The sequence below is a fragment of the Mytilus edulis genome, chromosome 11 (assembly GCF_963676685.1).
Source record: "Mytilus edulis chromosome 11, xbMytEdul2.2, whole genome shotgun sequence".
In the NCBI taxonomy this organism is placed as follows: Eukaryota; Metazoa; Mollusca; class Bivalvia; order Mytilida; family Mytilidae; genus Mytilus; species Mytilus edulis.
The window spans coordinates 77050349-77122437 of NC_092354.1; the positions used below are offsets into that span (position 1 = coordinate 77050349).

The 72089-nt window shown below is 32.0% G+C and overlaps 1 protein-coding gene across 1 annotated transcript; it reads right to left on the reverse strand.

Moving 5' to 3' along the window:
- Positions 1-5454: 5454 nt before the first annotated feature.
- LOC139494606 (uncharacterized) lies at positions 5455-57220 on the reverse strand. Its single transcript, XM_071282765.1, has 10 exons — positions 57108-57220; positions 49127-49201; positions 48010-48172; positions 43029-43340; positions 21547-21613; positions 19018-19094; positions 12000-12107; positions 9188-9259; positions 5842-5982; positions 5455-5531 (listed from the first exon to the last, which is right to left on the reverse strand). The coding sequence occupies exons 2-10, from the start codon at positions 49148-49150 to the stop codon at positions 5455-5457; spliced, it is 1041 nt and encodes a 346-aa protein (XP_071138866.1). The 5' UTR covers positions 49151-49201; positions 57108-57220.
- Between the last annotated feature and the right edge of the window lie 14869 nt (positions 57221-72089).

The following is a 72089-nucleotide window of genomic DNA, read 5'->3' on the forward strand; positions in this document are numbered from 1 at the left end:
CACTATTTTTCATACATGCAGAGCCTGCACCAAATCTGGAATATGATAGTTGTTTTCTTTATGTTTGCTGTGTTTGAGCCTTTGATTTTGCCATTTGTTAAAAAGAATTTCCGTATTCAATTTTCCATGGCGTTCTGTATCTTTGATGTTTCACCTTTTGCATAATTATGAATTGACTCTGATTAGAATATTATTATAAGTCTTTGATAAATACTGCACGGGCATTTCTGTTACGGTTTTACGGGTGGGGTATTATAGTTATATATATATATCCAATATTTGTACAACACATTCTACATAGAATTTCAGACACAGGTCCAGCCCTAGACCATAATGGGACTGATTAAGATCATCATGATACAGCTTTAAACACCCAGTTAGGCTATTCCACTTTTTAGTCAGCTGTTAACAAGGCTTCAGAGAAACAGACAGATTCGTTGATTTACCGTTTTGAAACTCGGTTAGGCAAAATAACAAAGGCTACCGATTTCGACCAAACATAATTTACATTCAAGAGCGAAAAAACATAAATTCAGCATTAAATTTAGGTTAAATCAAAAGGCTTGGATTTTTTTTATCCCATTGAACATGTTGAAGGTTCCTTTTTGTTAATACAGCTGTTTCTCAAACCACGCCTCTTTTTTATATACTATTCATAGATAATTAATTTTGTTTATGTACACAGTTATTATCTCTATGTTTCATCTCATTGAGACATAACTTGTGAATGTTTCCAGTTATTATGCATATACAGTGATATATGCATATCAGTCATATTGAAATCTGTAGAAATCCTAAAGTCTAGGTAGGGGTAGTACATAATTTTAGTGTAAGTTTAAACTCTGAGAAGTCTGGGGCATATAAACGTTGAAAATATGCCGCACAGCCCTATATTTTGACTTTTGGGAAGAAAAAAAATAGTTGGTGATATGAACCTTCAATTCTAGAATATAATTTGTCAAAACTTCATAGTAAAAGTGGTACAGCTTTAGCCGTGAAAGAATTCCTGTGAAAAATTGCATTGTAGATATTCACAGAAATGCAATCTATAGGTTGCACTTTGTAAATACAGCTGTTCCTCAAACAACGCCTCTTTTGGGGAGTATTTAGAATATTCATAGATAATTTAATTTGTTTACATACTGGTTCCCAGTTCTGATCTGTAGGTTGCATTTCATAGAGACATAACTTGGGAACGTTACCAGTAAATATACATGTACATATTGTTTATATTGAAATATGTGGTAACTCTGCAGTCTGGTTAGGACAAGTTAAGAAATTAAGTGTTAGTTTAAACTCATAGAAGTTCGAGGCATATAAACGTTGAAAATATGCCGCACAGCCCTATATCTTGACCTTTGATAAAATTGTAATGCATATGAACTTTCCATTCAAGGATATGATTTTTTCAAAACTTCATAGTAAAAGTGGTACAGTTTCAGCAGTAAAGGGAGTTACTATGGGAAAATGCCTTGTCAATATTTACAGAAATGCAACCTTTATAGGGTGAAAAAAGAGAATATACAGAGTTTCCCCAAATTTGGTTTATCTCAGAGATTTTAATGAAATTAACGAAACAAAGTAGTTTTAAAGATATTTCATGAAGACTACGAAAATCAAGGGCCTTAACTATGATGACTCAGCATAAATTCACAAGTTACATTATGCATAGTTTATTTAAAGCCTTTAATTAAAAAATAATAATATATGCATATTTGTTACATCTTCTGACATCGGACTTCTCTTGAACTGAATTGTAATGTGCGTATTGTTATGCGTTTACTTTTCTACATTGGCTAGAGGTATAGGGGGAGGGTGAGATCTCATAACCATGTTATACCCCGCCGCAATTTTGCCCCTGTCCTAAGTCAGGAGCCTTTGTTAGTCTGTATGACATCCATTATCACATTACTAGTATACATATTTTTAAGGGGCCAGCTGAAGGACGCTAACGGGTGCGGGAGTTTCTCGCTACATTGAAGACCCATTGGTGGCCTTCGGCTGTTGTATGCTCTATGTTCGGGTTGTTGTCGCTTTGACACATTACCCATTTCCTTTCTCAATTTTGTATTTGTAATTTTAATTTTTAAGAAGTGCTAATATCTACTCTTTACAAGTTATGTTCGCTTCAGTGTTAACCAGCGGCGATCTATTAAGTCGGACTGATTTAAAAGGGATCCAGTGACGTAGTTCTAGATTTCTGCTTTTTATTTCAAACACAATCCTGAAGCCTGATTCGCCTGGTATATTAAAGAGAAAACACAATTTGAAGGCTTTCAAACTTAATAGTATTTTAGACACGATTTACTTGCCTTAACCGTATAGCTGAAGGATTAATAATGTTGGTAGCAAGTTAGTTTATCTAAAGAGAAATATACGGTTTAGTGTATATTAAAAATATTATTCACATGTAAATGCCTGATGTAAATGCAAGTGTTTTCAGATGATTTCCGTAGTATCCACTGTATGTGAAATCGTATGAAAATCAAAATATGCAAATAAAAGTTGGTACATATAAGAATTTTGAAAAGTTTTAAAAGTTTAATATGGACGATAAAAACATTTTAAAGTCCAAAATTTGAAATGTGTAAATACTTGGGAACTTAAGTTGGGTTTCTGTTCTTAAATGTATAATTATAAAAACATTCATAGCAATAAATAATGGAAATACTGAACAAAAACTTTCACAATTTATCGCATAACTTGAAGCTCTTTATAAACTATGAGGTGTCGTATTCTTAAGTAACCTATCGAACGTACTGTTGAATTCAAATACCCATTGAAACGTTTAACGGGATAGTCGTGAGGATACGGTGGTTGATTTGGTACCATGACGATATCGTGATCGAATTTCGATTTTGTTTGATCTTGTTTGTATCATAAATACTTTTTTGTTATTCATGTTATTTTCATACCGTTTTAAACAATCATCTTCAACTATATCATGTTTTTAAAAAAAACCTAGATATTCACTTTAAAGTAGCATGTAATTTTTAATAGATACTCGATGCTTCACCTGTATGTACTAGAAAGGACTACAATTCTGCAGTTGACACTAAAATATTTAATGAGGTCTTCCTTATTTTTCAACTTACTACTTTCTTTAAGCATTAGTGCTCGAACGAAATATTCTAACCGATGTTTAAATTAAGAAATAATTCATGGAAGCCATAGATTTGTTGGAAATTTACACATGGCCTGGGCCGTGATATTCGAATTTTATCCTGAGCGTTAGCAAGGAATAAAATTAACGAATATCACGGCCCAGGCCATGTGTAAATTTACAACAAATCTATGGCTTCCATGAATTATTTCGATTCTAATAGGACAAATACGATCATTTAAAAACTGAAGCGACGATGGGTATACCGTGTGTGTGGCTGTTCTATTGTACCCACTGTTCGATAAATGTAAAACAAATCTAATAAACCTGCATAATTGATTTCTTAACTAACCGCTAGAAAAAAAATGTGATTACTCTTTTTTACTTCTCAGTAAACCAACATTTACAATTTTAAATTTACATTTTTTATCGTAAGCTACCGTCAAATTAACTGTTGACATGTTGTAACCAAGGAGCCGCCATGTTGATTTGCTGAAATCAGTAAATGTGCGAATAATGCAATAGAACAGAAAACAAGCAACACCTACCTCAATACTTTATTTTAATGCAATTGTATCAGAGTTTAGAAGGTAAACGCAATAGAAAAACCTTCAGATTTGACGTTTTCATTCGTATGACGTCATGTGTTTAAATGACGTTAATGCGCCAAAATCATTACTGGAATTTCGCGGAATTTGATTTATTTGTTTTTGTCCATTTTTCCGTTCTCTAATGTGTAAATTCTTTTTGTTATGCGTCAGAATTAGAATAAATGTTCTGTAGGGGTTTATTCAATTGTAATTGTTAACACAGCGAAATCCACAACTGTTTACACATAGGGTACGATACATGTGGATTTACGTGGGAGGCAAATTTAAACAGCCCTTTGTGTACATCTTGGAGTCTGCGCTAAGTATAGATATATCGAGAATTTTATCACGGTGTTGTTTACAAAGCGAAAGAAGCACGTCATATTAGAATTTCAATTAACTGATAACATCATCTTATCATGCACAGAAACAAAAATACAGTTTATACTGTGCGGCTGTAGATTCTGAGGTATACAATAATCTTTTTTTTAAAATAGAACTAAGAATATTTATTGTTTCATAGTGATTAACACATAAATATCAGAATGAACCTGGTTAATGGTTAGCCAAACCTGCCGCTGGTATGGCAGTGTTACGATTACCATATAAATGACACCAATATACGCAATTAAACGACAGGAATACAGTACAAAAACATGCAATAACACTCAGGACAAAGTAATACATTAACAAATAATATAAAAAGTACATTGCAACATGTAAACCTTAGATTAAACTACGAACATCTGAAATAAATTTACGATAGTACTCAAGTACAGCACAACAGAATTATGAACTGTGCGTCACACGAATGTATCGAAGCCACAAAAACTGACATCACATGTAAATTTAGAATAAAACCATGTAACTTGAAAAAGTTTGTAATGGTGTTATTTGATCTTGTTTTAAGCTCACCTGGCCCGAAGGGCAAAGTGAGCTTTTCTCATCACTCGGCGTCCGTTGTCCGTCGTCGTCGTCGTTAACTTTTTTGAACTTCTTCTAGAGAACCAATGAATGGAATGAAATTAAACATAGCATGAATGTTCCTTATGAGGTGCTGACCAAGTGTTATTATTTTGTAGCCGATCCATCATCCAAGATGGCCTCCAGCTGGAGGCTTAGTTTAACATAGGACCCTGTGGGAAATGCATACAAATGACTTCTTTTAGAGATCACAGAATGAAATGAAATTAAACATATCATGAATGTTCCTTATGTGGTGCTGACCAAGTGTTTTTGCTTTGTAGCCGATCCATCATCCAAGATGGCCACCAACAGGAAACTTAGTTTAACATAGGACCCTATGGAAAATACATACAAATTTCTTCTTTTAGAGAACCACTGAATTGAATGAAACCAAACAGCATGAATGTTCCTTAGGAGGTGCTGACCAAGTGTTGTTACTTTGTAGTCTATCCATCATCCAAGATGGCCGCCAGCAGGGGACTAGTTTAACATAGGACCCTACGGGAAATGCAGACTAATGACTTCTTTTAGAGAACCACTGAATGGAATGAAACCAAACATATCATGAATGTTCCTTATGAGGTGCTGACCAAGTGTTGTTACTTTGTAGCCGATCCATCATCCAAGATGGCCGTAGGAAACTTAGTTTAACATAGGACCCTATGGAAAATACATACAAATTTCTTCTTTTAGAGAACCACTGAATTGAATGAAACTAAACATGTTTGTTCCTTTCCTTTTGAGGTGCTGGACAAGTGTTGTTACTTTGTAGCCAAATTTTATCTTCTTTTTTTTTTATATAATTTCAAAAACCCAAGAAAAGTCAGGTGAGCGATACAGGCTCTTGAGAGCCTCTAGTTTTAACTGTTTATCTGTTACACAAATACACATATAGAAATGTTTAAGTAATGGTGTTTTTACCTAATCATGTCTTTTTTTCTTCTATAAAATCAAAGTTGTAAAACATTCGTATAAATGAATTATTTTCTTTTGAGTGCATATAGAAAATAAGAATTAGAATAAAACCACAAACGATAAGACATGACACAGTATCCAACCAAAAGTTCAAATGAACGAACTAAATACAAGCATGTTGGATTTATAAATACCTAGACGGGTATAAAAGTAATGCGAATTAACAAACGAGAAAAAAATTATAATCAAGAACAGGTCAAAATTTACCTTCTGATTGTTGACATGAAGGTCTTGATGGCGGTGGCGGTCGTTTAGGAAGTGCCTTTTTTTCTGAAGATTCTGTAGTTCTCGATTCCGTTGTTTGACGTTTATTTTCAACGATGGGTTTTGCATATGTTTCGTTTTTGTCTGAAAAAAAATATGTGTCACTTTAATTGCTGGATGAGATGTTGCAAATAAGATGAGATCATCAGCATACACTTATTTGAGTAATAAGGGAATGGTCATTATTTATCAGCTGAGGGGGTCGGTTCAAATTTTTGATATAAAATTTTATGTTGGGAACCCCCCCCCCCATTGTTTTATAAAACCACATTATGACCCCCCTAAGAACATAATTTCAAAAGTTTGACCCCCCCAAAAAAAAATTAATCCCCAGTTGTGTTAAGGTAATGATTACCAGCTACAAAGTAACAGGCTTTGAGAAACTCTGAGTATAACAAACAGCTCTAGCCTTTCTTTGTTTTGTATGTACAGATGTATGTTTTAAGAGTTGAGTGTGTTATCAATTTTCTCTAAACAAGTACACATTTTTGTTTAGGGGCCCAAGCTGAATATATTTGTTCTTTATCCAAATCATATAGTGTTTTTTTTTTAGTGTGTGTGAATGCCATGGTGCCCATCAAGTATTTTTTTTAGTAAGGTCCGAAATTTGGATAGGAAAGAATATCGGAGAATGGGTAAAATTTACAGAAAAATGGACCAAAAAAAAGGATTAAAAAAGAACAGAGGACACTGGTGTTCAAATATAAAGAAAAGGAGAAAAGAGCAAAAAATACTTAAGAATAGAGAAATATTACCTTAAAAATTAAAGAATACAGAAGGGAAATACCTAGTATCGAGATCATCTTTTATTGTTATTCAATATCTTTGTAATAATTTCATAAAATAAGTATACCTATTTTTGTAACCACGTGACAGTCATATAACTAAATGCATCCTTGCTTTCATCAAAATAATTAAATATACACACCCATTTCATCTCAAGAATCACATCAAAACGATTTAAACACTATCATGACTATAGAAAGTTAATTATGCATGTCCAGAAATCTTGAAGTTTATAACTCAATATTTCCTGTGGTCAAAACTAGAGAGAAATGTTTCATACAGTTGTTAATCTATTGATTGTAAATTTACACAACTGTGATAAGGAGTGATCAGATGCACTGCCCTTGAGAAATTAGGCATATCCTGCTGGTGCTTTACATGCAGTTTACACTATCAAAGATTTAATAAACAGACATTATTTCACAGATCGCACACTCATTTCAATTTTGTCAACAATTTATATACTAGTCGGACATAAAAATCTTTATTGTGTGACCCCCCTAGTTGAAATATTTTTTGATGGTAACCCCCCCCCCCCCGTGGTATGACATTTTTGGCAATGACCCCCCCCCCCCCCCCTAAAATGCACCGACCCCCTCAGCTGATAAATAATGACTGTTCCCTAAGTGTTTTGAGTTCGTTCAATAATTTTGTTGTTTAGTTAATCAGGTAACTAATAGGCATTGTCTTAAATATTCCGAAAAAGCATGCGTCGTCTGAATAGTAAATTATATCCACTACCTGATATATACTTTCAGACCGACAAAAAGGATTCTGTTTTGATTTTACAGATTATCGAGTTGTAGAATACACATACGGATATAACTATCTTTCAATGTGTGGTGATATATTTTCTTGCAAAAAAGTAAAATGACACCAATACTTCAAGAAAAATTTCAAGAGGAAATTCTCTTATCAAATGCTTAAATTAAAAACTCAAACACATCAAGCGAATGAAAATCATCTGTCTTACTCCTGACTTAGTGCAGGCAATTAATTCCTCATGCACACTATTATAAGTTATCTACGTTCGTATCCGTAGAAATGGATATTTTAACACCCTGAAGTACCCCAGTACACCATGAGGCGTAGCCGAAGGGTATACAGGCTACTGAAGGGTGTTAAAATATCTATATCTACGGATATGAACGTAGATAACGAATTTATCCCCGGTCTTAGTCCGAATCGGGCGAGTTTTATGGAAATTTGAGTACAAAGTGTAACGTGAAAACAACGTTTTTTTTCATTATCTATAAAATTTTAATTGACATTTGGAAATTTTACATATTTTGTACGGGGTGTAGGGTACTACCGTTTTTAATACGGAGACAGAGAAACCCGATTGAGTCAAATTTGGCGCTCAATGTTGTGAGAGTTACGTCATAGATGGTGTTACGTCAACGTGGGTCATTTGCATAGCTTAGTAAGTAGTCCCATTCCTTTAAAATGTGGCAGTCAAGTGATGCATTTTATGAAATGAGTGTAAATGATCGGCATAATAGGACAAAATCGTTAATGAATTAAATATGTAATTACACACATCATGGATAATCTACAGAATTCAATATTTCACAAGGAACAATCATGGAACTAAGTTCCCCCGGGATAATGGTAAGCAACGTCCGGGGATATCAGTAAGCAACACCAAGGGGCTATGGGTTTTGTAACGACGTGCCTTAACCAATCACAATCCTAGATATATACTAAGCCGGGGATAATATGTAATAAATCCGGTTTTATGGCTAGTAGAGTCAGGAATTTGATCGTTGTTTATTTTTCGTTTGATGTATTTGAACTTCTGATTTGTCATGTGTTAAGGGAATTTCAGTACTCCATTTTCCTCTGAGTTCTGTATTATTGTTATTTTATATGGAAAGATATCCAATTAAAAGACAATTGAGGCAAAACATTTGATAATAGCTTTTCAAAACGAATCGCCCATAAAGCAATCGTTTCCGGATTACACATATAAATATATAACATGTTTAAGAGACAAGAACACTATTTGGTAATAAGCTTTGACATAGTCTTTTTCGGAAACGTGTATTTACCATTGGAAGAGATGATCAACTAACGTCACCTGACCACTGTCCTTACTGAAGCCAACTGAACGTTAAGCGAAAACCATTCAATCAATATATATCTTCTTATCAATGTTTATAAAAAGTTGCAAATAAAATAGTCATATATATGCCATCGACTTTGTATATGAATATATAAACATTTTAATATCTCACTTTGTGTGTTTGAAAGTATTTGTATGCGTATTGAAAATAACTTTTATACGCCTATACAATCGAACGATTATTAAAGGGGATTGTCTATCAGTAAATGCTTGTAATGAACGTTAAAAAATAAATGTTTTATACATCTATGCATTCTTCAATGAAACCTTCAACAGTTAAATGAAAATTAAACTGTATCAGAAAGAAATTTCAGAGAAGTGTAATCATTTTATCCCTAATCGGACACAAAAATAACATGTGAAATGTCGGAAATTTACCTTTAGATTGTTGACATGGAGGTCTAGATGGCGGTGGCGGTCGTTTATGAAGTGCTGTTTTTTCTGATAATTCTGAAAAAAAAAAATATCTCAGTTAAGGTGATACCAGAAACCTGTACTAAAATCAATTTGGCTCGTTTAATTTTCAAAATATTTTGACAACATATCTACTTTGACCTTTTGACAAAAATATGAAGATTTAAAAAAGCTGGAACCACACACTTTATCGGAACTATTTCTTTGGATATATATCAGTTTGGTAACATTCATTTTGATAATTGAGAAGCCTAGTGTTTCCCAAACAATAAAACATTCAGCTGAATTTTACAGAGTTATCTGTATGTAGTGTTATGTACCATCTAATTTGCTTGATGAGATGTTGAAAATAAGATGAAATTCAAAACTTGGAATTATTTATAAAATTCGTGTTTGAGTTCGTTCATGAAATGTTGACAATGTTTTGTTAATGGAAGTTCGCTTCTCTTGTTTTTGAATGGTTGTATCCCGTCAGTATGATATTGTTCTATTTTATGTCATTATGATATATTATGAATTACAAAATACGGTGAAACCACAAACGCCAAAATCATTCAACCGCGTAGTGGAATTAACTATTTGTGGATTCTTATAAATTGTATATATAACTTTTGGACTATTTTAAATCTCGGTCTATTTCTGAAATTTATTCTAACATACTTTTGATTTTTTAACCCTGTATGCTAACATTGCCTATGTAAATTTTAAAATTGTGTGTTTGCACATTGAACGACAAATCTATGTGACGTATAAAATTTTCTGACGTCAGACACACAAATCAATGAATGTGTTTGTAGATAGGTGTTTTTGTGTTCTGTTCAATTGTTCCTTTTAAAATTGTTATACGATGATGACTGATGTACCCATAGTTTGACTTTTTTCATTTATTGTGTCTGTTTAGTAAACGCATCAATGTAAATATAACGGAATTTGAGGAGACTGTCATCAAAGTGAGAGGGTTAGCTCTACTAAACCAGGTTTATTCCACCATTTTCTACATTTGAAAATGTCTGTACCAAGTCAGGAATATTAGAGTTCTTGTACATTCGTTTTTGATGCGTTTTGTTATTTGATTTTTTCATGTTATTATGGACTTTCCGAATTGATTGTCCTTTAAGTTCAGTATTTTTGTGATTTTACTTTTTGTCATATATTCGAAATCCTCTGCTTTCATCCATGCAGTGCCGTTATTGTTTTTCTCATATAACCCCTACTTTTCTTTTTATAATTTTATTATATTTAGTTTAAAAAGCCATATTTGAAAATCCTATACAATCCAACAAATGGAAGTTTTTAACGATTTTGACTGGCTATACAGCCCTTGCACGGTCGGCTATACAATCCTTGTTAATGTTTCTCATTTTATAGAAAGAAAACGGGTGCCAAAGTTAAATGTTTAGAACTTGTAGAGAGATTAATTTCCCGTCAAATTTCAATGGCTTATATCTCGAAAACAAGCATATTTACAATTTGTTGTTGTTACTTTTTTTTAGTTCTTTTATCTATTTACAATCAAAAAGTAAAATCATAAGAAATACTGAACTCCGAGGAAAATTCAAAAGTCACTAATCAAATAGCAAAATTTTAAGCCCAAAGGCATCAAACGAATGGATAACAACAGTCATGTTCCTGAATTTGTACAGGCATGTAGAAAATGGTCGATTCATAACAGTCCTTAAATTATTTTTTTTTAACAGAGTAGCAAACATCCTCAATACAAAGTATTATCATGCAGCGTGTTAGTTTGGGTAATTTAGGCACACATGAGTAATGAGATACAAGTGTATATATGTTATAAAAGACACCTAGACAAACCTAAACAATAATCTGAAAAGTTTTATAAAGACTCATATGGCTCCATAAGATATAATTTTGAGTTGAGGAGAAAATGGATTGGATAATGGCATAAGAAGGTTTAATTTACATGAGATGAGACAGAGGAATCCGTGTCTGTTGTTTTATTTAATTTCTAGTTCTGGAGGATATATAAATAGAAACAGTCAGAAAGGTTTGGATGGTAAATGAAAAGAACATCGTGAATATATCTGAATTTAAAATTAAATGAAATTATTCCACATTGGAATTTCCTAAATGGGTACTGTTACCAAACAACACATACTAAGAATTTGATTTATGGTTAAACCTTTACAAAACTTGACAGCTAACTGACGTTTTATGTGTAAATGTGCTTTCCGACTTTTGAATTAAAAAAAAAAAATGTCTACCTTTACCATGGATATAGAAAACTAATGAATGGGGTCTGCTATCGCGATTATAGTGTTAACATCCTAAATAGGATTAATTGCTTTTTTTAATATCTTATCAAATTGTTCTAAAATGTGAATTAAAGAAACAATGTAGCTTACAGCTAATTTCAATCATTACGAACTTTTTACCGAAGAAAAGTGCAGGATTACGTGGTTCTATCCTAGAACTGATCTTCACAGTTTTCTCTGAAACTAGTTTTTAGACAGTTTACCCTAGTTATAATTCTGACGGATCTATCACATAAAACATGAAAATTGAGAATAAACATCAAAGAGATAACAACCAAACCAAAAAATCTAAAAAATCCGAAGTCCCCAAAATGTAGAACTGATTCAAAATATACTGATGGCATTATTTTTCTGACCAACTCCATTATTTGTGAAAAAAATCGACACAGAAAAGTTCTAAGCAGGGTTATTACTCATATGAAATTAACTGAACAACAAATATTCATCAAACTATAAAACCCAGGAGAATATTTGAAAATTTTATATACACTCAAACAAACCTTGTCCCTGATTCAAAAGCTGATTTTCAGATTGTGCTTTCACCAGAGAGTTGTTAGTGGGATCAACCAATGTAGTTCTATGACAATTACAGAATTCATGTATATAATCTGAAACATAAGAAGACTTCATGCTATCATTTCATACATACAATGCTACAATTTGGAAAAACTTAAAGTTTTGTAACCTCACAAGACAAACATAATTTCACAAAAGATGAAACCCCTGTCGTTAGCATAAATATGGTTCATAAAAAAGGGGGGGGGGGTTTATTTAAAATGAGAGTGTCTGAAAGACATATTTAATGCCCTGACATACTATTGATACATTTTTATTTTTTGGATTACGAAATTTTCGTGGGTTTTGTAGGTACAGGTGAACCACGTGTTTTAATCTCCAACGAATTACAAATTATCCATAGCCTTTGTTTACAGAGATTGGTCAAATCAATGGTTTTCATCAACCCACGAAAGTTGACTCCCATAATTATCAATGAATCTACATTTAAAATATCCAATCAGTGATATAGCATAGTATAAGAACATGTGATGATTTAGCTGGGAAAATTACAGACTGTTAACCGTTTGAATTTTGTAAACTAGATACCCCAAGACAGATTTGGTTTAATTTTGCCGAGAAATTGCTGAGGAGAAAATGTTGTCAAAGGTTAACGAAAGAGGAGGACATTAGAAAACGTGAGACCGCAGATTCCACGTTGATGGACACAGCTAAAATTAACAAATGATATAAAATCAGAAAACATGTTTATCATGTTCTTTTATCATGAATGATAACGATTTACGCTTTTTCAGAATATTTACATATTTATCAAAATCACAATATTTATGCTTATTTTGAAGCTAACTTGTCTTTGCTAAAATGAACATAACTATCCTTTATCTTTATTATTCCCAATTCCTGTTCAGTAAAGGTATTCATTACCACTTATTATGATTTTGAAAAAAAAAGCTGGTAACACACTACATTCGAGAAGTTATAATTCAAGAGCACTAATTTGAAAAAAAGGACATGTGGCCTTGCAAGTGTTAAAGGTTCAACCAAAAATGCCAGTTTGACCTGCAGAAATAATCGGAACATTTAAAATTTGATGGCAGAGTTATTTTCACCTACCTCTGAAACTGTTTCTTCCAATTTTTAAAACAAACAGGACCGTTACTACTGTACCTAAATAGAATAGAAGAGAGATTATATTTAATGACCGAAAAATACAAAAGAAAATCTACTATTAACATTAATAGGGAAAATAACAACTTTGAAGCAATTATATATACCTTTGTGGCTAGAAATTTCGAAAGTAGAATGAAACATTTTTTTTTATTGTAGATGAATTTTATTATTAAACATAATATCAATGAATAGAAATCAAGTAAATAATCTTATTTCTCAAATTAAACAATGCACATTTCACGGCTTTTTCATTTGTTTTCATTTTTGTCTCAAAGTATGTAAAACAGCAAATTACTCTTAGACATATTTCTTTATATATATATTTTTTTTAACAAATTAAGAGTTGAAAAAATATTAACATTACATGCCATATTTTCATTTTCAACTCAATAATAATTAAAATAGCCTTTATGTAAACAGTTCTTATATTTTAAAAATATTTCGATAATCTATAAATACATCTTTCCGGTTAATTTCCATTTTTCAAAATGTTTGTTAAAAAGTGGAAGCACTTCTTTCGGGGACATTTGTCATTTGTTAAATTCGAAACGAAAAATTCTACAAAACAAATTGAGTAAAGCCTAATTTTAATAAAATTGAAATCGCTTCCATTCAAAAAAGGCAAAAAAGCCTACTTAGTTTTATCAATTGTGACAAAAATGAAACATTTTTTATGTAATCTTAATTTTCAATATCATTTCGAAATCGAAAAAAATAAATTATTAAATGTTTTCACGGTAACTACACATTTTCGTGTTGCTTAAATTTGCACATTATATGTAGGATCATTTGGCAATATAACAATTTGCCAGAACTATTCGATAATGCTGGTATAAACAAGCAGCAACTTCAGGTGAATATTTAGCATGATTTACCGAATTATAAAACATAAATACCAATGAAATCAGGATTCAACTTTTTTTTTACCTGAACATAAATCTATCTAATATATTTGACAGTAACCTCATTTTCGTGGTAAAAAATTATTATTATGTTTAAGTTGTTATGTTAGTTTTCAGATACTTTAATCAATACATAATCTTTATTTGGTGACTATGTTGAACGCATCTATCCCATCGAACTGGGGATAAAGGATACAACAGAAACAGTTAAGTCGGCCTCTTATCTTGACTTCTAGAAATTGACAATGAGGGTCGGTTGAAAACAAAACTTTACGACAAAAGAGATAATTTTAGCTTTCCAATTGTTAACTTTCCATATCTAAGTAGCAACATTCTAGCAGCACCTGTATACGGGGTATATATCTCTGAATTGATACGATATTCCCGTGTTTGCATTTCCTATCATGATTTTTTTCATAGAGAGTTGCTGCGCAAAAGGAACCCATTGAACCAAGAGTTCCAAATAGTGAAGTTGAAATCGTCCCTTCGTAAATTTTACGGAACCCATCACGAGCTCGTTGACCGTTGTGGAATAACCGTTTCACAAATGATATCGGATATGTTCCTTACGTCGTAACTACAATCCCCTTCCCTTTCATGAATGTGACCTACCGAATTAGACTATTTACCGGATTTTTTTTTATAGTATAAGCAACACGACGGGTGCCACATGTGGAGCAGGATCTACTTACCCTTCCGGAGCACCTGAGATCACCCTAGTTTTTGATGGGGTTCGTGTTGCTTATTCTTCAGTTTTCTATGTTGTGTCATGTGTTCTATTGTTCGTCTGTGTTTCTTTATAATTTGTAGCCAGGCGTTGTCAGTTTATTTTAGATTTATGAGTTTGACTGTCCCTCTGGTATCTTTCGTCCCTCTTTCATTGGTCAAGGTTAAATGTAAATTGGTTGTTTCTTCAGTACTATTGGTGTTAATAGTATTCGAAGAATAAAACGATCTTTGATGGGGGGAGGGGTAGGTGTAAATCAGCATGATAGACATGCAAACCATGCAACAATCATTCTTTGCACACAAAATAAAAACTGACACTTCGGCTAAATGTATCTGCAAAACTGACCGCCAAAAATAAGGCTGCGTTCATACAAAACCTTCTTTAAAGACGTACGCTATAAAGGAATAATTTTAGTCACCAAATCTAGTTGACCTACTGCTAATAGTATCTGGGATACAGAACGGTTTCAAAGTCAAGTGAACAGATGGATATGTTAATAACTTATTTTATAGTTCGTTCTTATGTTGTACTGTTACATCATTGTCCCTAGTAAGGGAAGGGTTGGGATCCTGCTTTCATGTTTAAACTCGCTGCATTCTGTATGTATGTGCCTGTCCGGAGTCTCTTATTCAGTAGTTGTCGTTTGTTTCTGCTCAACTTATTTGTCTTACGTACATTATTTCGTATATCATTTAAACCGTTAGTTTTTCTCGTTCAGTTTGTTGTTATTTTTTTAATTTTATAGCTTAATATTCGATATGGGCTTTGCTAAATGTTGAAGGCCACACGGTGATTTTAGTTATAATTTATGTGTCATTTTGTCTGTTGTGAAAAAAAGTGAAATTGACAAGCATACTACATCTTCTTATTATCATATTGTAAAGATTCAACATACCAAACATATATACTCATAATATGCTATTATTTCAAAAGACACGTGTGACGCTCATTTAGGTCAATGTGCCTTTTTAACAATGACCACTTGTCAACTTTATAAACTATAATATAGTTAATGGCTAAAGTCTTTTGTCTGCCGATTATTATCACTGTTTCCAGTTTCGATCTATATTCTGTTTGCTGTGTAAAACTAGACAGAACTTAGCACGCTCAAGTAATGGTCTGCACCTTGAAGAGGATTCTGTAGAAATTGGCAATTGCAAAATACCGCTACATCTTCAATATTCAGGTCAGTTCGTTATTGTGCTCAGTACTGCCTAGTATTACACTGTTAATCCCAGGTTTTCGATCAATTCTCGTGAGACATTTTAGCACTGTGCTTTACATATGTGCTGTTTATAACTTACCCAAAATAAAACATGTAGAGAGTACAACTAGTATGAAGATTGACACGATTTTTCCCGGTTTCATCGACGATACTATAAAGACAAAAAAAAAAGAAATACACATCTTTTGATATAAACTAACGTTTCTTTATACATGTTATAGAATTTGCAATCCATTAGAAATAATAGAAATACTGCTTGTTAGTATTTTTTTCATATGTAAAATGCAAAATTATGTCACATTTTAGTGGTATTTTATACTATCAAGATAATACCGAACAACGTGTTCATACTATTTTGTCAAATAACTAAAATAATTTAAGTTATGACGATTAATGTGTATACTGTACAATTATCTCGTTATACATTTAACACGGGGGAACATTATCATATCGTATAAATTTTCAACGTCGATAGATTAGTATACTACACAGATTACATGATATGATAAGAAGCCACCTTATTATTCTATATATTGACCTTACTCTGCTATTTGCGACTTATTTTTATATCATAATAATACATTTAGATACTATAGAGACGTATTGACATAACAGAAATGCTGACCAAAAAAATATAGAAAGTCTATTTTATTTTACGTACAAGAAGATTTCCATAAAGTATACTTGTTTTGTGCACAATAGACTATTTTAATATTACTGACTTTTAACACCGGTATATATCATTTTTCAACAGGTTACCTACGACATCCTGGTACTCGGTCAATAACGAGCAACACAAAGAAGTGACATCAAACATTTAATCGGTACAATTCTCCGGGAACATATACTGCTTCATATTTTATCTTTACACAACAAACTCATCAGAAAAGAGTAAAATTTACCCTCAAATTAAACCAATATAAACCAGAGTCAAAAGTCGGTAATATGAAAATAGTCTATTGAACACTTATTAGCTTGTGCTATATGTGTTTCAATGTTGCAATAAAATTCAATTGTACATACTTTTCCACGGGTAAAATATTTGATCTAACTATTAGTAAACCGGATTTGATTTTCTCAATCGATTTAAGCCTTTCGAACAGCGATATACTAATGTTGCCTTTATCTCAGTGAGAAGTTGTAAGTATGAATTTTGTGCGGTACAAAGATAATAAAGCAATATAAGAAACGAATTTTAAATTGACAGTAAAACAGGTTTTCTATGTATTTCTAATTGATTTTTTTGGTTGTTTGAAATGCTACGATTGATGTCATTTTTTCTATTTTAAAAGAACTAAAACGGCTAAACGGAAAAATTACCTATTGTCGATATTTAAAATTGACATACAATTACAATATTTAAGTTTTGATTACAAAGGCTGACGGGAACCAACATCAAATAAAATATTTAGATATATCAATGACCAAAACTCCCGAAAGATCAAATTGAAAAGCGTCTTTGACTTCCACATATCCATCAGCATAATTATGTGAACTTTGTTATAACATTGATCAAAATATAAACATTTGAAGTGAAACAATTCTAAGACATTTCATAAGAGTAATTGAACCTGAAATGATTCAATTTAATGTTAATTTTCATAACACTAGTATATATTGATAGGAGTTTATTAAAGAAACCAAAAAAATAAATAAATAGATATATATATAGATCTATGTGCTTGCTTTCGAGATATTAGACATTGCAATTTTGGCAGGAAAATGTTCTCTCTTGATTTTTCATAGTTTTATTAGTGACAAGTTAAATTCTCAAAAACTATTATAAATTACAAAGATTTTATAAGACTTTATAAAAGGCTTGTAATTATACATTTACAAGATTTATGAAAAGAAAATTGGTGGTCAATGGGTATTATTTTAAGGCATTCAAATGGATAAAACCAGAACATTTAAAAAATTTGACAAAAAATAAAAAAAATATGGCAAGCGAACATCCTTAATTGATAATTACTCCAACTTGGCACGTGAAAAAGCTGTAGGGTCCTTTGCAAACTGTTGGTTGACATGTGACTTATAATATCAACCGGAAGTGACCGTGAAAAAACCGGAAGTAGTTTTTTTGAACTCATTTCATGACAAGTTACCTACAAAACTAATTATTTTTTGCATACATAAACTTATCTTTGAGACCGGAAGGCAATTTCACTGAACCAGAAGTACCTAATATTTCCCATATTACAGGCAAAAGTATATAGAAACCATACATTTTGGGAAGTAGTGTAAATAAAGCTATCATTTAAGACTGAGAGCGACTTTTTTTTAACCAGAGGAAGACAATCATCTGCCTTATTTCAGGCAAAAATAGAGAGAAACATTTATTTAAATCAGTATGAAGAAATCTATGCCTGGACGCAAAAGTAACTTTGAGTAAACTGAAAGTAGCTTCTCATCAATAATTTCATAAAATTGACGTGGAAAGACCTTCAATTGTTCTCTGAACAATCGGTTTTCAATTTAATTCTTCATCAAAGTGTTAACACTCGGATTTCATTTTATTTTAATTAAGTGCTATCTTTGTCATATTTTTAAAAATATTTTTCAAACTCATTTCAGAAGTTCGTCTTTTAGAATTATATTTACTTGATAGGCAAAACGCTCGCCTGCATATCAAGTTATAAGCCTTGTACCGTTGAAAACTATCTATACTGCATCAGACCAAACAAAACAAATTGTAAACATTAGGTTTGTAACGAATTATTTTAAAGTGTACATTATATTTTTAGCTAATTTTAACCAGTTACATAAAGTACAAAAAATAATATGTAGTAACGTCAGAACGCATATTTATCAAATTAATCAATATTCTCTCAAAAATAGTTAGAGAGTGAAACAACTTACAAGTATAACGTTAAATAGCATTGACTATTGATTATCACATAAAAATATACAGTAAAGGCATTTTAACAAAAAAAATAAACAACTGAAGTATCAATCGACATAATCATATACTTTACCATGCATAGATGAAACATAAATATCGTCTTCTTCATGAATATTTCCAGTGATACCGAATTTTATATCATTGTTTTCACTACAAAATATGGAAATTCAAACCTTAAAAATGCAATAATTTCAATATATATAGGAAAACATTCCAATTCAATTGTCTTTAGAATAGTTTTTCGACACATTAAAACGTTCAAATGCCCCTTTAGAAAACTTTCTAAGAGAATATTGATTAATTTTCCTAAAGCTTTCAAAATGTAACTAAATTAAAGATGGCTCAAATGAATCATGAGTAGTTTATTTGGGAAACTAAGCCGTATTGAAACTTCATGACTATTTATCTGATTCACAAAATTTCCCATCCCCATATCAAATTGGCTTTCCCTAGTCAATACCAAATTAAAATGTAGAAGTCCTGAGATTTCTAAATTCCATTCGATAAGTGATCTTATCTGTTAAGACGAACAAACATAATATGTCAAAAGAATACAAAGAACATTATTGGAAAAATCATGAAAAGCAGCAATATGAAAATAAGGGGATGGGGTACCATTACCAATAATATTACATTCGAAATCAAATAATGTGGATATGAACAATAATAGAAACCCATACGGCATCAAATCATGAAACTGACACACACCATAATGTCCCCGACATAAAATACAGGAAACAATTTAAATGAGAAAACTAACGGCTCTAACAAAACAGTTAATATAAAAGACATGAATAAACTACAACTATTGAACTGTAGGCTGCTGACTTAAAAAGGCTAGAATGTGGCGGGGTTAAAAATGTTAGCGAGCGTTCAACTCTCACAATAACCTTGGACAATGGTGTAACAGCACAACATAATATCAAACTATATGAATTAGTGGCTGAACTCATCAGATGCAAACAAAGCAGAAAAAAAACCAGATATAAAAAAGAATGGACGCGGCAGGTTATTTATTAATCCCTAATCTCTAACAACCAAAAGGAAACAAAGTACAGATCTGTGGATGGTCGCAGTTTATCAAAAGCTAGTTCATGAATATACAAAGACTAAAATGTCTATCAGTACACACCCAGCATCTAATAAATTTAGTGTAAAGACGTTGTTAACAATCATAGAAAATACATAACAAAAACTCTAAGTTTGATTTCTGATATCAAAAACAACATTTTTATTAAAAGAAAAAAAGTTTATTTAAACTGAAGAGACATGTTTTGTCGAAATGCGCATATGGTGCAGAAAAATTGGTACCGTTAATGTTATTATTTAAAGGATCGACAAGTTTACCCTGATCGTATATAAATTTCAAGACTCGGTAAACCACACATTCATAAAATATAGGAATTGCTATTCCGTAAAAAAACTCGCAAACTAAATCTTGGTATCTATGGAAGACTTTAGTAAAAAGTAAAATAACAAAGATACCGAACTCGGAGAAAAAATCACATAAAATGTCCCTTATCAAATGACAAAAAAAGAAACTCATACACAATAAACGAATGGATAACGACTGTCACATTCTGGACTTGTTGCAAGCATTTTTTACATGTAAAATATGAAGCACTAAACTTGGTTTTATAGCTAGCTTGTATGACAGTCTCATAAAATGACATTATATTGACAATAATGTGTGAACAAAACAAAGACATAAAATCAAAATAGGGATACATTAGTCAACATTGTGTGAATACCTTATTACTCACTATTCAATGAAACAAATATGTTAACCAAGGTAATCAAAATGAAATACAAACAAAGTACATAAGCAAAATATTATATATAAAAATTTAAAAAAAATGACTACAACACATGAAGACCATGGCAGAATGCATAAGTACCAAGCTACGCCCACGGATATAACAAAAAATGGACAAAACATAAACAAAAGTAAAAATGATAAAAAACATACAAGACTATAACACGTAATAAAAACGATAAACTACGTTAGTACATAGAATCCATATTTCAAGACCATCATGTATTGTTTATAAAAATGTTACGGAACGGTTATGTACAAGGTCGTGGTATCTTCCGTTGAACTTTTTTTAAAGGTTTTAAGTAACTTATGGTAACGAAATCCATCACTTAATAATTTACCAGTAATACATAGATTATGCTCATTAAAATCCAAAACGTCACAACAGACAAGGACATAACGAACGAAATGGAAGATATTAACAACGCAAGAAGGGGCCAGTTTATTTCCACTCTTCAACTTGGCTGTTAGTACATTACTTTATAATGTATTGCATCGTATTTATAGGCAACAACCACATGTATGATCAATTCCGGAACATCTTCACAAAACAAAATATCAGACTCGAATGTTTTGCACAGTTTTCAGTTTATTAATTCAATAGTTGTTTTTCAACTGATAACTTAACATTAAAAAAATCATTGCATTATCACCACAAAGGACAGTTGATCTTAAAAAAGGATATTTATAGAAGGGCGATTAAAGGTTTGAGTCATATTTGTATTTTAGTAACATTCGTATGAAGAATATAAACTAACAAAGAACTGCATTCATATCATGACTTACCTTTCATCCTTTATTGATCGACATTGTGTTACTTTTTGGAGATCAGTTTTATAGATGCATTTATAATCTATGATAAAAAGAAAATTAATGAAAGGTATAAACTTACATTTTTTATTAATATTCCATCACCTGTGAAATTGTTATGTCTAGTTACATTGTTACATTTGAACCACGTTTGCAGATCAGCAAGATTGATACGCTAAATTCTTTCCTGCTGTATAATTGACTTTAACTCCATTTATTCCTATACCAGTGGACTTTTACAATGATGTTATAAACTTAGTGTTTGTCGTAAAATTTGACGACTTATTTTCAATGCTAAAAATATCAGATGTATTATGGAACGAACTAAAAGTCCGTATCACAAAAGTCTTTAAAAGAAAAAATAAGCATCAGAATTAAGATTTATGAATAGCTATTTCACCGTGAGATATGTATAGATACCTCCACCCTGTATTATACTGTGGATTCATAAATATTCGTTGGATACCAATTTTCGTGGATTTCGAAGGTACAAGAGAATCACGAATTTAAATGTTCAACGATTTACAAATTTCCCAAAGGAATATACCTGTATACACACTTTTCCGAATCCACTAAATTAAATACTAGTATTCACAAATATGCAAGTTTTCCCCATACCGCAAAAATTGGTAGCCATGAAAATGAATGAATCCACAGTATTTTAGATATAATAACCAAACAACGCCAAATATGTATAGATACTTTACCTTGGGATACAAGTATGGAAACCCCACCTTGTGATATAAGTACAGATACTTCACCCTTTTATATATATCAGGTCTTATTGTACAAATTAACATTTATTAATATATGAATTTCGGTAAGGCTTGCATCATATTTTCCTTCCGGTAAATATAATCCATTCATCATATTTCGAATTTTTAGATTGGACGAGTCAATCCCAAATTGAGGTAAATGATATGGCCTTCCAAATACGTTTTGGATTCTTCATAATACTGAAGAGACATTAATAGTCGAAATCCGGATATGATGGGAAAATTTTTAAGCACCTAATGTTTGTAGTTGATCATCTTTGCCGTAAGTTTATTGTTTTCTGTTTGATATCAAATTAATATAAAAAGATCCGTTTTCTCACATGTTTGTTGTCAGTTTATTTGGCAATTGTTTCTGGCAGTCAGCAGGATTTAAGATCATCAGGTTTTCGACCTGTTAGTGTTTGTTTAAAAAATATACTTTTTTACTCTTTTGGTCTTTTTTTAGAAATTGTTGTTTGTGCTGTTTTTAGACCTCTCTACAACAAAATTTGTTTACCATGCACTCGAAAAAAAATAACGTTTTTTATCCAACGCAATCATAGGTTTGACCGTTGTTTTCAATTAAGACTTGTGTATATAAATATATAGACAATAATAGTGCGTTGACTTGACCTATCAACGATATAAGGACGAGGCTTAAAACGTGGAAATTCGAGGCTCTGTCGAGATTTTTCCACGTTTCGGACCGAATCCTTATATCGTTGATATGTCAAGTCAATGCACTATTATTGTCTTTATACTGCAATCTAAAAAAAACAACATTTTCATGTGTTGTTTAATGTTGTTTATTTTTTTTTAAATTATGTGGAAAATCCCCCTTTGATAAGGCCTCATATCATGCAGGCGGGAAAATATACAACACGATGCAATGGACTTTACCTGTTTGAAATAAGCATAAAACATAATGATTTATAGGTTGCCAACACGAAATATTAATTGGTGAAATATGTTTTTCCCAATATTGTACGATTCACGTCGTTCACGTCGTTCCACGCATCGTTCAACGCATCGTTGCATACATTGGATACAAGAAAAGACCGAAGAGGTCGTATGAATAATTAAATATAATTTCGGCAACATCTATTTAAATATTCACGAGGAAAAGTAATATCGGCTCAGTGACTCTATATGACATAGAAATATGCAGTCAACACTTTTTGACTGCTCAAATAGAACGAGTGGAGTATAAATATCTATATAGATACTTCACCCTTCATGTGATATATGTATAAATAACTAACCCAGTGGTGTAGGTATAGATTCTGCATCGTGTGATATATGTATAGATATTTAACCCTGTGATATATGTATAGATACATCACCCTGTGATATATGTATAGATACCTCACCTTGTAATGTATGTATATATAAATCACCCTGTGATATATAGAGAATAATACATGGCAAAATCTATATCAGATGTCGTATCATCCCGAAACACCAAAATCACCCGAAGAGCCTTTAGGCCCAAGGGATGATATTGGTCGAGGGTGATACGGCATGTGATACGGATTTTACCATGTTTTATACGCTTTATCATATATTTCGACAGGAGAGTATTATATTATATAAACTGTATTCTGATCCATAGCACTGGGTTACCTTTAGTTATATTTTTGTCTGGTGTCAAAAGCATCAAAGGTGACATGATTTTTTTTTAATTTTTTTTTTTTATAAATATTTATTTATACATAATTACCCCCCAAAAACATCGATAACAATATAATTATCGTTTAAATGGATAAAAAATAAATTTAAATGTATCGATCTGTCGACCTAATAATTATGCATATTTCAATCCCGGAAGTCACTCAGAACGAGGCTGTGACGTCAGTGGTTACATCAATCATATTTGACTAACGGGTGTATAGGCATAATAAGCGCAATTTCATATTCGAATATCTTCCAACAAAAACCATGACAGTGATTAAAAATGGTTCTGTGTTCTGCCAGCGGATGCAACAATAGGCATAAGGACAATTTGAGAAAAAAAGATCTATTTTCTGAGTAACCCGCCGACTAGTCCCAGGAAGAGATAGGACTTCCTACCAAGCACTAGTCATAGACTTTGTTCCGCCCACTTTACAAATGCATGTGTCACCGGATATATTTATCCATTTTGGTTCATTATTATGCATTTCATATTAATTGTGTTTTCCGTGTTATATGTTTTCCATTCATATCATATTCATATTTCATATCATTATGTTTCTTGACGATTGACGACAATAGTTTTGCGCTGCATATTTTGAAATAGACTATAGCTTTATACGCTATGCTTTGCTTTACGTACTCAATATTTAAATTAGTACAATAGAAAGTTAAAGCGATTCTTATTATTATTTAAATGATATATATTTATATTTAAATAGCATGAGTTATGCATGAGCTCAAAGCGCGGCAATACTAACCATATATAAATTAATACAATTTCACTTTTAAAGTTTGTCACTGGTCATTATTACAATCGGGGAGGCGGCAGACTAATGTCTACGCTGCAGGTACTTGTAAATTTATTTATTCTTTTAGCAATGTTTAAAATGTTTCAATTAAAGTAAAGTTATTTTAGTATTTCATATATAGAATTCAGTATGGCTTGAAAGCCGCATTTTGGTATATAAGTTAAGGTCAGAATAAAGCTCCGTTGCATGCAAATATTTCAGTATATATATTGTTCATATTTATTGGAACATAATTGTAAACTTGGTTTACAATTTGTATATTTGCAGATTATATAATAAAGTATTTATATATTGGACGACTCATTAAATGCAGAAATGGCCCACACGCATTACAACGACAAGTTTATGGGTTTATGGTGATTTATCCCTCATCCCAAGTCGATTTTATATGGTGTTCCATTCTTCCTGCGACACATGTTACGATCGTGACCCAGAAGTTATGAAGAATCTCGAGGGATGTCCTACCATGAAGCCAAAACTTCGTCCAAATGCGGTACCTGGCATGCCATTGACACAACCAACAACAGCTGAGTCCCACATATAGCGGAGAGCTTGTGAGAAACGGAGAACAATGGAGAATGGCTGAGGGAGAAAAAAATCTTTGCAAATATTGTTTGCGTCCCTTTTTAATAATATCATTCTTTAATAGTTTAGTCATATTTGTGTATAATTTTATAGCCAAATGTATCTCAATGTTTAAAATTTGATTTTGTGATCCTCCTGCGTGTACCTCACTACCTGTTCACGTGTGCAGTTGTGTACACTGAAATTGGACATAATAAATTAAAAGTCATCAACATCGATCAGAAGTTACAGGTATGCGGCACACTTTCTTTGAAGTGCTGGGTTACCTTTGAAGTTGAAAGCTACAGGTCTCATGCCCCCGGATGGTGATATATATACGACGTCGGCAATACGCACTATTGCGTGACATGCGTCAAATCTGTGTACATCCATGATCACCTGCTGGGTGCACAGGTGAGGTTGGAAAATATACTAGAGCAATTGTTTCAGATATAAGTTACGTAATGAATATCTGTTTAACCTGTTTGAATAAACAATAGTCAATATACCTTACGGGGGGTTTACAGAATAGAGAAAAAAAAGGGGCGGATACAAAATAATGTGTTTGTGAATTTACTTAGTGAAGAATGGAGTATGATAATATAAGATAAGCAAAATAAATAGAGAATTGAGAAGAAATGCTTCTAAAGTAAAAAATTAATAAAAAAAAGCGCCTGTCAGTCCCTATAACTAATACATAAACCTGTAGTGGGTACAAAAATTTCCTTCAGAGTTTTCTTATAAATATTAGGCAGGTATGAAAGGTGTATTGCAATAAGTTATTAGTCTTAACCCTTATTATTTTATTTATTTATTAAAAATCATTTTATTTCTTAATAAAAAATAAATTGTGAAGAGACATCAAGTAATGCTTTTAAAACGACCTACCATTGTTGCAAGGTTAATGTGGTGAAAAATCATATGCAAAAGGTGACTTGAATGAGAAACAAATATTTTGGCTAGTGAATGTATGCAAGTCTATATTGCATAAGACATGAAGCTGAATAATATAGTTTTAACTTAAATAATGCAGACCTGTGAGTAGTAGATAATGTAGAATTATAGACTGGGTTAGTTAAAACATATTATATTTGCTGAATTAAAGCAAAATGGATTAGACACAAGTAAATCATAATTATGAAGTCTTCTCCATAATACAATTTAAAATTACAATAATAGTATGATATAATGGGCATGCATATAAGGCAAACAGTTTATAGAATAATTCTAGCTTTCATACGTAAAAAAAGAGAAAACGAAATTTAAAAAGTCATATGATTGTGTGACAGTGACAGTGACGTGTGTACTGATGATGACAATGATATTCCGTGCCAGTAACAATAACCTCTATCAAGGCATAAAAAATCTGTTTGACCATTTTATGAAATTTTAAACATGTTTGAAAACGTGAATATTTTATTCATCCGAAAGTTTCATGTGTCCGCAAATTAATAGTTTTGTATCTAAAACAATGTTTTCGGATAGCCAGTTGAGATTATTGAATAAGGTTTTTCTACATAATGTGTATTTTTGACAAACAAAGAAGTAATGGCAGACATCATCAATATCTGACCCACAATGACAAAAAGGATCATTTATAATATTAGCTCTAAATAGATCATTGTTTAAGAATGAAGGGGAACATCTCAATTGCGTTAGATGATATACAATTGCCTTGGGCCGTACAAATGAAACGTTCTTATTACACATTTATTTGGGGCAGTTTTAGCAATTCAAAGTATACACCCAACACTCTTGGCAAGGTGATAGGTAATATATGACGATTGTTGAGAATTGTTTTTAAATTGTAAGAGAGTGATCTTGAAATATTATATTTTATTACATTTATTCATTTGCGAGTTTAGGAATTTTTTTATGAAGCTTGATTAACGAAAAAAATATTAAATTTAAATCATTCAAAGGATATAATTCATACAGAAGCCATTTATAGATACGAAGCCCCTTTGACATGTTGTTTTTATAACAATATATTATTTGATCATTATTGATATCTATATTGAATAACTTCATATATAATAGATCAAGAATTTTGTATTTTTCTAAATTATTTTTTCTTGTTACATGAAAAACAATTTCGAAAATAAATTATGACTTTTTGTCCTGTGAATTTTTGTCCGTGACTTTTTGTCCTGTGACTTTCTGTTCTACATTATTTATTACCTGTCTTTTTGTATTATTAAATGTAATTCAATTACCTGTTAAACGTAAACATTTTAAAGAAATATCTCTTTATTTTTTGTGAAATTACTTATTGATATATTATATCGGCATTGCTTGAAAGATCGTCAATGTCGGATGACGAATTTATGTCTTCTACTTGATTATGTTCAACAAGTAACGGCTCAAACTGATACGGTTGAATATCTTAAGTTTGAGAATTGCCTTGAAAACTGCTGTCAACACCGTCCATTGTTTAATTTTACAAGAATATAATATACTTCGTCCTCACTGAGACATTTTCTCAGCTTGTATCCACTGACGTCATCACGATCACGTGACCGGTATCTCATTAAAAATCAAAGATTACGACAAGCGCTGGATTCTTTGACCATTAAAAGGCCGTTGAATGAGGTTTTGACAAGAAAAAAATATAACAATATGTTTTTTGACCAATATTTATCAATTAATTAAAAAAAAAAAAAAAATTGTGTCACGTCTCCTTTAAAAGAACTGTTCAATTACTTATCCAAAGCACCTGGGTTACCTTACAATTTGCATGCTGTTGTTTTAAAGATATTTTGTTTATTATTGTATTTTTTTGTGTGTTTTGTATTTTTTATTGTTGCATTTAGTGTGCCAAAAAATATGAAAATTTGACGTTCTTGACGTCTCATACCAAACAATGACGTCATTCAATAAATTGCGTCACGCCCGAATGACCGTTAGGTATTGGACCTATTTTGAGGAACATTTTTCTTAAGCTTACATAAATAAAAACTAACTATGTAAAAAAAAAGTAGGGGTGTGATCAAGGGTAGGGGTGTGATAAAGGGTATGCGATAAAGGGTGTGCGCATCAAAGTTGCACGATATGGATTAAACAGCAGGCTAATTATCAAATATGCAAAACTACTGTATTTACTACTAAACATATGATAAATGTATAGATGAATCACGCTGTGATATATGTATAAATACTCCACCATGTGATATATGTATAGATACCTCACCCTGTGATATATGTATAGAAACCTCACCCTGTGATATATGTATAGATACCACACCATGTGATATATGTATAAATACCACACCCTGTGATATATGTATAGAAACCTCACCCTGTGATATATTTATAGATAACTTCCCTGTGATATATGTATAGAAACCTCACCCTGTGATATATGTATAAATACTACACCATGTGATATATGTATAGATACCACACCCTGTGAAATATGTATAGAAACCTCACCCTGTGATATATGTATAGAAACCTCACCCTGTGATATATGTATAGATAACTTCCCTGTGATATATGTATAGAAACCTCACCCAGTGATATATGTAAAGATACTTCACCCTGTGATATATGTATAAATACCGCACCCTGTGATATATGTATATGTCACATACCAAACAATGACGTCATTCAATAAATTGCGTCACGCCCGAATGACCGTTAGGTATTGGACCTATTTTGAGGAACATTTTTCTTAAGCTTACATAAATAAAAACTGACTATGTAAATAAAAGTAGGGGTGTGATCAAGGGTAGGGGTGTGATAAAGGGTATGCGATAAAGGGTGCGCATCACAAATGCATGATATGGATTAAATAGCAGGCTAATTATCAAATATGCAAAACTACTGTATTTACTACTAAACATATGATAAATGTATAGATAAATCACCCTGTGATATATGTATAGATACCACACCATGTGATATATGTATAGATACCTCACCCTGTGATATATGTAAAGAAACCTCACCCTGTGATATATGTATATATACCACACCATGTGATATATGTATATATACCACACCATGTGATATATGTATAAATGCCACACCCTGTGATATATGTATAAAACCTCACCCTGTGATATATTTATAGATAAATTCCCTGTGATAAATGTATAGAAACCTCACCATGTGATATATGTATTAATACCACACCATGTGATATATGTATAGATACCACACCCTGTGATATATGTACAGAAACGTCACCCTGTGATATATGTATAAATACCCCACCCTGTGATATATGTATAGAAACCTCACCCTGTGATATGTGTATAGAAACCTCACCCTGTGATATATGTATAGAAACCCCACCCTGTGATATATGTATAGATACTTCACCCTGTGATATATGTATAAATACCACACCCTTTGATATATGTACAGAAACCTCACTCTGTGATAAATGTATAAATACCACACCCAGTGATATATGTATAGAAACCTCACACTGTGATATATGTATAGAAACCTCACCCTGTGATATATGTATAGAAACCTCACCCTGTGATATGTGTATAGAAACCTCACCCTGTGATATATGTATAGATAACTTCCCTGTGATATATGTATAGATACTTCACCCTGTCATGTATGTATAGATAAATCACCCTGTGATATATGTATAGATATCACACCCTGTGATATATTTATAGAAACCTCACCCTGTGATATATATATAGATAACTTCCCTGTGATATATGTATAGAAACCTCACACTGTGATATATGTATAGATACTTCATCCTGTGATACATGTATAGATACCTCACCCTGTGATATATGTATAGATACCTCACCCTGTGATATATGTATAGATAACATCCCTGTGATATATGTATAGATACCTCACCCTGTCATGTATGTATAGATAAATTAATCTGTGATATATGTATAGACACCATAACCTGTGAAATATGTATAGAAACCTCACCCTGTGATATATGTATAGAAACCTCACCCTGTGATATATGTATAGATAACTTCCCTGTGATATATGCATAGAAACCTCACCCTGTGATATATGTATAGATACTTCACCCTGTGATATATGTATAAATACCGCACCCTGTGATATATGTATAGATAACTAACCGTGTGATATATGTATAGATAACTAACCGTGTGATATATGTATAGATATCTCACCCTGTAATATATGTATGTATAAAGTCGTCATTTATACCAGGACTAAATTTTGTTTATACGCCAGACGCGCGATTTGTTTACAAACGACTCATCAGTGACGCTCGAATCCTAAAAAGTTCAAAAGGCCAAATAAAGTACGAAGTTGAAGAGCATTGAGGGCCAAAATTCCTAACAGTTTTGCCAAATACAGCTAAGGTAATCTATGCCTGGGGTAGAAAAGCCTTATTATTTCAAATAATTCCAAATTTTGTAAACAGTTAATTTATAAATATAACCATATCAATGATAACTCATGTCAGCACAAAAAGAGCTGACTACCTGGCTTGTGATACCCTCTGGGAAATAAATCTCCACCAGCAGTGGCATCGACCCAGTATGTTTAAATAAACTCATCATAGATACCAGGACTAAATTTTGTTTATACGCCAGACACGCGTTTCGACCACAAAAGACTCATCAGTGACGCTCAAATCATAAAAAGTTCAAAAGGCCAAATAAAGTACGAAGTTGAAGAGCATTGAGGGCCAAAATTACTGAAAGTTTTGCCAAATACAGCTAAGGTAGTCTATGCCTGGGGTAGAAAAGCCTTAGTATTTCAAATAATTCCAAATTTTGTAAACAATTAATTTATAAATATAACCATATCAATGATAATTCATGTCAGCACAAAAAGAGCTGACTACTGGGCTTGTGATACCCTCGGGGAAATAAAACTCCACCAGCAGTGGCATCGACTGAATTGTGGTAAATAAACTCATCATAGATACCAGGACTAAATTTTGTTATACGCCAGACGCGCGTTTCGTCTACAAAAGACTCACCAGTGACGCTCGAATCCTAAAAAGTTCAAAAGGCCTTAAAAAGTACGAAGTTGAAGAGCACTGAGAACCAAAATACCAGGACTAACTTTTGTTTATACGCCAGACGCACGTTTAATTTACAAAAGACTCATCAGTGATGCTCGAATCCTAAAAAGTTCAAAAGGCCAAATGAAGTACGAAGTTTAAGAGGATTGAGGGCCAAAATTCCTAAAAGTTTTGCCAAATACAGCTAAGGTAATCTATGCCTGGAGTAGAAAAGCCTTAGTATTTCAAATAATTCCAAATTTTGTAAACAGTTAATTTATAAGTATAACCATATCAATGATAATTCATGTCAGCACAGAAACAGCTGACTACTGGGCATGTGAAACCCTCGGGGAAATAAATCTCCAACAGCAGTGACATCGACCCAGTTGTTGTAAATAAACTCATCATAGCTACCAGGACTAAATTTTGTTTATACGCCAGACGCGCGTTTCGTCTACAAAAGACTCATCAGTGACGCTCGAATCCTAAAAAGTTCAAAAGGCCAAATAAAGTACGAAGTTGAGGAGCATTGAGGGCCAAAATTCCTAAAAGTTTTGCCAAATACAGCTAAGGTAATCTATGCCTGGGGTAGAAAAGCCTTAGTATTTCAAATAATTCCAAATTTTGTAAACAGTTAATTTATAAATATAACCATATCAATGATAATTCATGTCAGCACAAAAACAGCTGACTACTGGGCTTGTGATACCCTCGGGGAAATAAATCTCCGCCAGCAGTGGCATCGACCCAGTATGTTTTAGATAAGCTCATCATAGATACTAGGACTAAATTTTGTTTATACGCCAGACGCGCGTTTCGTCTACAAAAGACTCATCAGTGAAGCTCGAATCCTAAAAGGTTCAAAAGGCCAAATAAAGTACGAAGTTGAAGAGCATTGAGTGCCAAAATTCCTAAAAAGTTTTGCCAAATACAGCTAAGGTAATCTATGCCTGGGGTAGAAAAGCCTTAGTATTTTAAATAATTCCAAATTTTTTAAACAGTTAATTTATAAATATAACCATATCAATGATAATTCATGTCAGCACAAAAAGAGCTGACTACCTGGCTTGTGATACCCTCTGGAAAATAAATCTCCACCAGCAGTGGCATCGACCCAGTATGTTTAAATAAACTCATCATAGATACCAGGACTAAATTTTGTTTATACGCCAGACACGCGTTTCGACCACAAAAGACTCATCAGTGACGCTCAAATCATAAAAAGTTCAAAAGGCCAAATAAAGTACGAAGTTGAAGAGCATTGAGGGCCAAAATTACTGAAAGTTTTGCCAAATACAGCTAAGGTAGTCTATGCCTGGGGTAGAAAAGCCTTAGTATTTCAAATAATTCCAAATTTTGTAAACAATTAATTTATAAATATAACCATATCAATGATAATTCATGTCAGCACAAAAACAGCTGACTACTGGGCTTGTGATACCCTCGGGGAAATAAAACTCCAACAGCAGTGGCATCGACTGAATTGTGGTAAATAAAGTCATCATAGATACCAGGACTAAATTTTGTTTATACGCCAGACGCGCGTTTCGTCTACAAAAGACTCACCAGTGACGCTCGAATCCTAAAAAGTTCAAAAGGCGAAATAAAGTACGAAGTTGAAGAGCATTGAGAACCAAAATTCCTAAAAGTTTTGCCAAATACAGCTAAGGTAATCTATGCCAGGGGTAGAAAAGCCAAAGTATTTCAAATAATTCCAAATTTTGTAAACAGTTAATTTATAAATATAACCATATCAATGATAATTCATGTCAGCACAAAAACAGCTGACTACTGGGCTTGTGATACCCTCGGGGAAATAAATCTCCGCCAGCAGTGGCATCGAACCAGTATGTTTTAGATAAGCTCATCATAGATACCAGGACTAACTTTTGTTTATACGCCAGACGCACGTTTCATTTACAAAAGACTCATCAGTGATGCTCGAATCCTAAAAAGTTCAAAAGGCCAAATGAAGTACGAAGTTTAAGAGCAATGAGGGCCAAAATTCCTAAAAGTTTTGCCAAATACAGCTAAGGTAATCTATGCCTGGAGTAGAAAAGCCTTAGTATTTCAAATAATTCCAAATTTTGTAAACAGTTAATTTATAAGTATAACCATATCAATGATAATTCATGTCAGCACAAAAACAGCTGACTACTGGGCTTGTGATACCCTCGGGGAAATAAATCTCCGCCAGCAGTGGCATCGACCCAGTATGTTTTAGATAAGCTCATCATAGATACCAGGACTAAATTTTGTTTATACGCCAGACGCGCGTTTCGTCTACAAAAGACTCATCAGTGAAGCTCGAATCCTAAAAAGTTCAAAAGGCCAAATAAAGTACGAAGTTGAAGAGCATTGAGTGCCAAAATTCCTAAAAAGTTTTGCCAAATACAGCTAAGGTAATCTATGCCTGGGGTAGAAAAGCCTTAGTATTTTAAATAATTCCAAATTTTGTAAACAGTTAATTTATAAATATAACCATATCAATGATAATTCATGTCAGCACAAAAACAGCTGACTACTGGGCTTGTGATACCCTCGGGGAAATAAATCTCCGCCAGCAGTGGCATCGAACCAGTATGTTTTAGATAAGCTCATCATAGATACCAGGACTAAATTTTGTTTATACACCAGACGCGCGTTTCATTTACAAAAGACTCATCAGTGATGCTCGAATCCTAAAAAGTTCAGAAGGCCAAATGAAGTAAGAAATTTAAGAGCATTGAGGGCCAAAATTCCTAAAAGTTTTGCCAAATATAGCTAAGGTAATCTATGCCTGGGGTAGAAAAGCCTTAGTATTTCAAATAATTTCAAATTTTGTAAACAGTTAATTTATAAGTATAACCATATCAATGATAATTCATGTCAGCACAAAAACAGCTGACTACTGGGCTTGTGATACCCTCGGGGAAATAAATCTCCACCAGCAGTGGCATCGACCCAGTTGTTGTAAATAAACGCATCATAGATACCAGGACTAACTTTTGTTTATACGCCAGACGCGCGTTTCGTCTACAAAAGACTCACGAGTGACGCTCGAATCCTAAAAAGTTCAAAAGGCCAAATAAAGTACGAAGTTGAAGAGCATTGAGGGCCAAAATTCCTAAAAGTTTTGCCAAATACAGCTAAGGTAATCTATGCCTGGGGTAGAAAAGCCTTAGTATTTCAAATAATTCCAAATTTTGTAAACATTTAATTTATAAATATAACCATATCAATGATAATTCATGTCAGCACAAAAAGAACTGACTACTGAGCTTGTGATACCCTCGGGGAAATAAATCTCCAACAGCAGTGGCATCGACTGAATTGTGGTAAATAAACTCATCATAGATACCAAGACTAAATTTTGTTTATACGCCAGACGCGTGTTTTGTCTACAAAAAATTCATCAGTGACGCTCGAATCCTAAAAAGTTCAAAAGGCCAAATAAAGTACGAAGTTGAAAAGCATTGAGGGCCAAAATTCCTAAACGTTTTGCCAAATACAGCTAAAGTAATCTATGCCTGGGGTAGAAAAGCCTTAGTATTTCAAATAATTCCAAATTTTTAAACAGTTAATATATAAATATAACCATATCGATGATAATTCATGTCAGCACCCTTTGATATGCCAGCTTTAGCTGGCACTTATGGTAGAAGCATCGTTTTGGAATAAAGAACGATAACTCTCTCTACACGACCCATCTGAAAAGTTTCGTCACTCTCGTTAAATCTCGTACGATTATTTTTTTTAATGCTCTGCAAGCAACACATTTCGGATTTTTTTTTATAATGGCCATCCGGTCCTTCATGCGGGGGAAACTCCAGTGCACTGGTTGACCATGACTACTTATGTTCATCTGCCACATTATTCCCCACATCAAGGAACAGTGATAATTATACTGTTGAATGTGATCACGGTTATTCATGTAGTCAATGGCGAATCCAGCATTTTTCATAAGTGGGGTCCGGTGACGGGGTGCTCCAGTCATGCTTCAGTGTTTCCCTATAAAAATCAACATTTTTTCCCAAGAAAACGGGGACCCTCGCCCCTCTGGATCATATGGTAGCCCACAGACTAATTCAAAACTTAACAAAAGTTTAAAACATAAAAAATTATTAAAATAATCTTCTAATTCTGTACTTCCTTCAAATGGCAAACTCTCAACAAATCTTTTCATTGATTATGTCACACCTTATACAGTCCCAGGAGATGGAAACTGTTTAGTTTCTTCTCTCCAAGTTTAATCATAAAAAGAGACTTGAGTCTGAGTAGTACATTAAGAACTGACTACTGTATATATTGTATGCTCCCATATTGTCCAAAATTGGATTCTTTTTGTGAAGATGGAGTTATTATGATAACCCATGAGAATACCATGACTTTGATAGGTATATACAGGGCATGTTACTTGGAAGTATGTGGGCTACATCCTTTAAAATTCAAGTTGCAGCAGTCGCCTGAATATTTTATGCATCAGTTTAAACCTGATCAAAACATTTTCACTCTACCAAGTACTTTATCACTATATATCACTATCAGGTTCACATTTCAACCTATTTAGCAATACACACTTATGGTTATATAACATCACAGTACCAAAATTGTACTAAGTAACCAACTTGCACCTATTCAGCCCTAAAAACTGCAAAAATCTTGCAAGTTTTCTTTCACCTTGTGAAGTTATCTTATTATCTTTTTAAAATGGGCAAATTAAATTTGTTACCAGCATCCTTTTCTTAAAAAAATAATAGTTAAAGCATGGAATAATGTCAAATTGTTCGGAATATTTGAAGAAATAATTTTAAGGATTTGAAATTAACCATACATGTAATGATGTATGGAATTTGGGTAATGACCTCATTACAGTATCCTGGATTATTTGGGTGTAATTTCAAACCCATTTTTCAATGACTCTACATGGACTCAAAATTAAATTGGTGTAACTATATTGTAGGCAAGGATAGTCTACAAAACAAGCACAGAATAAACTTTTGTCTGGTACATAAAAAAGTTGGTAAAAAAATTACAATTTAGGTGCAATTTGGGTATTCTCATGTTAGCAAGGATTTGTTACGTTCGGAGGACGTGTTTTTCAACAGACTGTCGGCATCCCAATGGGAACAAACTGTGCCCCTCTACTTGCTGACTTGTTTCTTTATTATTATGAGGCTGACTTCATGCAGGAACTTCTTAGGAAGAAAGATAAGAAGTTAGCAATATCCTTTAACTCTACTTTCCGCTATATAGATGACGTTCTTTCACTAAACAATTCAAAATTTGGTGACTATGTGGAACGCATCTATCCCATCGAATTGGAGATAAAGGATACTACAGATACAGTTAAGTCAGCTTCATATCTTGACTTACATCTAGAAATTGACAACGAGGGTCGGTTGAAGACAAAACTTTACGACAAAAGAGATGATTTCAGCTTTCCAATTGTGAACTTTCCATTTCTAAGTAGCAACATTCCAGCAGCACCTGCATACGGGGTATATATCTCTCAATTGATACGATATTCCCGTGCTTGCATTTCCTATCATGATTTTCTTGATAGAGGGTTACTGCTCACAAGGAAGCTATTAAATCAAGAGTTCCAAATGGTGCAGTTGAAATCATCCCTTCGTAAATTTTACGGACGCCATCACGAGTTGGTTGACCGTTATGGAATAACCATTTCACAAATGATATCGGATATGTTCCTCACGTCGTAACTACAATCCCCTTCCCTTTCATGAATTTGACCTACCGAATTAGACTATTTACCGGATTTGTAATCACATAAGCAACACGACGGGTGCCGCATGTGGAGCAGGATCTGCTTACCCTTCCGGAGCACCTGAGATCACCCCTAGTTTTTGGTGGGGTTCGTGTTGTTTATTCTTTAGTTTTCTATGTTGTGTCATGTGTACTATTGTTTTTCTGTTTGTCTTTTTCATTTTTAGCCATGGCGTTGTCAGTTTGTTTTAGATTTATGAGTTTGACTGTCCCTTTGGTATCTTTCGTCCCTCTTTTAGCAACTTCACAACAGAACTTCAAAATTTATTTTCAAGACCAAAAAAAAAAAGTACAAACCTTAAGGCAATAAAATGCTTTGCCACGCCTGATACGACCACAGATATATATTTAGCATATAAAAAACATTTTTTTTTTTATGTCAGTTGAAATCAAACATATTCTAATTATGGATGCTTCAATATGAACTAATTTGAACCCACATATTTCTATTCAGCAGAAGTCTCTAACTACATATCTCCTAAATTTCATATGATAGCAAGTCCTACAACAATATTGAAAATGTTTACATTTAATTTTTTTCTAGTTTCTCTCATGTGAAAACAGTACCTTTTTGGTCACTATTTATGTGTTGCGTTTAAATAGGAATTGTAACACTTTATAGTGACTGAGCAGGTTAAACAAATACTTCTCAAGAAACCGAAAAAGAAGACAACTTGAAACAGCACCAGCCATGCCAGTATGTATGAATAAAAACTCAGAACAGAATAGCATGGACAATATGTTAGTTATATGTCCTTGTGAATATATTGTGAGGAGAGTTAACAATAATTCTGCAGATATTAATGCATTTTTTTTTTAATGAATATTATTCATGCATTTGGTTTTATTTTGTTTCGAAAATCATCAAACTCTCTCAGGCCGGAGACTTCTTCTTTCTTGGTTGTATTTCTCAAGTGTTTTGTACATTTTCTGTTAAAATTTTCACACACTCAGTGAAACATTTAAACAGGCTAAACTAAATTTTTATTACTGAAAGTTTCAAACAATGAAAAGTGTTTCATTTACCAAATAACTCATGTGTTTCTGTGAGAAAAAAAATCAATTTTTGGAATTAAAGGGAAAGAAGATCCTTTTGCAGCGCACTGGCGCATGTCAATTGTGAATATATATATATATACTTACCAAATATAGCTTCTTTATCATGATACTCACATCAACATTATAAAGAAGTACATATCATAGGGAAAATGCACAAATTACAGATAAAATATTTAAAACACCCTATTTTGAGTGCATCTCCTGCCAAATCAGTATTTGTTGCATCTATATATACTAGATGAGTATAACCAATGTAAATAAGGTAATTTTTGGAAGAAAAACCCAAAATTTTGAAAAAAAATAAAACACCCCCAATAATGTTGTACTATAACCCCAAAATCAATTCTAATCTTCCTTTTGTGTATTGAACCTTCTAGTAAAATTTCATAGAGACCCATTCACTTATACTCAAGTTATTGTCTGGAAACCAAATGTGTCTACTTGAAAACAACTATGACATGATTAAGCATTACTCGAAAGCAAATTTTTGACATGCTTGTATTTCCCATTTCCATTCTCAATTTTATTTTGCTGTCATATTAAAACTTGAAAAGTAAGCTACATCATGTACATGTAACAAAAAAAATATATGCAAGAAATGACGTAAAACTGACTCTGAATTAGTACATGATATTGATGTAGAACTTACAAACTGAAGATGATCAGAAATAATGTTTTTTTATTCCAGTCAGATTTTTTCTACCTTAGCCCTTCAGCGCTATCAATTAAAATTATTTAGTCAAAATTTAACACTAGTATTAAGGTTCATCATAACAAATTGGCAAATATGGCCTTATTATCACCTAAAAAAACTACTGTGTACAGACCTACATGTGCGGTTTGGGAAGTTTTTATGTTTTTAGATATATAAAAGTTTAATTTATTTTGCATATCTGAAAGATAAAATCATTTTTGGTGTAGATATCTGGATTCAAAATATTTTTTTTGTCCTATGCTTGAACAGATTTTTTTATTCATCAATTTGGGAATCAGAATATTTTTTTCAGGAAAAATACCATTACCCCTCATGCCTTTTCAAGTTCAATGTTCATTCCCTAAACATTTTCCATCTGAACTTATTATTTTCTTTTATACATAAACAATATGTTAATGTACCCTAGGACATTCGTTCTGAACATGCATGAAATATTTGCCACTAGACGTTAAACAACCAACAACCAATCAATATATAGGACATTGTCTTAGTATAAAGCTGGCATTTAAGGTAGCGCCTTCCTCATATTATATGTATAGATACATCAGCCTGTGATATATGTATAGATACCTTATCCTGTTACTATTTGTTCTGATTTGTTTGAATGGAACATATTTTACTCCATGCAATATCGGAGAGACGATGAATGGGGATATAAAACAGTTTTTTGATTTTACATACCAAGTTAACAATATAAGTTTTTTTTTTAACTTCTAATGAATTTATTTTCGAATTCATCTAACAAAAGGTTGATTTCTTTCTACTTCGACTTACTGAGGTCAACTGTTCAGATACATATCGGTATATCAATTATTATTTGTTTTTACATACTAGTAGCAATTTTCTTAACGATAATGGTATCCTCAGTTTTTGGGTTGGTTCGTGTTGCTTAGTCTTATGTTGTATATGATGTGTTTTGTGTACTATAATTTGTCTGTTTGTATTTTTCTTAAAGCCAAGGCCTTGACAGTTTATTTTCGATTTCTGAGTTTGACTGTCCCTCTGGGATCTCTCGCCCTCTTTTAATGTGTTATACATGAAACACCAATCTAGTCATAAAATAATTAATGTTATTCTATTCGAAAGGTAAGAAAAAATCTGAATAATGCACTTGAGGTATTGATGAAACTTTTTCATTTATTTGAATTAATCAATTTTAGCAGCTGAATTAACTTTTAAATAATTCTAAAACTTCTTCTGATAATTCGGAAATTAAAATCGTTGCGTTTGCCGGTACTGTGGCAACCGCTAATGTAAAATAATATGAGGTAAAAGTCTAAAATATATGACAAAGGAAGCCGTGTCTGTTGTTTCGGTTTTTTCTACTAATGTTCTAGTTTTAGAGGATATACAAATAGTATCGAATCACAAAAGTTTAAATTGATAAAGGAAGAAACATCATCAATCTATTTGAAAGTGATATTAAAAAATTTGGCTTCTTTGTTCTTCTTGTTAATGACAAGTGTCCGAAGGAACATCGACTCAAATGAAAAAAGGAGATAAATGCAAGATAAATGTACTATGGTATTGTTTATTTGTGAATGTCATTGTCCTAAATGGTCTTGCATTTATTTGTACTGTATTCCTGTCATGAAATGTTGTCATGTTAGTGTTATATTTAATATTGCCATAAAAGCACGAGGTTCGGCTGGCCACAAAACTAGATTAAACCCCAATTATGTTTCAACATACAATGAATGTCACTTTTTTTCAACTCAAAACGAAAGAGCTGTGTGTGCTTGAAATGGTGGAATGAAGCATAGAAGGCAATTGGGCCATGAAAAAGTGTTGTACGTCCTCATGATTCGTTATAAGATACATTAGGAAACAACTTATATTTTATGTATAATTTTTGATTTAACAAAACAATCAATACTTTCGCAAACAATCACAAGAAAATTGCCTACAGATTTTGTTTATAGCTATTTAAGCGGAATTTTAGAAGAGGGACAAAAGATACCTGAGGAATAGTCAAACTCATAAATCGAAAATAAATTGACAATGCAATGGCTTAAAATGAAAAATACAAACAGAAAAATAAGAGTTTAATTGTTTTAATACCTGGGTCGGTTTACAACACCATAAACAGAAGAAACAACATATAAAACTAAAGCCTGACCAACACGAATCCTATCCAAAAACTGGGGTTGATCTCATGTGCTCCGGAAGGGTAAACAGATCTTGCTCCACATGTTGCACCAGTCGTGTTTCTCATGTTATGACAAACCCGGTAAATATTCTAAATCGGTAGGTTACATTCATAAAAAGGGAAGGGATTGTTGTTACGACTTAACAAACATATCCAATACCATCTGTAAAATGGTAATTCCATTACAGAATGAAGGTACATATCTATGATGACAAACGTGTATTTTTCCGATGTCTTTTTCTCTCACGATTAATATACTCAAAATAATTTACACCAATCTCTCTTTCAATGATTATGAAACATTAATCCACTTTTTCATTGAAAATATAATTAATGCAATAGTGGCGAATGTTGTGAAATATTTAATAAAGATAATTGCAATTGAAACTGGCTGTAAACTGTTTAAGTTCTTATTTAGTAACAATATCTAAATATACTCTTGCACAAACAAATTAATGACGAACATAAATGAATACCTTTAGAAATATTTTCTTCTATGATATAAAAGTAAAACTCATACTTTAGTCAAGCATTTATATTATCATCATTAAATATTATTTAGTAATATATATATATATATATCATTTAAACGTGGAACAGGCCGGGAATTCTAATTTCGGATTTGCTATTTAGTCTCCATATTTTGATCGTAATCGTTAAAAAAGCAAGGATAATTGCTATAATTTAATGTCACATATATTTAATACGGATTCTTAAAACCAACAAACAACATGAGGATATTATTAGGTAGCACTCCACAGTTAGAAAATAAAATTAAAAATGAGCCACAAAATGTTTCAGCATCTCCTATTCCTGGAGTTCTAATACATTAAACTAACTGTTTGTGTTGTACATGTGCATATGTATGTAATCAGTATCGTCCATAGATTTGATTTTCAAAAGTTGAAAGGGTGAACAATAATTCCTTTTATGTGTATCCATGGCAACATTCTGCATTTATTTACCATAAAATGTTACAAAGTAGGGGTGAACACATATCCCCAACATTTGTATCAAACTAGAATTATAATGCCTTTGAGTGATACCTTTTTTAGAAACTGTTGACATTAATCTTCCTAATGATCAAATAAAAAATGGTAGTCTTTCGCCTCATTTTTTTCGTAAAATCTAATCACAAAGTCCGTGCGACAAAGAGTTGGAAAAAAATATTACAATAATTGGCGGACCAATGTATGGTACGGACATGCAAATACGGACTGTCATACAGAAAACAGTCTATATTACATACATTACAATATCTTGATGTTCATATAAACCCAATACGAAGGTTATTTTAGTATTGTTGAGTGCTACCTTAGTTACAAAGTGTGCTAGTGACCTAATACGGTATACAGTAAAGCCCGAATCCCAATATGAAATTTACCTACCCCTTATATGCCGTATTACGTCACTAGCATACTATGTACAGCATTTATCTTTTAACATGTGAAATTTAGACTAGTAACCTATTAAAATGAGCAAGTCTTCAATATTGGTAGCATTAAGAAACTACGTCCATTGATCCTACAAACACAGATGCCAACAATAACAACTTTTAAGGTTTAAATGTGTTTTACGAATTCATTTCAATCTTAATCAATAGTTTCCTCGACAGTTGAAACCTTAAAGTATTTTTCTCTGTAGCTTTTGTTTTTATAAAGAGACGTAACACTACTTCTAACCGTGTATGAAATAAGCATCGCCTTCTTAATAACCTAAAATGAAATATAAACAGTCTCCAGGCGGACGCTTTTAACCAATCATATTCCTAAAAAAGTATAGGAGGTAAGATAAACAACGGTACATCCCAGAAATATGTATGATGGTTGTTATCTTGAAATTGTCACCGAATATAGCATCAATAAATAATTTGATTGGTACACAACTACCGACAAACAAATGAAATGAATGAAATAGTAAATCAACATTTTCCATTTCTTAAAAATAAATGAAACGTTCACTAAAAGATATTGAGAATTATTCTTACCTGATGAAAGTATATGAATACTATTTTGGCAAATCTTCAAGTAGCAGGAACAATCTTCTTGTGATGGTTTACAAAAACATTGGTTGTTTGGTTTAATTAGAAAATCATAACCATGTCTATGATCACATCTGCAACTAGCATCTGTGGTGCGATTTCCCTGGTCATATAAAACTTGACCCTCCTCATGGCAGAATGATCTCAAAAAGGTACAATTAGTACTAGTATTTGTGTAAAATTTGATTGGAAATGGCTGATATCTTTCTACAGAACAAATATCTGAATATATACCTCCACGAAGAATTGCTTTTTCACCTGAAAAGAATAGTATAGCAATGACTCTACCTCAGGAATAGATAACCTTAGCTGTATTTAGCAAATCTTTTGGGAATCTTTGGTACTTAATGCTCTTCATCTTCGTTTATTATTTGACCTTTTTGCCTTTCTTGATTCTAGCGTCACTGATGAGTCGTCTGTAGAGGAAACGCGCGTCTGGTTCAAATAAAAATATGCAATCCTGGTAATTACAGTAGTAACTACTTAGACCACTCGGCCACTGCAATTCTGCCATGATAATTAACTTGTGGATTTGAATTCTGTTTTACTAGAGTAACAAAGTACACACACGTCTACAGTTCTCAAGCAAGGGAACACATTTTGCTCGGATTAAAGTTCAACTCAAAACAGTTTGACGACAAAAAGAATAACATAATTACTGATTCATTCATGTATTTAACATTTTTCATTGAGGTTCCATTGTCAAAAATGTTTTTTCTGTGAGAAATGATATATTATTATGTGTTTTGAAGATAACACAAATAGTAAAGGTGATTGCTTTAGTATAAAATGGAATCAGAACAAATGTATACCAATAGATTACGTTGATAATTTAAAAGTAAGTTTTGTGAATTTTGTTTTCCTTCATGGACATGTAACATTTAAGGATGTACACCTCTCAGGAGCCAACAATTTCTAGAATTAAACTTTTTTTCTTTACCTTATTTTTGTGTTTAAAGGGAAACTTCGCAAAAAAATCAAAAATTGATATTATGTTCATTCAGTATACAAATGCTCAAATTCATAGTTATTAAAGTTTTATTCCGCTAGATAAGCGATCACCATCGATTTTAAATTTAGAGTATCAATTCTCTGCGTTCGGCCATTTTGTCTTCTTTCCCGATTATTAACAACGATATGTCTATAAACCACAAAGGAACAAAACTACAGTAACCGATGTAGTCGTAATTGCGTGTCGACATCTTGTCAATCGTACGGTTGTTTTATCCGACTAACTAACTTGATACGGAAAATATTCTTATTTTTTTAAATAACCATGGTCTGTTGTTTTTAAACTGTTGATATTGGAATTAGGAAAAAAGTCAAAGTTGAAATCATAAATAAGTGTTCCGTGAAAATTGTTTTCGAAAATCTAATTTGTTCATAATTCTTTAAAGTAATAAACTTTTTTCAAATAAATTCTGATCTTCCCTCATCTGATCACCAGCATGGCTAAAGGTATTACTTTCAAAGGTATTGTGAGGGGTGTGAGGTGACACGTCCAGGTATTCAAGCGATTTCCTGTCGAGCTTGCAAGTTCATGCATCGTTTCACCTCTGCAGGTATTGATCAGTGTACATGGCGGATAACTTATAACTTTCCATTTTGAACTATCAGATGTATAATATACAACTAGATGTCTTACTTGTCATTACTAAACTCATACGCTTGTTTATAAATAACATTTCTGGTGTAAAGAATATTATTCATAAAAAAATAAATAATACCCAAAAAATAAGATTTGATGAAATTAAAATCTATTTAAATATTTTTTCCAAGGGTGAATTTGGGAAAATGTAATATATACTCATTGTCCATGTTGTCAATAGTGAAGGACAGATTGGAACATACCAGAAATATTGATTTAAAAAAATGTACGCACTTGTCGACGATTCGTTTTTACGACTGGGTAGAAAGTTACGGAACTATAGCGCAATTTAATATATATACATGTATACATTGAACATAAGAAAAAAACATATATTTTGAATAAATTGGGGTAAAAGTTTTGTAAATAGACTAGTCCACGTATGCCAACAGTATGTAATCATCGAATGTCGATAGACTATTGTATACCAGAAGAAGAAGAAGAAGGAGAAGAGAACCAATTTGATTTAAATACAGGTCGATGTATAATTTGCTTTGGTTCATCGAAGTTGTGGACATAGTAAAATCACAGATTTATATTTCAATAAGATTGTTCTCGAACAAAGGAAGGAATTCGTCATCACAATTGTTATATATGCCACTGGACGAACACTAATTATCCCAAAGGGATGTGAATATTTTGCGGGGAAACTATTGAGTATCAAAGTTTCAAATTAATTTCGGGATTTATTTTCTTTCTTGGTATTCAAGGGAAATATGACATTAAATTGGTTGTCTTTTTTATTAAACATCGTTAAAAAGATGTGTGTCTAAGGTGGACGCCACAAGAACCCTGTAATACTAGTACGACAGTGTATATATATATAGCATGTAAACATTCCTTCTCAATAATATGGTTGTATTGGAAATCTTTTCATACAGATTGACAACTCATGGTCCGATATGCATGTAATATTTGCCACATGACGCCCATAGTTCTTTCTACCATCATCCTCTTATTCTTTGATATTGCTGTAAACATCGATGGTTCACACCCAAACAAAATGGGAGTAATGTACCTTCAGAGCTTCTCCGTGGTATACACTTGTGAAAATTAATATATAGACGAAATTTCTGTATTGAAATGAATCTGCATCTTCAAATAACGATTTTGAGAAATCACCTTACAAACCAATATAAACGTATGGCAAGATATAACCATGAAGGAATTTAGTTTTTGTCAGACGAAAGAACTCATCCCTATCATAAACGTATACGTATATATGCATGCAGTTTCAAATATCAAGAACAAGCGGTCGATGTCGATAGTTCGTTTTCTAACTGTTCAGAGTTAGACATGTCACTTGTTCATTCTTGGAAGCCTTCATATTCCCCGTCCAACGATGGGAACTGTTTCTGGTTGTGTTGACTATAAATGCTTGTATGGTAATTCTGTCTTTTATCTGTACAAGTGGTTGCATTTCCTCTCCTTTCCCAACAAACAAACTAACGAAACGCTACTAGTCTGCTTTCTCTAGAGCTCATCCTCAAAGGCGCTTATACGTCAGGAAACTTACATGTATACTAATAATGATTGTTTCAAGAACAACGATGTATGGACGAACTATTCTAAATTCGTCAATATCAGTTATGCATGACTAAAATATAAGTTTTATTACAACTACTTTATAACTTATTTGGATTAATGACGGCTATCATGTTCAACATTGCACAAATATTATCATAGAATTTTTTTTAAAATGTACAAAAATCCTCAAAAAAAATTATGCCTTAGCTTAGATCATTGGTATTCTTTCCACAAAAAGTTCGTGTAAATGATTGTCAAATGAATTTAATTATGTAAGAATGAAATGTTAAAAAGAAACTAAAAAAAATCACGCATGTTGTATGTTGTATTTTTTTTCAATTTTAGTTTTTATTAAAGATTAAAACTACTATTTTTTACTTCATATTTGAATCTTTACGCCAATTGCCGCTAAGAAAGTAATCCAAAATTATTTCCTTTTATTTTTATACACTTTCGAAATTATGAATCTGAATTTTATTTTCAATTAATTTACACAATTTAATTATTGTATCTTTATTCTCATCGTGTATTAAACCTTAGTGTATTAAATACAGCATACTCTTTCTAATCCTTTCTGTTTATCCTTTCCAAATAACAACATTTATACCTGTGTACGCTTGAACTCACACCTGCGGCTAAATAGCTACAAGGTAAACGAATTGACTTCAAGCCCAGAAATATACAGTGACCTTTACAAAATAATATACACACTCTGCTCACACATTAGTTGCATTGAAATGATTATCAAATCAATAACGGTAAATAGAACTGAAATATTTTCAGTTCAATATCAGTAAAAATGTTCAATAAACATTTGATGAAAAAAATCTCAACAATAATTAATGAAATTTATTCGAAAACATTTACTAGAGACAATTCTATAGGAGTTTAATTCAATCAATACAAAACGGTATATGCATATTCATTTTCGTTCATTCTTATATTGTGGTTAATAACTACGACCATTCGTCAGCTGTGCGCTTTTAATTACGTATATTGTCGATAAGCTATAAGAGTTAAACAGATTTTATTTTTTCCCAGAATTCAACAAATCGGGCTAAAACGTCACGACCCACTCGAGAATTCAACCAAAAAAGTTACAAATACTTGATTTTCTCCGTTATTAGAAGGAATATAAATTTAAAACTTTGCAAATGTGTTTTTTATGTTAAGATGAACATAATTAGATGATAAGTAAAAAATCGCGGAATTTCCCTTTAAATGAATGTAAAAAAAAATTGGCGAAGAAAAAATGATATGCTGGTGCACTTCTTTTTTTGCTACGACTCAATTTTGATGATTTTCCCATTTTCATTATTTTGTACCTATTTGTACCTATTTCACTTTTTTCATACTTTTAATAAAGATGAGGCGGACCAAACTGAATAAATTCAACTTAAAAAAAACTCTAGGTAGGTGTTAATATAGGAAAGTTATATCATTTTGATGCTTTGTTTTAGGTCACAATCACCATGCTGAAACTTTGTAAAGTTTTGATTTTGCTCTGTTTTATAGAACAAAATGCATATTGTTTCAACTTCTTTGTTGCAAAAGATTGAACAAATACATATCTCATTGTTAATACACATTTGTTTCCCATATGTAAGTTTGATTATAAAATATGTAAAAATCATTGGTATTTTCCACTTGTATCACGTTTTGGATACAATTCCAGAACGAGATTTCAACGATACTTAAACCTCAGAAGAAAAAATCCCTGAGTAAAAAAAAATAATCTCCAAATGATTTTACCTGGTTGCTGAAAGTCTGACCTTGAACAATTTTCAGAGTACCCGTTGATAAAATCATTCCGTAAACACAAATATTTTGATGGATCAGCACAGTGGCCTTTAGCCCGGTATGTCCATTGGGCTGGTTCTGGGCATTTCAGTGAAAATGCTGCACATACATTTACCTAAAATAAGGAATATTACGTGTTTATATCGTATGCTGTGTGCATATTTAATAATTGAATGCTTCTTTTTGTAAATTCATTGAGGTGTAAAAAAGTTTACCGAAGTACATTTTGTATGAAGCTTTTACAACCCTATGAAATTACTAAAAGAAACATTCAATACTGATAATTACATTTTTTCGCTATGATCATGAAAACACGATTACCATCATTTTTTTCCTTTTATTCCCCCTGTGCACTTAAAGAAATGAAAAGGCGGCTGATTATTGTTATATAAACATATCTGAGTTCTTATCTGAATAATAACTTATTAATTAGTGATATGCATAAACATATGGCCACACTGTGGTGATGAATAATTTAAAAGTATTACTCCTACTTGTAATTGTTAATTCTTATACATGTAATATATACAAAAGTATATTTGACAAAAAGTAATTTGGCTTTGTGTTAACAGTTTGACCAATCTAGTAATTGTTTGGCTTTGTGTTAACAGTTTGACCAATCTAGACAAAAGGAGAATTTCTAGATGAATAGATTTATAGGAGAACTATTGAGAAAGGTTTCTTCCATTTATATTTGCCTAATATGTCTTCATATACACTTGTCTCAGAGTTGCTAGAATAATACTTCACAAAGGAATACACTTAAATTTAACAAGTAACAAAATATGTTTATAAATATCTTAGATGTATTGCATTTGTGTTTGATCACTGAATCCTTTTTAAAATTAAGGTCAGTTTTTTATATTGCCCAGTGTTACCCGGTAAAACCCAATAAAACCCGGGTTTCCCCGAAAATTTCCCACTGGGCTGTGGTATTAAAAAACACGGGGTTTCCCCAGTATTTCCCACCAGGCTGTGCTATTTAAAAAAAACCCGGGTTTTTGTCAACCCTGGATCTTAGAAATCAATTGTTGATCCTTAACAAAATACTGATACCTTGTTGTCTTACCAATGCTATGATCTTGAACCACATAACTCTTGATTTAGATTCCTCTTTTAGTTAACACTCTTTTTGCACCTTCGTCTATAAAAATATGATAGAAGCAATACATTACTTTTCTAGAAAGTCTTATTAAAATGGAAATTTGTAATAGTATGTACCAGAATGATTTTCCTCATACTTCAATTAATGCAACCGTTGAACATGACACAGTTAAAAGAATGCATCAGAAAACACACAATAAAACCCTTTTACGTTAGAAGCTTTTCATTCTTATATTTGTTTGTTCACCGAAATCAAATTTTCCTAACTACTTCAGTCCAAATATTCATGAGAAACGGCTTCAATGTGGTCGATAGATATCCGTACCTGTCATGTGTGCTAAGCTTTTATAAATTTCTAGCCTTTTTCAATACGAGGGGGAGTGAAGTACACACTAGGGGCTTGTATTAACTCCTCGTGTAACTTTTGTGACCAACAAAACTATGCTTTAATTTTAGTTCAATTATATATTTCGGAGTTTATTATGACGTCCATAATCACTGAACTAGTATACATTTTTGTTAAGGGGCCAACAGAAGCACGCATCTGGGATCCAGATTGTTTTCTCTGTGTTGGAGACCAATGTTTGGTGTTCGGCTGTGTTCTTTTGTCGGGTTGTTTTCTCTTTGTCACAATCCCCATTTCCATTCTGAAATTTATTGTTTCAATTTGTACATGTAATATTTCAAGTAATAGAGGGTAACTTGATTTAAATTTTATGAATGATGTTTAAAATGGTAAACCAAAATTAGTTTTCATTTTTTTTTGGGCTGAGAAGCTAAGGTAGACATTGCTTGACATTTTTTCGATCACGTCCAAGATATGCGACCAATTTGAAAGCCACACTCTGATGTACAAATATGGTAAAATTTGAATTTAAAAGTGAACAAATGAAGTAAGCTTATCATGATTGAATTTAAAATATCACTCATATACGATAAGCTTATAAAACAAGTATTACATAAAACAATTAAAATTTGCAATGATCCCTGTTGACAAAGTACAAGGCCAGACGAACTCTGGCACACTGATATATTTGCCTATTATGATTGATTCACTAACCATGTATATGGTAAACCTATTGATTGTCGTATATTAGGAACAATCATAAAAAAAATGACTCAAAATTTGAAAACATCTGTAATATATGCTTCATTCAAAGAAAATGGAGATCACTATCAAATCCCCGTGGAGTCCAAAAAAGAAACCAATATTTGAATAAAACGATCAGTGTGTATGCTTGGAACAACAAATTTACAAACTTAAAAAGAAAACAGCTTCAAAACTTTTTTTCAACAAATTTTAATTATATACGCAATGGCTGCTTGGTAATATCTCCCAATGTATATAACATTTTCTTTAGTCCTAAAACACGCAATTAAGGTCAGTTTTTTACACGCAATTAACCAACTCTTATCGCATGTGTACCACCTAGTAGAGGTTTCTCATCATCACACGAACGATTGAAATTGACCTTAATTGAGGAACTTTGCCGCAACGAGAAAACATGGAGCATTTAGTATTCCGACACCCTTCTTTATCCAACTTTTTTTGCAGGTCTCCCAGTGTATATGTAAAAGGGTAAGCATAGAACTTTGGAATGGAAGAGGATAGGAATCTTTTAGAAACTTATCAAGGATCAGATCAATTGAATAAGGTCCTGTGCAAACATAGGGTCAAAATAATCTATGCGTTTTCGCCTCTATTTTTTTTAATTTGTAAAAAAAACTTCTTCGGATCCGTGGTAACTTTGTTTCCCCTATTTTAGACTCCAAATGACAACTTCTTGACCTCAAATGATTATAAATGATTTATATTCTAGCTTAACTGATAAACTTAAGAAGATAAGGGCAACATTGAAATAAATATTTAAAAACACACCAGTTCACTTTATAAAGATGTAATGTATTTAGGTTTTGTTTGTCTGTTTTGTTTTTGTGGCAGTTCTTATTCCTATGTGTATATTTTATAATCGTACAAATGTATTGTTTTTTTTTCTTAGAGTGTTTATGGCATTTGTATATGTTTTCTTCGGTTTTTATTTTTTCTCATTTTTTTTAACCTTGGGAATAGAATTTAAAGAAAATGTTTCTTTTCAAAACTATGTAACTTTCAATTTTGTTGGTCCGGTAGCATTCATTATTTCAACAAAAATACACAAAAGTCTATAACTTTACGATTGATCGAGTGCAACGTTACCTTTCTGTAACTTATTCCCCAAAATGATTTAACAGCAAGTGAAACTAATGGACCTAGCGCTCATTGAGAGTTTTCTGTTGGTGCTTTATGCTAGGGGACAGAATCTATATCAATCACTTTTGATCAATTTTTTATCCTTTACAAACGTTAATCTTGTCATGAAAAGCATAGAATACTTGCCACAGAACGTTTAACATCCAATTATTAATCAAATGAAATTCAAACCAGACGCTCTAATTGTTTTAACAATATTGCAAACTGACTAAGGTTTCTTTAAATGGATAAGGGAGATTAATTAAACGCATTTATTTGACATGTAAACAAACGAAACTCAACGTAAGAATGCGCAACATTCAATAAAAGAAAATAAATTGTAACACCGGTGTTTAACCGCAAAAACAAAATGAAAGGTTGCAAAAAGACTATGCAATTGTTAACTTTTGTCTTTAAATACATTGCAATATCTGTAGAAATTTATTTTGGATTTTATTATTACAAAATTACTGCTTCTTTAACATACGTTCGTAGGGTTCCGTCCGTTCGTAAGATGTTGAGAAACCTCTAATATACATACTGAAAGGCAACTTATAAGACTTGTATACAAGTATACAATAAACAATTTAAATGTTATGTTTGTCTTGTTGTTATTTAGATACGAGGAATGTAACCTGTTTGAAAGAACAAAGTCCGTATTCAACTATTTAAATACTATATTTTTTTCTAAAGTATAAACAATGCAAACAAGATTGTGAAACGATTTTTACGAAAAGATAATTAATTAAAACGAAATGACGGCTTCTGTAGTTATTCATTCTTAAAGATGGATAAAATACCACAAATCATAAGGTTTTATCATTGAAGACATATCTAACATGCAGATGTCTTGCTCGTCAAATTTATTTCCGATTAAACGTATAGCGTTAAAATGGAAGATATACCGGTATGACGCAATTTCACGAAACTTGTGTGACATGTTTTGTGCGTTATAATTCAAGTAGAAGAATTTAAATAACGAAAATTGGGAAACATGAATTTGATAGCTAAAGCCTCTTTTACAACATTGCATCATATCAAATTATTCACTGATTCTTATTTAACTTTGAACAGTTGTTTAATAGTTCAAAATAATAACAATCTATAAAAAGAACCAGTTGATAAAGGCTTAACTCATGCGACGGATACAGATGGAACTACAATTAACATTGACACAGATTGGACGTGGACGGCTCTTTATACAACCTAACAACAAAAAGACACTAAGTACATAACTGAGAGTACTCGCTGTTACTTGCAGCTAATTGAAATATATCTAATAAAATTCCCTTCCATCTACGACAAAAAATATCAATCAGTACATACATCACATACAATGGATTATGTGCAAAGACGTCACTAAAAGTCTTAGAAAAACATGACCTTATGCAATGTTAAACTATAGGTATCGACAGATTATTGTTCCGGGAAAATACATATGTGTAATATTCATTTTGATTTTATTTCCCTGATTGACCCAATATCCAAAGATTTTATTACAGTATTGAATATAACAATTTAGAATAAGTTTGTTTTTAAAGATTGATAATATTACCCAAATTGTATCTAAATACCCGGGTCGGTTTACAACATTACTGTAAAATTAAGTATGAGCTATTTCGTTTGAAAGGAGTTTTCCGAAACTTGCAGACCAAATCTTCGTATCTATTGAAATGTTTTAAGTTACTTTTGGTAAGGAAATCCGTGACTTAATTTGCTACTAAAAACGCTAATTGAAATAAAAATGGTTACTACCGAGAAGATCATAGTGAAAGGGTTGGTATATATAAACAAAAAAGACAAAAACAAAACATCATCGTCCAAAACAATCGTAAATTAGTTTTATTTTCCAATCTGGAAGAAAAATCCCCCCTTTTGTCGTGAATATGTGTGCAGAGGTTGTGGTGTGATACTGAAATATCCCAGCCTAGGAAAAGACTTTTTATTGACATTGATATATGACACGATGTTGTAATGGAGAAAATTAAGTGCTCTAATCATCTTATCACACCTCCAGTAAGTTTATCTAGCATAATTACTTTTTTTTATTAGCGAATATTGCTTTATTTGAGTTGCAGCAACAACATTTACAACCGGACATTAAACGATCATTTATTTAGATAGGCCAACTTTTATTTGTAAAGATTTTGTCGAAGTGTAGTATAAAAAGTTTTTACGCTAAAAAAAAATCCACCGTTTTTATATGTTGAATTACAAACATTAACGATATTTCCTTGAAGAACACGTTCTAAGCACCAATAAGACTAGTAGCAGAACACTTCATGGAAGCCAAAATGAAATCATATTTACGTAGTTAGTGTAGTTTAGACAGAAGTCAAACACGCGAAGTGTTGAATGTGTTATTAATTTGATAGATGGTTTTAGAAGTCAAACACGCGAAGTGTTGAATGTGTTATTAATTTGATATATGGTTTTGTGCTTTTTTGTAAAGATGACTGCTGTAACCATATTTTGACTATGTATTTATTAATTATGTCTTTTGTTCACGCATCGTTGTAAATATAATAGAATTTGATGAGACTGTCGTACAAGTGAGAGGTTTAGCGCTATAAACCAGATTCAATCCTCCATTTTCTACATTTGATGATGCCTGTAACAAGTCAAGAATATGCAAGTTGTTGTCCATTCGGTTGATCTGTTTTGTCCTTTGATTTTTCCATGTGATTGGGGACTTTCCCATTGAATTTACCTTGGAGTTCGGCATTTTCGTGATTTTACTTTTTGGATAACAAGTACATAGTGTAGACCATTTACTTATATGGGGAGGTCTTCCACGATTATTTACTTAATGACTCTCTGACGATTGTACGACCTTAAATGTAGTTGAATATATAATTTCATTCTCAAGGACATCAATGTAGTATTTGACTCCATACAACCACCGCATGGTTAGATGCTTTGTTGACCGGTTCTAACAAAAAACGTGTTGATAGTACTTATATATAAGAAAATTATTTAAGGATAATAACGGTTTCAATGCACTAGCCTGCTCTTTTTCGAAATCTACAAGAGTGTCTTTAACGTGCAAGAGATATGGCTCTCTCTTAACACGGGTCAGCCATTTAACCCCCCTCGACGGACTATCATCGTTTCCGCAAGACCATACTCCTAAAGGGTGTCAAGGGATTGACGTTAAGAATAGTATGACGTTAACAAATACAAGGTAGAAATTATTTTAGAAATGGGATATGCGAATATCAACAATATTCAGACATTTATTTCAACAGGTATCGGTTGATATTTTATCAGTTTGATTCCATTTACATCATGTTGTACAATAATATGAAAAAACATATGCAACAGAAAAGAGACAAATGATACCAGAAGTACACTAAATTCAAAGGTAGAAAAAAACCTAACACCGCCTTGGCCAAACAACAGCACACAAAACACAACACATGGTATATCAAAGACTGAGCAACTCAAACCCAATCAAAAACTTGGTGTGATCTCAGGTGCTTCTGAACGTCCAACAGACCATGTTTCACCTGGTAAAATTCAATTGCCAGAAATATAAAAATGTATGTGAGCTTAACAAACAATTGGCGAGGCTCATCGATTGGGAACAGGGAGACAGGAGATTTGGTTTTTCATCTGCTGCTACATTTTTCATTTTGTGATGCAGATATTTGTGTTGCTAAACATTCAGTATCAATCTGTCTTGTACAAAATAATGTATTTTCAGTTCTTACTGTGCAATGCTATTCGTTTTTATAATATTCTTTTGCACCTAACCCCGACCAACGCCCCAAGAGAATCATATTGATCGTCCATCAATTATTTCATTCTGCACTTACACACTTCCGTTTATTTATCAACTCTTTAATAGAAATCTACAGGGTTTTCTTTTAACCCGTTTAAATCACGCTTTATCAAAAAGAAAGATAACATAATACTTATAATAATTCCATAGAACAGCGCCGCACTACAAATGGAAAAAGATAAAGGAACTTTACTAAACTGTACAAATACAAAAACATATTTCGGAACTGGCATTATGATGATTATGATGATGTCGTTTCAAATTTGTTTTTTTTCGAGAATTGATGGAATTTCACCCGAACAATTCAGTCGTTTCATTCTTTTCACAATTGATAAAATAAGTTTACTGTAGTTTACTAACAGTCCAGTAGAATATAAATGTAAGTTCATGCATACTATTCAGAACCAGAATAGATTGGAAATACCTCTGATCAATTTAATAAGTAAACAAAGCCCGTTCGAACACAAAACAACATAAAAAGTTTTTTATTAGGGATTTACATCTTTATTTTTTTAAAAGCATTGGTCAAATTGTTTAGACTGAAATATTGGCTTTGCCAAATTATGATATGTTTTTCAGTATCAGTTGATAAATTATTCATCATTGGCGGACTTAATGTTTTTATAGTTTTAAGGACTAGATAATTATATAAATGGAAAGAAATATAAAAAAATGACGAAAAATTGACAACAGTTTAAAGAGTAAATACATTGTTTCTAGTTCGTTTATTTCTTTTTCTTTGAGTGGTGCGAGTTTTACAATGTGATGCAAGTTGTTAAAATATATGAGAGGGTTCAAGTGATACGAGTCGGTCGTGTGCCGAGTTGTCCTGAATTCAAGACAAATTGAATAAAAAAACCATTTCCGCCTGCTTACCAAACGTAGATGGTACGGAAGCAACTACGGAACATACACAAACATAACATGCACTTACTTTTTTTTTGACAATCGTATGCTCGGAGGTAAAAATAATTGCTTTACAAATTAAACAGTTTACTAGTATATAGATGAATAATTCTTATATGATTTGCATATTAGGAAATACGTTAATATGATTGGTCTAGAGGACTTCCAGTAGTTGTTCTTGACGTTGTTTATTTTTCGATAGACGACATACACCGAACTTCTTTTCATAACCAATGTAAACAAGATGGCGGCGATAATTAAACAATACGGATCCACGTTATTTTCACTTCGCGTTAATCGTTAAATAAATTAATAAACATAACACTTTTGTTTGAATAATAATAACAGTTTTTGAAGTTTATGTTTTTATTAGAAATAAAATTCCGTGGAGTACATATTTTTGCGTTAACCAACAAATATATCCATGCGCCAAGGTCTATTTAATGAGTCTTATATACAATTTATGTGTGATAGAGGTTACTAAAATGAGTGTGTAAAATAAATTCCTTATCTCGAATTATAAAGAATTATCAGGATTAAACGCCTTTTTATTTGTTTGTGAGTGAATTGGTCGAGTTTATACACCAACAAATTCCTTTAAAAAGGCGTTTAATCCTATAATAACGGACTCTCACCCAGTCATAACGTTATATATGGACCTGTTCTTCCTCTGTCATTATAGTCTATACAAGTCCATATATAACATAGTTGACAACATTAAAAGTCAACAATTGGTAAATATCTTATACTCTCGTAATTTATGAAATGCAAGGTATGTCATTTAAAGAAATATTGACACTTAAGTCATATGTTTTTTTCTTTTTGTGAATTGACCTGCGTTGTATCTTTTTCTATTGTTTAGGTTTTCAAATATTTTCCTATTTTTGGTTTCGTTACTGATTTTTTAAAAGTCCGTGTCACAAGCAGAAATGTTTATAACGTATTCGTCAACAAAAAATCACACAAAGGAATACATTGAATAATAAAACTGATTAGTACTTTAAAATATTGATTAGCTATGTTTACCTTCCAACGTCATGAAGTTGAACTCATTGCATTTTACTTCGTTTCTTCTGTTGGTATTGAACAGCTCCTTTTACATAGAATAACTGAATCAATGAAACGAAATCAGAGTTCTACATAATATATTTAGTCTAAATTCTGAACCACACATTTGTTTATATTTTGTAATAGGCTGAAGTTTAACTAAAATCAAGTAGCAACTTGTTTTACTTTTAGTATGACTGCATGTCTTTGTGATTAAGGAAATTTTAAATCAATTACTTACCTGTAATATATTATAGCCGAAAAAGCATTGTATATTTTGATACTGTCGAATTATTTACCTGCCATATGTCTTTTTAAATGCATTGTACATTATTTTCTAAATTTATATTTTACGACATAACTCGAACAATGACTATTTTAAAGTACCGTACATGCTTTTCATTGGAATGTGTGTATGTTATATCTTGCATATAATGTGATCTACTTGTCATTTTGTCTTTTGAAAAATTGGTTAAACAAAACGATTTAAAGGAAAAATCGATTTTTTGAAGAAGAGTATACCAACGTAGTTTTTTTATTCTATATTTACCCCGGATTAACCAATTTTTCAGTCTGCAAGAATTTACACGTTGATAATAAATTTATCAAATTGAATGAAGCATATGATCAACACAGCACCATATGGTGCAAACAAATGATTGAAAAATAAAAGGGACATATTGATAACGTTCGTTATCATATTTTAGAAAAAACGATTAAACCTTTATTATATGGTAAATGTTCTCGCAAAATTAGTTGGTTTTGTTAAAGCTAAGCATGTGATTAAATATAAATTTTAATAAAAAAGAAGTTAATACCTGAGTCCCATAAAAGTTATCTTTGAATAAATGTCAGTGTGACCTGAATAAACACAATCCTGTTGATAGACCTGTTCACCATAAGCCGAAACCGAAACCGGATACAGAAACCCAAAAATAGTAATGAGGTAAATGGAAAATACTTAATTTATTATAATATTTAATTAACTTTTTGCTCAATAATATTGTTTGAAATTAAAATTTTGAATTTCGAATACACTAGATGGAAAACTACTCCAATTGAACAATAAACATATATCTATCAAACTGCAAAACTAACTTTGACGAGTATTTAATACACTTATGAAAGTAATATACAATAAAGATATGGATACAAATGTATTCGTGATTTACATAACACGTAAAGCAAGTTTCGTCGAGGGGAAAGGACTGTATATATATCTACAATATGTTCAATATGTCCCTAACTTTCTATACAAAGAGAACCTTTTATTAAAAAATTCTTCATCAAGCTTTGAGATCAATTATAATATGACCTTCAGCCGAAACATGGGCATATGTTAAGGGTAAATAACCAATTTGAAGAAGCAGTTGAACCTATTGATTGCACCTCCCGTAGAATAAATTGTCCGACCACAAACCAGGCATTGTTTTGAAGTGGACATCGTCATATACACTGTATTCATTTACAACTACCGGGTCGATGCCACTGCTGGTAGAGTTTTAATTCCCCGAGGTTATCACAAGACAATTAGTCAGTACGTCTTTGTTGACTTGAGTTATCATTGATATGTTCATATTTATACGTTAACTGTTATCAAAACTTTGAAAATTGAAATACTAAGACTTTTGTACCCCAGGAATTGGTGACCTTAACTGTAATTGGCAAAACTTTTAGGAATATTTGGTACTCAATGCTCTTCGTACTATTTGGCTTTATTAAAACATTTTTTATTCAAGCGTCACTGATGAGTCTTTTTGTAGAAGCAATGCGCGTCTGGCGTAAATATACAATTCCAATTCTGGTATTTATGAAGAGATCATTCATACGCAAGTCATTATAAACACAGGACATAAAAGAAGATACATCAAATCTGATTTCATAAGTCATAACAATGACGCAGTGACTTACAGCTTGATGTATAAGATCGGTCCACACTAGATATTTCCTTTTCTCGTGATTGATACTTATTTTATCACTTGGTAATACCATATATCTATCTGCAACACCATATACTGTAAGTCAAATATGCAATAAAAATTCAATAATCCAAGATCAACGCAAAGAAGTAGGTCAGATAAGGACCAATGTTGACCTGAAATTTCAGGTTCATATGACAAAAAACTTTTTTTAACCAATTAGTGTCTACTACAGTCAATTTAATGATATTAGTTTTTTATTTGAATTGAAGCTTCAATATGAATAACACTCGTTATAACCGTCATACTCAGGAATATATCAATGATGGCTTTGAAAGGCAATTGTATTAATATTAGTTAAAAAATCAAATAACAGTGTCATAGTTTGTTAAAACTCAGCAGCAGTACAAGATTTATGTATCACTAAACCAATCGCACAATTGGTTGCAATTAACGATTCAATATTAATTCTAAAAAATACACCAAAAAACAAAACCCTGCCAGAAATATTTAATATAAGTCTTAAAGTTCTAGAAATAAGCAAAAAGAGGAAGACAAGAGTAGAAACGGAAATGAAAATTATTACTATCTTAATAGATTAACATAACAAATTAAATGTCACATCATTTGGGTCATCATTTGGGCTCCATGTGATATAAAGGAGATATGTATTTTTCAACATGACAAGCATTTATCAAGCTCATTAAGTGACAAGAACAAGAAATACATGTACAAATGTCAAAAAAGGTATTTGATACTTTGCCGTGGGGAGATGTTTTTTCCTTTATTAAAAGACCAAATTCTAATGTCAGTTATGATGATTTTAACCTGGTTTTATAGCTAAGTAAGCCTCTTAGATGTTCCATATTCGCTAGCATTGTATTTTTATTAAACAATATTTGAGCAAAACAAACAGACAAAAAGGGACAAATGTAAACACTTTAGGTACAGCGGTCAAAATTGCGTTATAATCTTCATCATTATATTAACAAGCCACTATGTCTCAAAAGTAAATAAATTACCAAATGGCATATCATCACTCAACACTCTACAGACAATGCACATACGCAAAAATTAAGGACAAGAGTACAATAAATTACCATTGCACAATGGCACAGTGGCGGGATGTAAGTTTTACGGACGCCATCACCATTATGAAATAACCATTTCACAGATGGGACCATATACCTAATGTACCTTGAGATTTATGACTCTCATTAAAAAAATAGTCGCCATACAATTGTTGAAGCTGTGATTTAAAAAAAATGACATAAATGAACTAAGACTGGCGTTTTATACAACTGATGTGACGTGAAAAAAAGTCGAGAAAAATAAACCTGAACAAATAATTACAAAGGATATATTTTTTAATGAACTTTATAGTCAGAATTTTGGGATTATTTCCTGAGGAGAGTGACATTTTTCACTATCTCTCGGGGTTGGCCACTTTGATGGGAAAACGAACCACATTTGCCACCCCGAAAATTGCACCACACATGTGCAAGCGTCTCAGCTTCAAAATGAGCCATCATATAAATCCAACTTTACGATATGGCCTTAGCAACAGAAGGAAACGTTAACAATACCGCCTTTAAAAAATCTATTACGCATATTGCCCATGATCATATCGGACATGTCCCTTACTGTCGTAACTACAATACCCTTTCCTTTTCACGAAGTTGACCTACCAAACAAGACTGTTTACCCTATTTGTTATAACAAAAGAAACACGACGGGTGCCACATGTAGAGCAGAATATGCTTACCCTTCCGGAGCACCCGATATAATCCCCAGTATTTGGTGGGGGTCGTAATGCTTAGTTTTTTAGTTTCTCCATGTTGTGTCGTCTGTACTATTATTTGTCTGTTTGTCTTTTTATTTTTTGCCATGGCGTTGTCAGTTTATTTCCAATCTATGAGTTTGACTGTCCTCATTGTATCTTTCGTCCCTCTTATACCCGTTTCCTTTGTTTGTATTACAAAACGCAGTTCTTTACTTTTGTTTTTATTACTCCACATTCTTTTTGAAACGCTGTATCCAAATCGGATTTCTATCCTCTAAAACACTTATTTCACGGGTGTTATTCTGTTTAACGAGAGAAATGATCGTGAAGGAATATCTAACGGCGGTCAAGTATTGAGAGACGATCGTGAAAGCTCTGGTAACGGATCGTGAAAGACATTTAATGTAAATTCTAGTTCTTCAATCGGTCAGACGTCTTTTTGTGAAATACCTGACGTCAAAGTGGACGTCAATTAGGAACAAGACGTCGATTTAGGTCTAACAAATATATATATATATATAGATATATTATTTGAAACTACTTCGTACCTTCATGTTCTATGATGTCTTTTGGTGTATTACACTTTCTACAATCATTCAGTGACTTGTCATTTGACTCTATGCAGTTCCTACAAACCCACATATTTGAACCTAAAACATATATTGAGTTATTGATAGAATGTGAATAAATTATAAATGTACACTGTATAGAGAATAAACATTTCCACGAAGATGATAAATAAATTCTTGTAGATAACATTCTTATTATTCAAAATCAAACTACTTAAAAAAAAATGAGACTCAGATATGTCAAGTATGCACACACTTATCTCATTTAAATGAAACCATTAAAAATAGAATATAACACGCTTATTAAATAGCTATGAGTAACTGAGCCATTACACAAAAATAGACAGAAAGCACATGCAGAGGTTTTATCTTGACTATTTCCAACGTAAAGACCATGAACTGCTGACTAGTCTATTTACGCGAAACGTTTTGCGTCAGGTAATTCTTCATATCCAGTGAAAAGAAGCTGCCTGAAACCTTACAAACAAAAAAAAATAAAAAACGACACGAATGTTTTCCAACCGAATGTTTTCTCAAAGAAAATATTTTTAATGGACCTGAAGCGCAGTCAAAGAACTCTCACACATAAATACTGAAATGAAAAGGGGATCTCATTAAAAGCAGTTCACACGAAAGAAATACAGAAAAGGGCAAAATTTAGTGGTTGTATTTTAAGTTAGAGAGAAAAATACTCAAACTAAAGGAATATTTCAGATAGAGAAAATTATTTTCCGTCTTGCTTATAATCAATACATTCTTAGCCTCATAACTTCGAAACAGTAAGAGTAAAAAATGTAACATTGTCTACTGATTGTTGCAAATTACAAGGATAATTTGTGAAATATGAAAGTAGTATCATTATACAGAAAATGTTAGAGTTATAAAACAAGGAACATGATATTCCTTGAGAAATATTTAAAAAAATCATTTACCAATAAGAATGCTATTTAGGCAATATCAAATCAGAGTTTCGCACTTCAGACTTATTTATGAAAATACTCATTTCGTATGCAGTAAATGCTCTCCAAAAGACTAACTTACAAGTAGTTGTCCAAATTGGTGGATTTGCAGGATTTGTTAAGAACAAATTATATAAATAGTCGAATGTTCCATATTTTGAGAGAGAAAAGGACAACAATAAAGAAATAAGATAACCAAATTATTCAAAAAGACGCTCAGAAAAGTAAATCATAAAAATGAACGCATAAAAGAGGCAGATCTGGCAGATTATAGAAAAAAAAAAGAAACAAAACATAAACATAAACATATATTTACTACTGCTCAAAACTAAAAGCATTTCCTACAGTGCAGGATAAAAATAAAGTAAGACTGATAAATTAGTAGAGAAAAAACACACAATTTTCCACAATTAGTCATAGACATATTTGCATACAGCAGCCCACCCCACCTCCCCCTAAAAAACAATCCAAAAACCTTAAACCCAAAATGTAACACAAGATATAAAAACAAAAGTAATATTTCCATAAGATGTTCTGATAATAGAGGCTGTTCAACTGTTCTGAAAACTCTGAAAGCAAGAAATGAAACTATTTCATTTATAACATTATAATTGTTCACATTATGTCATGAAGATACTGGTTGTAGATATATGAATTAAATTGCACAAACAAAAGCTCTATTCTATAGTACTGAAATCATGTTGTGGACGCATGACTTAATCTTTCAGAATTTGTTTTGATTACGAAGTACATTTACAATTATAAAGACTCTTTGTAACGAAAACACAAAAGAAAAAAAAAAGAGAAAAAATATAAAAAGCTGTAAACCATTATACTCTGATTTATAATAGATGTGTTATAATTTTTTTTAAACGTGCATTGTACGGTCGTGTGTTTCACTTTTGCTGTGCTCTCTTATTGTATTAGTATATTGCAAACATTGCCCCAACTTTATCGTGTATAGAAATGAATTAAAAGCAAAGGTCAAAATCTAGAACGTCAAATTAACTATAACCTTGACCTCAATTTCAAGGTAATTGACCAAGTACTTCAAATAAAAAAAAACCTAGGTCTCTAAAATGTATGGTTGATAAGTTATATCACTTACTGCATGATTCTAGATATAATAGGGGCGAGAACTTCCATTTATCGTCTACGCACCCTTTCAACCCAAATTAATCATTTACGACATGTCGCAACTAACAATTTAGTAAAAAAAAATGTTGATATGTTAAATAGTTTTTGAAAATATGTGAAAATAAGCCAAAATCAAAATTTAGAATATGACCTTGACCTTTGACCTTGAGCTTTTTTTCATTTTTTTGGACCAAGGATCTCAAATCAAAAGACCCTAGGTCTCTATCACTTATGCATGTTATGGTTTACCAGTTAGTAATGCATATTACTAATATAAAACATAAAAGGGGAAAAAACTCTCATATGGAATCTATATACGGCTTCGGTCAAAATAAAACAGAACATCCTCAGGATATCACGAGCAATTTGGAAAAATAAATTTGTCGGTTTCTTTTACGGTTGCGAAGCCTTAGAGATCACAATAAAAACAGTGTTTGGGGAGATAACTCTTATATGGGAAAGTACAAAAATGTATTCGGTGAGCGGTGTCAGTTTCAAAAGCGTATGAACGGTTCGATATCATATTCCAAATATCTAAGCGACAACTTGCGAAACAAAACAAAAAAAAACAGCAAAGGAAAAAAATAAGGCGGAAGAAAAAAGAAAAAGGAATAATCAGAAGAAAAGCAATAGGTCTTCCCACGGAATAAATGAAGAAGAAATCAAGTAGTCAAACCTTGACAAAAAAACAACAAACAACTGGCAATCAATATTTTATAATAAAAAAACCATAACCTTGGAATAATGATATGGCAGAAAAAAATAAGACGTCCAATCATTACAGACTAGACTAAAATGAATTAAACATAAACACAGTAAGGGTCGTCAATTAAAATCCGCAGATTAATTTTTTCCACCCAAGGAGAGCCTCAGAGTGTCCTTTATGAAATTGTACAGATAATTTGTAAACTTTTGATAGAAAATATCGCTTTACAGTAAAGTCTTTGGATAAAAGGTGAGTGAAAGAAATAATAACGATATAGATCTTATAATAACCTATGGCGGGTTCCAAATCTTTGGCAGATTCCTAATCTACGACAAATGTGACGTTACAAACACCAAACAACTCAAATCTATGGCAGATTTTTGTTTTCTTCAAATCTATGGCAGACCTTTAAATTGCGTCACAATATAATAAAGTAATATTACATTGTCGCTGCCACAAACGATTGCGCAGCTTATAGATTTGAACACGATTTCAGATGGAGGTGTTTCACTCGACAAAAATTTGCGTATGATTTAAAGGACGATTTGACCTTTTATTCAAAAGTGGGACGTAGTGTGCTGTACCGGCCGAAAGCCGCAATGAACAATTTAGGGCATCACTTTTTTCAGTACCGCATATTTTAGGATCTATCTCGGTCAAAGTTTATTAAGTGAAAGGAAAAATTTAACTGATACCTATTTCATTTACATTGTCACTAAATAAAAAGGTGTCTTTTTAGCGATGAAATAATGTGTCATGCGCGGCTGTTGTTCAATACTGTGCAATTGGCCTCTTGTGTATAAAGGGACTTACTAATAGTAGTCGGTTTATTAAATGAGCAAAATAAGAACCATGTTTATATTATTTTTTTATTTTAACCGGGTACATCATTTCAATCTTGAAGTTTTTATTGAGATATATGAATTTATCATTATGTTTTACAATTTATTTTGGTTACCATCACGATTTGGTTGACCATCATGGAATGTTTATTTCACAAATTTTTATTGATATGTCGAACATGTCCACTTGTTAAATGCAAGTCAATGGTTGTATATGTACTGCATCGGGTTCCATTTGCACAAAATTTGCCATAGATTTGGAAACAATAAAAATCCGTCATAGATTAGGAAGTTACAAAACTTGCCATAGATTAGGATCATTGTAAAAAATCTGCCATAGATTTTGGATGGCATGACGTCACATTATATTTGCCATAGATTAGAAATCTGCCACAGATTTGGAACCCACCATAGATTTGAGTCCTACATATATATTTTAATTAAAGTGACAGCAATGTGCGAATAAAACAAACAGATATAGACGGCAAACATAACTAGTTTAAGTTGTGTTATAGTATTCGTCACTGTAAAAAAACCAACTATGTCAACAAAGAAAAGAAGTTTGCGCATAAGTAAAAATAAGCAAGAAAAAAGAAAAAAAAAGACAGGAATATATAGAATGACAATAGCACAATAACATAATAACAGGATGGATAATTATCTTACCTCTCATACATTTCTAGGAATGTGATTGGTTAAAAGCGTCCTCGTGGAGACCGTGTATATTTCATATTAGGTTAGTAGGAAGGCAGGGCTTATTTTATACACGGTTTGTAGAAGTGTTACGTCGCTTTATAAAACAAAACGGTACTGAGAAAAAAAGTGAAGATTAAGATGGAAATAAATTCATAAAACACATTTAAACCTATCAAGTTATTATTGTTGGCATCTGTTTCTGTAGGATCAATGGAGGTACCTAATTTCTTAATGCTTACAGCATTGAAGACTTGCTAATATGTCATTAGTCTAAATTTCACACGTTAAGATAGTTTGTAAAATAAATTCGCTCTCACCCATATGAAATTTACTGACCCCATATATACCGTATTAGGTCACTAGCATACTGTGTAGCTAATAATATCGAGCCACGCCAAAAGGAAATAACAAATTATGGACAAAACGTTCAAGGTTGAAAATATACAAAGACAAATAAAGAGAATATAATAGTTATCAAAGGTACCAGGATTATAATTTAGTACGCCAGACGCGCGTTTCGTCTACATAAGACTCATCAGTGACGCTCATATCAAAATATTTATAAAACCAAACAAGTACAAAATTAAAGAGCATTGAGGATCCAAAATTCCAAAAAGTTGTGCCAAATACGGCTACGGTAATCTATGCCTGGGATAAGACATAATTAAAATAATACGAATACCTTTCCATTCCAATCCAAAATGAATAACATCATTATAAATAACACATCCGTCAATCTCGCCATCTCACAAGTAATTAATGGAAAAAAAAACTTGCGTGCGATTTTCTATAGTATATATTTTATGGCCGGAATAAGGATCACAAAGCAAACAAAATAAAATTTATGTTTTGAAAAAAATGCATCCTCAGGTAAATATCATAAATATCAATCTTATATTAAATTTAATATGATTATCCTTGATGATAATTAGGTCTTTCCACTTTTCTGTGGAAAGACCTATTGTTTTTCTTCTGATTATTTTTTTTTTTTTTTTTTTTTTCTTCCGCCAAATTTTGTTCTTGCGATAAACATTTGTTTCGCAATATGTCGCTTAGATATTTGGTATATGATATCGAACAGTTTATGCGCTTTTGAAATTTACCCTGCGTAACCGAATACTTTTCTTTGTAGGAGTTATCTCCCCAAACACTGTTTTCCTTGTTAGCGCATCTCCTTCGCAACCGTAAAAGATTACGACAAATTTATTTTATAAAATTGCTCGTTATATCCTTCGCATGATTTGTCTAATTTCGACCGAAGCAATATGAACGCTCCATATGAGAGTTATTTCCCTTTTTGTATTTGAAATTTTGAAATGTATTTTAAACTGGAACACCATAAGTGATAGAGACCTAGGATCTTTTGATTTGAGGTCCTTGGTCCAAAAAAATGAAAATTAGGTCAAGGTCAAAGGTCAAGGTCATATTCTAATTTTTGAATTTGTCTTATTTTCACTCATTTTCATTAACCTTATAAGATATCGACAAATTATTTTTACTAAATTGTTAGTTGCGACATGTCGTAACATAATAATTTTGGTTGAAAGGGTGCGTAGACAATAAATGGGAGTTTTAGACCTATCATATCTAAAATTATGCGTTAAGTGATATAACTTATTTACCATACATATTAGAGACCTAGGGTCTTTTGATTTGAGATCCTCAGTTTGTGACCTTGAAATTGAGGTCAAGGTCAAAGGTCAAGGTCATATTCTAAATTTTTGATTTTGGCTTATTTTCACTCATTTTCATTAACCTTATAAGATATCGACAAATTATTTTTACTAAATTGTTAGTTGCGACATGTCGTAACATAATAATTTTGGTTGAAAGGGTGCGTAGACAATAAATGGGAGTTTTAGACCTATCATAACTTAAATTATGCGTTAAGTGATATAACTTATTTACCATACATATTAGAGACCTAGGGTCTTTTGATTTGAGATCCTCAGTTTGTGACCTTGAAATTGAGGTCAAGGTCAAAGGTCAAGGTCATATTCTAAATTTTTGATTTTGGCTTATTTTCACTCATTTTCATTAACCTTATAAGATATTGACAAATTATTTTTACTAAATTGTTAGTTGCAACATGTCGTAACATAATTATTTTGGTTGAAAGGGTGCGTAGACAATAAATATGAGTTTTAGCCCCTATCATATCTAAAATTATGCGTAAAGTGATAAAACTTATTTACCATACAAATTAGAGACCTAGGGTCTTTTGATTTGAGATCCTCAGTTTGTGACCTTGAAATTGAGGTCAAGGTCAAAGGTCAAGGTCATATTCTAAATTTTTGGTTTTGGCTTATTTTCACTCATTTTCATTAACCTTATAAGATATCGACAAATAATTTTTACTAAATTGTTAGTTGCAACATGTCGTAACTTAATAATTTTGGTTGAAAGGGTGCGTAGTCAATAAACGTGAGTTTTAGCCCCTATCATATCTAAAATTATGCGTAAAGTCATATAACTTATTTACCATACATATTAGAGACCTAGGGTCTTTTGATTTGAGATCCTCAGTTTGTGACCTTGAAATTGAGGTCAAGGTCATAGGTAAATTTGACGTTCTAGATTATGACCTTTGCTTAAAATTCATATCTATACATCATAAAGCCATAGGAATTGACATTTTAGACTGATTTTTAATATTTTAATATCAAAATAGATATTTACTGGTGGAAAGACCTTCAATTGTTCTCTGAACAATTGGTTTTTAATTATCTTTATTTTGCAATTTAAATTTTGAAATAAAAAATATATACGAGATATGTCAGGGATATAACAAATCCAAAATATTTCAAATTAAATAACTGCTTCACCGACCTTCAATATTTTTCGCTATCAAAAACTCGATGAATGACTTCTTTATGTTAATACCATTAACAAAATGATTTATGTTCTAATTTATGTGATTTAAACATTTTGTTAACAATAAGTGTATTACTATTGTAAACGTATTTTACGCTGAAATTGTTTTTGTAGGTTTTTTAAAATCTACAGTTTGGATTCTATGTGTACAATTTAAATTGGATAAATGTTTTTCGAATTTAAAAATAGTATAACAAAGTGTGGAAATATCTAAAATGTTTAGATCAAATAAATGATTACATTAATAAATATGTTGCTGCAGGACAACATCAATACATCAGAATATGATATTAAATAAGTTTGCAATATGATTTTGTTTTTTCTTTGATAAAGGTGTGTATATATTTTGGCTTCTAATGCATAATACAGTCACATTGTACTTCAGATCTTTATATGAAAACATTTATCAATGAAAAAATAAAACAAGAACGGAATTATGAAATCGTCGACTTATTTATCATATTGGAACAAGCTGTACTTATACCTCGAATTTGACATACGAAATCATCTCAGAAACAGAATCGACGTCAAAGGAGACGGTTTTTTTTTAAATCATATTTTTTTTACACTTAAACAGTAATATCCCAGCTTTAACTAACTTTTATATATTGTTGGGCACTATACCTTATCAACTATCCCTTTTGTTCAGTTAAATGCACAGATATTTTGAACATATCTAATCATAAAGATTGTATAACTTCTTTGAATTTTACCTATGATAAAATAAATATATAAAACAGGTCCTAGCCTTAAATTTCTCAAAAACAAGAGAAGAACCAGAAATCTTCACTGATTTCGAACTAAATTATATATCAACTAATATTACTATAAATCCAATTAATTAAGCAAGATTATAAAACTGATAGAAAAATATGGAAATATCTTACTTCAAATAAGAAGTGTACTATCTACAGATTAAAAAGCGAGAGAAAAAGAGTGAAATCGTCAACGCCTGTAGATTCCTGGTTATCCTATTGATCGTATATCAAATGTTATATAACGTAAGAGCAATAATTATTAAATACGAAATCTCATCATCAAAGACATATAAACAGAATATTAGTCTTAGTATACATTAGTTATAAAATACGACTTTACAAAAAAATAACAGTGTCACGATATTTATAAATAAACTTTGAATGATAACATCAACCACGTTCTTTTTATTCTTTCTATAAAATCAATATACTTTTGAAAAATAGAACACTCAGTATCTTATTTGAATAAATATTTATAAAGGAAAATATTTTTTCCTTCATTTCTATACAGTATATGTGTATGCACACCGTATAATAAGGTGCCCATGGACCAAGTTAATTGATTTGGGATAATAGAATAACACATTTGTTTTGTGCTTCATTATTAAAAACAGAAGAACGACACTGATCGAAATGTTGGTGCTTTCGTTGTCTGCATTTGGGACTTTTTTTCTTAAATTAGGTTCCAAGGTCAAACATAAAATTTCAGGAAATCGCAATCACATTATTATCTTAAGCTAGTATATCGTTCCTACATACATGTGTTAAAAGCGAAATAGATTGAATTCTTTAAGAGATTATCAATATAGTTTCTACAATTAGGACTAACTTGATATTTGTGTTGCCATGTATGATTCGAGATTGGGTTCCAATTTACAATTCTCACTCGGTTGTTTAAAAAACAGGGACATTGACCAGTGCAACGTCATAATTATAATTTTACACAATTGATACGTTATTCGAGTACTTGTTCACACTATACGGACTTCATATACTGGAGTGTGCTCCTTACGCAGAAACTGCTCCAACAAAGTTATGAGGAGGACAGATTAAAATTGACACTCCGTAAATCTTATGGACACCATCACGAATTGGTGGATCCATACGATGTGTCTTTAACCAAACTAGCTAAGGGCATTTTTACCACATGGTAGATTGTGGTTTGTCATTATGTCGTCTAATCTTTTAATTACCAAACGTGACTTATTCCCGATTGTGACTGTTTTGCTGAGTGCGAATTTGCATTACTATAAGACGTGTTACGGTACTTGTCTATCCCAAATGCATGTATTTAGTTTAAATGTTTAATGTTATATTTGTAATTCTCATCAGATTTTGTCAAATGTGTTGACGTCTTTTTTTATTATATTTATGTGTTCTGGAAAGAAAAATTAATCACCGTCTTCATTAATTAGGTCTTTCCACTTTTCTGTGGAAAGACCTATTGTTTTTCTTCTGATTATTTTTTTTTTTTTTTTTTCTTCCGCCTAATTTTGTTCTTGCGATAAACATTTGTTTCGCAATATGTCGCTTAGATATTTTGTATATGATATCGAACAGTTTATGCGCTTTTGAAATTTACCCTGCGTAAACGAATACTTTTCTTTGTAGGAGTTATCTCCCCAAACACTGTTTTCCTTGTTAGCGCATCTCCTTCGCAACCGTAAAAGATTATGACAAATTTATTTTACAAAATTGCTCGTTATATCCTTCGCATGATTTGTCCTATTTTGACCGAAGCGATATGACCGCTCCATATGAGAGTTATTTCCCCTTATGCATCTGATATAAGTGATATGAATTTCTATCTTATAAACCATAAGTGATAGAGACCTAGGATCTTTTGATTTGAGGTCCTTGGTCCCAAAAAATGAAAATTAGGTCAAGGTCAAAGGTCAAGGTCATATTTTAATATTTGAATTTGGCTTATTTTCACTTATATCCAAAGACTGTATAAGATATCAACAAATTATTTTTACTAAATTGTTAGTTGCGACATGTCGTAAGATGTAAATTTTGATTGCAAGCGTACGTTGAATGTGAAAGGGAGTTTTCTCCCCTCTTGTATTAAAAAATACGCGTTTGGTGATATAACTCATTAACTAAATATAATTAAGACCTATGGTCTTTTGATTTGAGGTCCTTGGTTTATGACCTTAAAATTGATCTCAACGTCATAGCTTAATTTGACGTTCTATATTTTGACCTTTGCTTTTATTCTATATGTATACATGATAAAGATATACAACTTTTAGAAAAAGGTATCAAGCCATTTAACCTTGAAAAAAAACAACCGGAAGTGACCTTTTGTAAACCGCAAGTAGCTATTTTTTGTACTTTATTAATATAAAAGTATATAGAACCAGATATTTTTGGAATCGGTTTCAAGTAAATATTTAAATATAATCGGAAGTAACATTTTTCAAACCGGAAGTAACAAATTATCTCCCTTATTTAAAAAAAAATGTATGGAAACAATATATTTTTGGAATCAGCTTACTAGGAGCTATCATTTGACAATTGAAATGACATTTTAAACTTAGTTTCACAAGTTTTCATATCAAAAAGGATGGAAAGACCTTCAATTGTTCTCTGAATTTTTTTTTTTTTCTTCCGCCTAATTTTGTTCTTGCGATAAACATTTGTTTTGCAATATGTCGCTTAGATATTTGGTATATGATATCGAACAATTGATGCGCTTTTGAAATTTACACTGCG

Bases quoted from the DNA above. Each gene is read 5' to 3' on its own strand.
- LOC139494606 (XM_071282765.1), bottom strand. From the start codon at position 49,150: ATGTGGTTCAAGATCATAGCATTG. The intron at 19,095-21,546 runs GTAAGTCATGAT...CATATTTTGTAG, and splicing joins CGATCAATAAAGGATGAAAG to TGAAAACAATGATATAAAAT. The intron at 12,108-19,017 runs GTAAAGTATATG...CTTATGTTTCAG, and splicing joins TTATGTTTCATCTATGCATG to ATTATATACATGAATTCTGT.